Source organism: Salvia miltiorrhiza, chromosome 8 (assembly GCF_028751815.1).
Source record: "Salvia miltiorrhiza cultivar Shanhuang (shh) chromosome 8, IMPLAD_Smil_shh, whole genome shotgun sequence".
NCBI lineage: Eukaryota > Viridiplantae > Streptophyta > Magnoliopsida > Lamiales > Lamiaceae > Salvia > Salvia miltiorrhiza.
In genome coordinates, this window is record NC_080394.1 from 16,018,656 (window position 1) to 16,090,744 (window position 72,089).

Here is a 72,089-nt window from a genome sequence, read left to right on the forward strand (position 1 = left end):
TTTGACCTACTGCCCCCAATTCGGTCCTTCCTTCCTTTCCTTCCACTCCACCCGCCGCCCCACTCCAGAAATCAGACCCCCACCCTGCCACCCAGCTGCCGGCGCCCCTCATCGGCCGTCGGCCCGTCGCCATTTCACAGAACCCCAGGCCCACTCGCACCCAGGCCACCTTTGTTATGTCGTTCCGACGCCGCACGCCCACACCCAGTCGCCCACTCGCTCCCAGGCCCCCCAGTCCCACCGCCGCCACTCCCAGTCGCCCCGTCGTTACGCCGCCGCAGCTGCGCCGCCCCTGAGTTCCGACAACAGCGATATGCTTCTTTTTCTTCTTGTTTTTTTTTTTCTTTTATACAGATTTCTTCTTGGTTCTTGCCATCTTGGACTTGGTTCTTCTTGGTTCCAAATTTTTGTTTATTCCTTTACGATTTCCTAAATTCAGGTAATTTAGGGTACCCGAATACCCGACTCGAGTACCCGAGTCGGGTATTAGGGTACCCGATTTTGTAATCGGGTTCGGGGTCGGGTATAGGGTTTGAGGCTTATTCGGGATCGGGTACCCAATTTTTTCGGGTAGGGTACCCGATTCCGACCCGATTCTCAGCCCTAATTATGAATAGAGTTATAATCATTCATCAGGACTGAATTAAAACTTGTAATTGAGCCAATAGGTTAAATACATAAGTTTTTAATTAACGTCAGTACATTTCCTAGAATCAGTGTTTTATTATTTGATTTATTCCTTTGATATTATTTTGCATTAGTTGAGTCGTATTTTCATTATTCTTTTGCTTGCTTACATGAATATTGACTCTGTATTTATTAGAATTACTCATCGTATTTTTCTTTGTCAGTCCCTAAGGATACGATACTTGACTTACTACTTGCTATCAATTGCACCGTTTGGTTGCTTTTTTATTTTGCTAGTATTTTAGTGATCAACTTTTTGATTGTTGTGTTGTTGGTGATGGTGAATTTTGAACTTTGAAGATTGTACTCCTCTGTCCCATGAAGCATGACACAGTTCTTTTCGGTACGAGAATTAAGAAATTGATATTTTATATGTTAAATGTGGTAAGTGAAAAAGTGAAAAGGTGAATAAATGGTAATTTTTTTTTGCCATTTTTAGAAACAGGTCAAGCTTCGTGGAACAAACCAAAAAGGAAACTGGGTCATGCTTCGTGGGACGAGATAACGATCTGGTGATGGTGAGAATCATCTAGCTTATTCCCTCCTATAGCTCAAACGAGATAACGATCTGACAAGCATGGTGTTTAGAATTGTGTTCTTCCTTATGCCCTCTTTATACGTGTTGATGGACTAAGCTAGAGATTCCTAGGAGGATTATGATAAGATCTCCTGATAGACTTAAATAACTATATACAAATTTATTATAACTTAAATTTAAGTCTATTAATACTAATTCATTCCATAAAGAATTAATATTGCACTTTTGATCATTATCAATATTACGAATATGACTAATTTTCATTTAATTATTTCTCGTGTTTAAGATAGCGCATATCCACTAATTAATTTATGCTAACTAACAACTTTAATTAATTAATATATTATCCAAGAATTTTAATTGATAAAATTTTACATTACTATTATACCTGGAATGAATTCCAACCGGCCGAGTGTCTAGTACAATAAACCTTGAGCATCTCAAGGATATCAACTCGATGCATCAAGACACGATTTTATATAATAATATAACAACACTTCTCACCGTGATAAATCAAAGCAATGCATAATAAAATATTGTATGCACAAATGAATTAATATAATTTTTTTTTCGAGAACTCATTCTAATTTTTGTCAGTCATTTAGAACTTATCTCACTGTAAATTCAATTTTAGTGTTATATCACACAAGTATCTATGATTAGCAATAATTTCAGAACCTAGATACTTCAGTTGTTACCAATAGATTGCTCAAATCTATCTAGACTGTGAACTTATTTTATTCTATAACAGATTATCCATGTGACATTTGTCGATCACCATATGATCTTTAATATAGAATCCGAACATGCAATATAATTTAACAAATAAATATAATGCAAATTATGTGACAAAATGTTTATTCTTATAAATAAGGAAATAAGGTTAATATAAGTATACAAGCATCTAAAGCATACTTTTTACTATACATAACCCTAACAGAGGTAGCAGTTGGAACTGTTTACGTGGTTTAAACGGAAGTCTTTCTAAATGATGTAGTTGGACATTAGTAAATTCCACTACAAGAATATAAAAATATTTTCCTATTAACGAATTATTCGCTGAAGATGTTCATTATGTGCATAAACAAAAAGAAATGAAAGTTTATGTATTTCGAGTCAGAATTTTAAGTTTATGTGCAAAATCGAAAAAGTGTGAAAGTTCGGGTATTGCGCAATTAGTCCTTGTTTTATCTATTAGATTGTGATATTTGTTATTGTTGGTGTTCAAATGGATTATGATATTTGGTAAATGATATATATGTAGTTGCCTAGATAATTTATTTGTTAATAAAATAGGTCTTTAGTTTAGTACTACTCTCTTTATGATTTTATCCAACTTATAATGACATACTTTTCTTTTTAGTTTGTCCCATTTATAATGATATTTTTTAAAAATAGTATGTGATCTCTACCTACTCTAGACATAATTAACAAGTGGTCCATATCCACTTTACACTCTTAAAATCTTATTCTTAATTTCCGTACTCATTTCTATTGTGTCATTTAAAATAGGATGAAGAGAGTATTTAATTGTTTTTGTGGGAAAATTCAAAATAATCAAAATAACATTTTGCTTATTTTGGTTTGGTAGTCGAAATAAATTTGATTTGATTGCGATACCATTTTTAGAAATTTGGTAATCCAGGTTTGGATATTTTTTTTACCCATATCCAACCAAATTACCGAATACTCACCCCCATGCATCATGTGGACTGAAGCTCTACTCATTGACTTGACCCCCTTACCCTCGACCTGCCTCGTCTTATTCCATGTAGTTTTATTACGCAAATAACACTTTAGTAATAATTCTCCCACTAAACATCACAATCAATGTGAGATCATTTCTCCACTTACACTACATTTCACAGGATTTTTTAAGACCCATGTTGTCCCATATTATGCATGTTTTTATGGGACAGAGAGAGTAATATTTTTATCAATAACAAATGAAACCATACATATAAAACATGATATAAAATGATACTTTTCTTAACAACAATAGATACTTTTTTTTTTAAATATGAATGATATTTCGAAAATGATATTTTTTTTAAAAGCACTTGATGATTTTATAAAAGTAAATTATACATAATAAGTGATATTTTTAATATATGTAAATGACATTTTTAATAACAGTAAATAATATTATTAAATAATGTGGATTAGGTTGAATTTACCGAATATGTCGCGAATACGTGAATAAGATACTTATGAATGATATTTTAAGAAAATGTGTAGGCCGCAGCATGGTATGAACTTCCATAAAAAAGTTTTTGTGTTATTCTTTTTGTAATACTCCATCTATTCTACAAGAGTGTGCATCACTTTTGGTGGCACGAATTTTAATAAAATGTTAGATGAGTGTATTGAGAGTTGAAAAAATGATCAACTTTATTACTCCCTCCGTCCCGCCCAAGATGCTACATATTCCTTTTTGGGTCGTCCCAACGAAGATGCTACATTTCTATATTTGGCAAAAATAAGGAATTTTAAACACTTAATTAACACTAATTAAGTAATATTTCTTTATTTCATTCTCTCTCCTACTTTATCATTTTATTACATTCTCTTTCTTACTTTATCACTTTATTACTTTCTCTCACCTACTTTATCACTTTATTATTACACACTTAAAACATTAATCTACAACTCCTTAAATCCCGTGCCGAAATTCAAATGTAGCGTCTTGGCCGGGACGGAGGGAGTATAAAATAAGAGTAAAAAATAAAGATTTAGTGGTGGGATAAATGAACGAATACTCCCTCCATCCCATAAGAATGTGCCCTTATTTTTATTTTGAGACGTCGCACAAGAGTGTGTATTTATCATTTTCAAAATAAAAATAAGGGCACATTCTTATGGGATGGAGGGAGTATTCGTTCATTTTCAAAGCCAAAATGTAACATGAATTATATTGCGAAAGATATCAAAATTTAATATTTAAATATTCTCTTCATATACATATATAATATTAATAAATAAAATTTTCAACATAGTGAAAAACTTGAAATAAAAAATAATGGTTGAACATATTTTTGGAAAATAAAATTTTGTTCCGAAACGAGGCGACCACGTTTGATGTCCCCACCTCTTTGTTTCTAATTAACAAGAAACAATGAATCTACCCTCTGTTTTTTTTAGCAGCTGAGATCGGTAATTAAATTAGTTATTAGCGTGTTAATGACGGGTTAGATAAGGCCAACAAAAAAATTACGTGGGAGTTGGTATGGATAAGAATGATAATTAAGGAAATTGAATCTTATGTTTCCCCGACCATGGTTGTACCATGAGCCACCAATTCTCTAATTTTTCTTATTGTTTATTTCAAATCATTTCTAATTTGAAAATATAAAGTGTACTCTAAAAACATAATTTATTGGAAGCTTAGATGGATGGATTTGTTCACCATGTAATTCAAATTGACGTGGTTTTGACTTCCTTTCATTCACATAATCTATAGTTTATATAATAAATTAAAGGATTAATTATTTATGCTGAATTTTTCATTAAATTTTAATTTTTATATCAATTTTAAAATGTAGCGTTGTAATTACTGAACTTTAATCAAATTTCGATTTTACATAGAAACTTTAAAATGTAGCGTGATAATTATCCAACTATTAGTTTAATCTGATTTTACAATCAATCGAGATTTCGGCCAAATTTAAAGCTGACATGACTAGCTGAATAATTGATGTGACATAATTGAAGGCGAAATAAAACAACTTTTGTGATGACACAACGCAACCACTATTCGAAATTATGCAAAATCAGATTAAATTAATAATTCGATAATTACCATGCTACTTTTTAAAGTTTGTATGCATAATCAGAATATGATGGAAGTTGATTAATTACCACATTACATTTTAAAATTTGTATTATACCTTTTAAAGTTTGTATGCAAAATCAGAAGTTGAAGAAAGTTCAATAATTACCACACTACATTTTAAAGTTTGTATCCAAAATCAAAATTTGATATGCTGAATGATAAAAATGTGACCTTAAATCCTACCATCTAATCATGACCTCATTACCTGCACAATTGAGTTTGCTGACGAAAGGGAATTGCGAAGAACTAAAATAGTAAAGGCGTGTGGTGCTTTTCCCGTGATATTCCAACGTACATTACGAATGAGGCAAAGCACTATTTATAAGATACATGGGTAGAAGGGCAAAATAGTAAATTTCTAGCTCTATCACATATTTTTCATGCACGACAACGATATTCGCATTGGCAACCTTGTCAGAATATGTCGAGTTTTTGGTCTTTTATGACACCGATGATGGACGACATGGACGCGCAATTCCACGGTTGGGTATGTTCCTCAAGTTTTATGAAGGTAATTATTCAACTCCAGTCATTTAGCTCCAGCCTCGCAAGTACGATTGTAGGTCGTCACAGCTTCCAGCCCTGTCCATGTTCTGCTCTGGAATCCATTCAGCGGCAAATACAGGCGCGATGCAGATGGTCAAGGATGTACACTTCCATAGTTGGAAGTACTCATTCGACTGTTCAGATGTAATTGCTTAGTTCGGCACCCTTTTGTATCCAGCTCTGCAAATATGGTCGTGGATCTCTACCCTTTGCAGCCCTGGGTACATTCTATTATGAGATTCACTCGATTAGTAAGTTCACACATGTCACGATCTCCACCACATACGTATTTTATCCATCATCATGATGAAAGTTCAATATTTTACAAGCAACTAACCCAAATAAAATGTACAAACAGTTAATATACAAAGGCCTAGTTTGATAGGTCTAATAAGACCAAGATAATTAACATATTTAAACTATAACATGTGTTTGGTAGTCTAGATATGTAATAAGGAAAGGTGAGATTAAAGAAAGCTTAGCCTAATTTCATTATTATCTTCAATGAGTGCATCTTGGCTCCACTCTTTGTTAATTTCCACAAAATTGAACATTAATCAACATAGGGAAATAAAAAGACAAAACTATCCTCATATTCAACAAAGCACCACAGTCATCTCCTTCTTGGCAAATTTCAGATCGACGGCCAACAACAACAACCATGAGATAATAAAAAATTGGGTTAAATAGCATATACAATCTCAAGGTTTGTCCGTATTTTTTAATTTCGTCTCTCACGTAACGTAAGTTGCATGGAAAACCTTATTGTATTCTTTTTTAAAATTTTCCGTCCACGTCGCATACGTCCGTCAACAGGCCGTCCAATAATTAATTTTTTTTTATTTCAAACCTTTTTCTCTCACTTCTGTTGCCCGCGGCGGCGCCAAACCCTAACCCTCGTCGATTCTACTCTACACCCCAACCACCGGCAATGGCGGCTGCGGCACCGGTCCTCAATCTAATCAACAAGCGCCTCTGGGAGCTGCGGAAGAAGCTCAAGCGCATCTCGCATATGGATGAGTCTCACGCCCAGGGCAAAACTCTCAACAAGGAGCAGGAGGAAACCCTCCGGTCCAAACCCTACGTCGTCGCCGGCATCGACGAGCTCGAGAAGATCCGGCAGCCGCTCCTCAGCGCCGTTGATCAGGAAATCGAGCTCGTGCTGGCGAAAAATAGCTAGAAGGCCGACAGCGAGATCACGGACAGCGGCGGCGGCGACGATGCCTCCTCGGCGGTTTATGATCTGTTGTATTTCGAAAGCGTTTTCGATGTGCAGACTCCGATGAGGGCCAACGATAACATGCTGACGAGGACGCACGAAAGGAATTGCTGCTTGACGTCTGATTACGTCATAGACGACGATGCTGCTGGAGATCCTCTGAAAGAGTGGGATTTGGATGTGATTGCGACGGTCGCCGGTTTATTGATCTCACGACCGGTGAACTTGTCCTTGTCGCACAAGCACTCTTTGGAATGATAAGTGGGGCTTGTTTTCGTGTTTGAAATTAAAAAAAAATTATTGGATGGACCGTTAACGGACGTCTGAGACGTGGACGGAAAATTTTAAAAAACAATACAATAAGGTTTGCCATGCCACTTACGTTATGTGAGGGACGAAATTGAAAAACACGGGAAAACCTTGAGGGTTTAATTGCTATTAACCCAAAAAAATTCTTTGTGAATTTCAGATCGACGGCCTCTGAGCCTCTTCTTTTCCTGCTCTGCATCTTATCCCGCAGCAGCCGTGACGCGCCGCCTTTGAGCTCCGTCTACCGGCAGGCTGTAGGTATTCCCCCGATTTATTGAATAAGATTTTCTTTATGTGTTGAATTTGAATCAGACTTTCTTCATTTCTTGTTGTGTTGAATATTGAGCTTGAGTATTTAGCTTGTTGTGTTAATATCCATGGAAATCACTCAATCAGACACTAGAAAATTGAAATTTGATCGGGTAATTTAGAGTATTCGAATATTCGACTTGGATACCCGAATCGAGTATTAGGATATCCGATTTAACAATCGATATCGGTACCGATATCAGTATAGGTACAAAGCTTTCCTTTTTATTCGGATTCGAGTATCCGAACCCGACCCAATTACCACCCCTATCAGGCTATCAGCCATGCCCTAATCAATATCATGGTCCTAAAAACACAAGATTACTTAATCCCATTATAAATTCAGTAACCGTCACCGAGGCGTGCCGCTACACTAGATAAGACAAAAAAAATGTATTAACCCCTACAACAGAAACCTTAACCCGCCCACTGCCTATTACCAGTTAACTACCCAATCTGAATCCGCCACGTAGCACATCACAGACACCTGCCACTAAATCCGACGTGTCTTTCCCTGATTGGGCTTTCAGATGAATCATTTAGAATGGATACAAAACCGTTGCCTACAGAGAGAAAATCCAAGATTAGCAAAGCGATCAAGAGAGAGAAAGACCAGGGGCCACGCCTTTATAAGCACACAGAGTGGCACCACATTTTGCAGAAGAGTTGGAATATGAAAATTCACTGAATTGTTAGAGCGCTTAATAGAAATTTTCATTTTCGTCTCGCCCGTCTTTCAAGAATTTGGTCGTATTTTTCTGGGTTTCATATCTTGATTTCGGACTGGCCTTGTGTTTCTTCTTCAAAAAGAGATCACTTGTTTTGGGTCTAAAGTTTTGAATTTTATTTGGTACAAAAAGAATTTTGTTTTTCCATCCTTCACCTGTTCGATCAATTGCCTCTTTGAAAAGTTTGAAACTTTTATTTTGATTCTCAACTTTGTTTGTGCAAAACTGTGTTGAATTCTTGATAGAATACATGGCGATGGCTATAGATACATATAATTCTGGCAGTAATCAGATTTTGTACGCAGATTCCTGTAGGGAAGAGCTTATGCAAGCACTCCAACCTTTTATGAAAAGTGCTGCTTCTTCTCCAGATAGCTTCTCTCTTCTCCCCTCTGCTTCTCCCTCAACTTTTCTCTCTTCCTTTGATCCCTCATCTTTCTCTTCCCAATCCAATGCCTACTACACTTCAATCCCACCGAGAATCCAAATCAGTGATGATCAAATCCTTACCCAAATCCAAGCTCAATCTCTGCTCAATCAGAGCCCATTCTCGGGGTTTCTCGGCCCGAAGCCCGCACTGATGAAGCAGCCCGGCACGCCCCCGAAGCCCGCCAAGCTCTACAGAGGAGTGAGGCAGAGGCATTGGGGCAAATGGGTTGCCGAAATCAGACTCCCCAGAAACAGAACAAGGCTATGGCTCGGCACCTTCGACACGGCCGAGGAAGCCGCCTTGGCCTACGACAAGGCGGCTTTCAAGCTGCGAGGGGAATTCGCGAGGCTCAATTTCCCTCATCTCAAGCACCATCTGTGCCATGAATTCAAGCCCCTGCATTCATCAGTTGATGCCAAGCTTCAAGCCATTTGTGAAGGCTTGGCAGAGTCTCAGAAACAGAGGAATTCAGACCAAAGCTGTGACCTTTCGACAGACCTGCCGGAGAACGCCTCCCGCCAGCTGCTGAGAGTCAAAATGGAGGCCTCTCCGTCTCCCTCGCCATCAGAGGAGGTGTCTTCGGCTTCCCCGGAATCCGACGCCGCTTTCTTGGACTTCCCAGAGCCATCTTTTGGTGACTGTGATAATTTGCTGCTTGAGAAATACCCTTCTGTTGAGATAGATTGGGCTGCTCTGTAATGGTAGTTTTTTGTGTTTGAATGTTGAAGTAGATTTGTGGCAACTCTGCAATGAAATTTTTGACATGTGCAGATTTTGTCCATAAATCTTGTGAAAAAGTTTGTGTAATAATATGTAATGTAAGTCTTGGTCTGCTGGTGATTTTTGTCCATGTATGACCATTGTAGATTTGTCACTACTTAATGAAACTAAACTCCCTTGTACAATTCTACTATGGTCTTTGCTTCCATTTAGTTGAGGATCCAAATTGTGTGCAATGGGCCATTTTCGTGTCACGATGTTATCCAACTAAATCGTGGTTGGGTTTGTTTTGCAAGTCGTTTTTGTATTTAATAATTTAATAGAAGGGGGTGTTGAGATTATGAGGATAATTAATTTGATTTTTGGCTGTTTATGACCGCCAAAGGGCATTTCGAGAGTCATTAACTACAACAAGAAATTAATTTTCTGCCTACAAAACGACTCTATTTTTTCATAAATAAAATCGGATTTAGGTTACGTAGAAATGGTCTGAATAGTTTATGAAGAGCCACCATCTTTCGCAATCTTAAATAAATGCCGTTAGTAAAATATTCGATTATCTAAATTATTTTTTAAGAAGGACGTAAAATGTAAATCTATCCATGACCTAATCAAGAAAATGAGTGATCCTTTGGAATTATTGCTGATGTTCAATAACCTTTTTTAAATAATTTTTCTTTCCCTTTTCTGTGTCAGGTTATAATCTTGTCACCTTTAATTATTGAAAAAGTTGGGAAATTAAAGATGACCCGAAATTCTTGTTGTTTTGGAGAGATTACTGCAATTTGTTCATTTTTAAAAATTTGTGGCAATATTATGTCCCTCTTTTCCTAGTAGCAAGTTGGAGTTGGCTATACGATTCTGATGAAAGAATATGCATATTTATGCATTGCTCAATCAATTTATTTTTAGTCTATTATTCATAATTCTCTCTTTGATGGAAGAGCAAGACACGTCCTAATTAAATATTAGTATGTGTTAATTTGCTCGGGTTGTAAGCAAAAACTCAGACTACTAATTTAATTATAATGAAGATAAAATATGTTGTAATTATTCGAAAGTACGTATTGAATAAAAACTATTTCTATATAATAATATGCAAAAAGGTGAGGAAAAAAGTATGCACATTTATGATTTTGATAATACATCACAACTCACAAGGCATGAAATATAATATTTTAATTGTTAATGAAATTAAACATGGCAAGTGAAAAATAAAAATCTTACTAGGCACCTTATCATCACTTGAAAAAAAGAGGTGTGAGATAAGGAATTTGGAGGCCACCCTTTTCATCTCTAAAGTCCAATCAATTCAACAAGTATTCTCATCTTATCAACCATGCAAACACCAATTCATTCACACTGCGAAAAAAAATATTTATTTGTGATGAAGAAATTGACTATGATAATAAATAAATAAAAGTAAAGGCAATCTCGGGTCATCAAGAATCATTCAAAGATGAGCATTTGGAAATCTTTTACCTTCTTTATACCCTAAGAAGATTCTTTTAGAAAATGTTAAACAAAACCACTTTCTAGTCTAGGAGAGTAGATCTTAATTTGTTTTCTTTAATGTTAAAGGCTTTTGATATGAAGTTAAAAGATGTGTGAAATGGTGTTTGTAAACTAAATAAAAGAATATCTTGTAAGATAAAGTGATTCCTTAGAATTGATGGAAGAAAGGGCAATAACCAACTTGATCATCCCAACTTTTATGGCTTTTGTGAGGTGGATTACTCTTTCCTACATAAGCCAGGAATCTCACTTTTTATAACTAGAATGCAAAAATTAACGAGCAAATACTATCCTTACCTTAAAATAGCATTTTATCTCACAGTCTTCAACATTATTACATGTAAAATTATAAGCCAGGAATCTCACTAAAAAGGATACCCGCATTATGAAATATCGAAAAGAATTTTCTCCACATATCTCAATTCTTCCCTGAATTATATTCCTTACGCATTATTCTAAACTTGAAAAATATGAAATTCAACTTTGTGGAGATGGCCGACTATATATATAGTTGAGTGAAAATTTAAAATGCCCTATTCCTTAAGTTCTATAGTAAAAATGTCCTCTCTAATAAACATAAACATTCTATGCCCTATTCTTTAAATACTCTTTGATTTGATGGGTTTGCTTGATTTTCTATGAAAGTCTTATACATTTGACCGATTTAACAGCTATCAGTCATAAAAGTCAACGATTTGACAGCTATCAGTCAAGAATACATATGACTAGTGGGTGACTAGATCATGTGTCCGTCCGGCGGACACATAATATGATTTTACCGGTCGGACACATGATTTAGGTGGTTAGGCGGACACATGATCTAGCCACCCACCGGTCATATGTACTCTTGACTGATAGCTGTTAAATCGTTGACTTTTATGACTGATGGCTGTCAAATGTGTAAGACTTTCACAAAAAACTAAGCAAACTCATCAACATCAAAGGGTAAAATAGGTCATTCGTATAATTAGGGCATAAAATGCTTTGTTTTATAATTTAGAGCATTTTTACTATCAAACTTAAGGATGTGGGTATTTTTGCCTATTAACACTGTATAGTTTACAGACTATTGCATAAAAATAAGCAGCGACTACGAATTACCCAAATTATAATTTGGATAAAAAAAAGGAGTCTAGTCATGGTAAATCAGTTATGTTTGATAGTGCAAATCAACTAATACCACAAGTTAACTAAATGTAGAAATACAGAATGGGTTGCATGTGAATGTGTCAATCTGTCATAGAAAACTACCATTGCTTTAAATATATGAATCCTTCAAGTTGGTGGTTGGAACAAGGCATAAAACACAAGCCATTTTCAACACCATCTTTATACAAGCTAAGAAAACAAAAGTTAAGATTGGATATACCTTGAATAAGAATGAGAGTTAGCCATATTATTCTACTAGCCCTGGTTTTGGTGAGAGTTGTGTGTTTCTTTATTTCCTTGTCAAGGTTCCATTTGGTCTCTACCTTCCTTTTTGGAGGATGCTATATTCCATTTGTCACGTATCGAACATAAATTATATATATATATATATATATATATATATATATATATAGGGTGTGGTTCTAGAGAGAACTACATTATTTGTGAGAACGTGAGAACCATCAAATCTAATGCATTCACTGTAAAAATTAATGCATTCGTTGTTAAAATTAATGCACTCAAAAAAATAAAAAAAATTGCTCCCTTCAAGATTCGAACCCAGGATCTGCATTCATCCAACAAGATGATACATCCACCGTAGATCTTGATAATTGAATGGCTGAAAATGGTTCTCCGTTCTTTTTTTATTTATGATTCTTTCTTAAACCTCTCCTTATATATATATATATATATATATATATATATATATATATATATAAATGTATTCTTCGTATAAGGAACACATTTCTAAAACATTATACGTGTATTTATATATTTTTTAATTATATATACATTAGAGGATGCATATATATGTACCATTTACTGTTTGAATTTATGTTAATTTTAATTAATTAATTAATAAAAAATTAGTACTTATTTTTGTTGATCAATGGCTAACATGAATATTGCTTAGATGAATAACTTTTTCACTAAAAATGAATGATCTGTTTTGCAAATGACGGTCAACGACTGTGTCAATAGAAAGCCGTTGGAGCTTCTCTAGAGTTAAATGCTCAAAAATGATCGTTTAAGGTGTTTATTCTTTCCCACTAAGAATGGGTTAACTTAATGGGAAAACGCGAATAGATGTAATTTTATCGCAAATACTTGTGTCAGATTGAGACCAGCCACCTCAAATAATTATAAGAATGGTATTCAAAGAAAAATGTAAAAACAATATAATATCGTGGTACAATGGTTGAAGCATGACTAGCACTTTAGTAGGGGTGGAAATTAGGGTATCGAGTATACCTGATTCGACTCGACCTGATACCCGATTGACTATAGGGTACCCGATACCAGAGAAAATAAGATATTGCATCGGAATCGAGTAATGAGAAAAAATCGGGTATCGGCTATACCTGACATACCCGAAATTATTAGTATTATTTTTTTTTATTTTCTAAAAGTTAAAACCCTAAAAATACTAAAAATATAAAATTAAATTTTACCACCATCAACAAGACAATTCTCTCTCTTGACGCAACAACTTTCGCTCGGACGGCCCCTGCCCCCATCTGTCGGCCGCTGTTGTTCGGCCCCAAGCCGACACCGCTGCCGCCCCTCTTCAAGTCTCAACACCCACTAGTTCGAATCCTGAAAGGAGTGATTTTTTTTTCGAGTGCAATAATTTAGCAGCAGATGCATTAATTTTTAGAGCAAATGCAGTAATTTTAATGGTTCCACGTTCTTACGAAAATTATAATTCTCACTAATATATACTCCCTCCGTCCGCCAAGATTATGGCAATTTGTTTGGGCACAAGATTTAATAAAATTAGTGATAATTTTGATGTAGTGGAGAAAGGGTCCCACCACTTTATGAGATGAGTGGTTGAGATTGAATTTTGAGTGGTTTTTTTGTAAATAAAGAGTGCTAGTAAGGATAAAATATTAAAGAGGATGGTGGGACCATTGCCATAAAAGGAAAGTGACATAATCTTGGCGGACGCCCGATATAGTAATTGTGACATAATCTTGGCGGACGGAGGGAGTATATATATTAGGGAATAGATCATATAGAACTCATTTTCTTAGGTAGTATGTAGTACCCAATCTCATCCATTCATCTTCTTGATCCTAGGGCTGATATTCACCCCCTTTTTTTGATCCTTTTAACTTAAGAATCTTATAATAAGGATAATATGGTCAGTTGATTTTTTTTTCCTCCCTTCACGTGATTGCGCAATGCGCTGTGGCGTGGCAGTAGACGATGGTGGCTGATGTGCAACGACAACGGTGGCGGCAACAACCATTGACAAATTCTCATGTAATGATTCGAAGGTATATTGTAGTTATGGTAATGAAATTACTATAAAAGATTAAGGGATTGATAGATATGGAGGCTATGGTGGTGGTTTATGGCGGAGATCGCCGGAAATCGGAGAAGGAGGTGGTGAGTTACATAAGAGTTCGCCGGAAACACAAAGAAGAATATTGCAAAACTAGTGGAGAAAATTTAGAAATGATCTTGCTGTCAACATTGAGCCATGCATATTGACATATTGTGTCAATAAATCCTGCATATTATATCAATAAACCATGTTTATCGTGTTAATGAACCATGCAATTTTTTTCCTGAAATATGCTATGTTTACACTGAATCATGCATATTGTGTCAATAAACCCTGCATAATCTGTTATTGAGCCATGCATTCGTATCACTAAACCATGCATCTTGTGTAAATGAACTCTGCATCCTATGTTTAAACTATATCATGCATACATTATGCAAAATGAATCATGCATATTATGTCAATGAACCCTGCATCTCGTGTCAATCAACCATGCATTATTTTTTCTGAAATCTGCTATGTTTAAACTGAACCATGCATTAATGTATAATGAACCATGCATCTCGTGTCAATGAACCCTGTAACAACAAAATAGAACAATGCATGACTAATTGCAAGAACCGTGCATATGACAAAACAGAACAATGCTTGAGTGTAAATATACTCCATCCTTCCGCCAAGAGTATGACACTTTGGTTGGGCACGAGATTTAATAAAATAGTTGGTGATTTTTATGTAGTGGAGAAAGAGTCCCACCATAATTTGAAATGAGTGGTTGAAATTGAATAAGATGTGAGTTTTTTTGTAAATAAGGGGTTGTAAGGATGAACGATAAGGTAAAGATATGGGACCATTACCTAAAAAGGAAAGTGACATACTCTTTGCTGACGCCCAAAATGACAATTGTGACATATTGTTGATGGACGGAGGAAGTAATTGTTCGCTATTTTCTTTAACAAGCCGCAAGTGTACGAGTGCAATTGTGTACAGTAGCAACTAGCAAGCAAGGTCGTATTCCACATAGACCAATTAATATTAATTCATATCCTAAATTATTATTCTCTATCTGGACAACAAAATTGAAGGTTTGATTTTTAAACTAAGAAAAATAAATACTGGAAAACAAATAAATCAAGCTGCAGAGAAGAATAAAAAAGAATTAAATTATCCCAAAGTAAAGGTTTTAACAGATTGGAAATCTCAACAGATTTAAAGCAACAATCAAGATAAGTCTCCTAGTACAATCTCAAAGTTAGTTTATACCCACTCTCGTGGCATACAAACAGTTGATTACATACAAGGCTACCGTCCCCGGATCACCCTTCTAACATGCAACTCCCAAAGATTCCTAGGATTAATGTCCTCACAAATATAAATTCCCTTTAGAATTAAATAAGTGTGTTCTATATTCTTATAGTTCATGTAATAATTATCATCTCACGATCTCAAATTAAAACCTATGATTATGCTAAACTGGTGGTCAATCAATAAAGCAAACAAGATACACAAGAACATAAAAAGAAAAATTAATCTCGATATGATAACACTCATTTTTCCATGATTTTTAGTCGTCATATGATATTAATTTTATAGCAAATTGAGTGTTGGATGATTGTTTTGTGCTTTTATTGCTTTATCTTGTAAACTATGTTACTTGCTCGAACTTTGATGGATTTTACAGGATTTTCGAGATGGAATTCGGAAATATTGTCAGAAATAGAAGTTGTATTTCATCTCAAGAGGAGTTTGTGAGCACAAACAGATCATAAATCAGAGTTCGGACGAGAAAGTTATGGCCAAAACAAGAAAGTCGCGCACAGTAGTGAATAGTGTTGACGGAAATTTTCGAATTTTCGGGTTTTTTATATTTTCTCAGTATTTTCGAGTTCTACACTGTATTTATCTACTGTGCCTATATATAGGTCCTTTCCCTGACCTATTAGACACATCTTTTCACATCTCTTTACCTCTTTTCATATTTTTCAGTTTTAGACTTAGGATTTTAATGCTTTCATAGATTAGATTTCTTTTCCTGCAAGATTTAAGATTCAAGCTGTTCATCCAGAATTTCTTCCGAGTTTTATCTATTTTATTTATTTTAATTGCTTTCTTTTTATTTATGCTTTTGATTTATTTTAGTATGTCTGGCTAGTTCGTTAATCTGAACCTAGGGTTTGTACATAGCTGATTAATTATGTGAGTGATTTAATGATATCAATTTGCCCTCCAACTTGTGATTCATGATTCCTGGTGCTTAATTTCTTGTGAATTATTTGGCCAATAATTTACATGTTTAGCTGTTCAGTTTGAGTCTTGAATGCGATAATTGTTCAGCCGATTCAGGAATGCATGTTATAGTAGTAAATTCCTTGGAGTCTTGAATGTGAAGGGGGGTAAATTAATCTACTTTCATAGATGTTCGTTAGAGAAGCTTGTGAATAGTTCTGTGATCTCTCATCAGGGTTGGATTAAATTGGTAATTGAATCAATAGATTAAATGCATGTAATTAATTAGCAAAAGTACATCCCTAGGGTCAGAGTCTTTTAATATTTGATTTATTTATCATTGTTTTTCTGTTGTTTAGATTTTTTTATTAAGTTTAGTATTTGATTCACCGTCTTTTTTTGCTTTGCCTGTCTACTGTGAGTGTCTGTATAGGGAATAGCTAAAGTAATTTCGGTTTTACAGTCTCTGTGGATACGATACTCGATTGCTTATTATTTGCTACAATTGCCTATGTTAGTTGCAGTTTTTGTTGCTAAGAAATTAGTGATCAACTTTTTGGCGCCGTTGCCGGGGTCTGTGTAGAATTTACTTTAATATTCCTGATAGGACTTAGGCATTACTTCAGGCTTTTCTTTTCTTTAATTTTTTTTTCATGGCTCCTGATGTTTGACTGATGTGTCCCTCAGAGTATAGGCGTATAGTGGAAGATCTGGAAAGACTGCTCGAAGAATCGGACAAGCGTGCACAACATCAGTCTTATTCAAAGCTGCAGGATGCCGAGGAGAAAGATGAGGAGATTGAGAAAATAGCAGCTGATGAGCCCCCTACTCCTAAGGAGGATTTGAGCATCCCTCATATTTCTGCTGCTATAGAGCATGTTTCTATTCCTGCTCCTCCCAGGCCCGAGTACAAGCTTGCTGCTCCAATCCCCCGCTGCTTGGCCAAGCCAAATTCAGATAAAAAGATAGTCAAGTTCTTGGAGATATCTTTGAAGCATAATGATCCCGATTGTTTTATCGTTGCTTGTGTGATTGCTTGGCTTACCTTTTCAGAGGTGTTTTGGGATTTAGAGGTTTGCCTTCTTTTGATGCCGCTCTTTGTTTTCCAGCGTGTGGGGATAGGATGAGTCATGAGGTATCGTCGAGCTCTAGACATTAAATTAAGCACTTGTTGGGAGGTAACCCAACTGTTTTTCTTTGTTTTGTTTTTCTTTCTTTTAGTTTCTTTTTGTTTATTTGTTTTCTTCGTTTTGGGGTTTTAGTGCAGTGTTGAGCTTGGAAGATGCGGGAACTCGCTCCTTGTCCATACTACCACCGTGGAGCATGTGTTTTCTGTGAGTAGTGACACACATATCATCATCCCTCCAAACTTACTTTCGAACTTATGTTCTGTAATAAGTTTGGGGGAGGGGGTGAGATCAGATATGTGTATCACTTTTATCTTTTTGTTGGCTTTATTGTTTTATCCTGCTTGGTTGGTGGTGTGTGTTTGTTTTGTTTTTTTTAGTTGATTACTGCTCCATTAGATTTCTGGTGAGATACCAATGATGATTTCTGTGAAAAAAAAATGTGGAATTTGATTTTCTATGATGATTTGAGCATAATTGGAACTAATTTGCATAATTCTAGAGTGATTTTGACCTTGACTTTTAGACGTTGAATAAACCTGTGAGATTTTGAGCCATAACTATTTATCATACACAGTTTATTCTTTATTGTGAGTTTTGTCAAGCATGTGGTGATCTTCTAGAACTTGCCATGGTTTCTGTGTCGAGGTTGCTGTTGTGCCCAGGATTAGGAGATGATTTTAGGCCATCTTTTGTTAGCCACAATTTATCCCAAACACTGTCCTTGAAAAATATTATCCTTCGTTATCCACTTTGAGCCTTTTTAACTTTTATTCTTTAGCCGGATGATAGGGTGTGATGTAGTATATGGGAATCTTTGTATGGTGAATATCATAGTGGGTTGTGAAAAAAGAAGGGATGATATTGTGCTACTATTTACTCTTATAAGCTCTAGAAAGTTGTGAAAAGAAAAAAAATTATTGAGAAAAAAAAAGAAGAAGAAGAAGAAGAAGAAAAATATAAAGTCGAGTGTTTATTGATAAATTTGTTAGAAAATCGACTTTGTTTGTTGGAAATAAATGGAGAGCATAAAAGAGTATTTAGTTCTGTTTTGTGATGATTAAATCCCTTGAGTTGTGTGATTATGGTGGCATAGTTGGGAGGAAGATGGAATTTATTCCATACTTGATTTGTGAAGCTATAAGGTTGGTGTTCTTAAATTATTTTAAGTCACTTAGCCTATATTTCCCAACCTTAACCAATGTCCCTACATTATAACCCGAAGAAAAAGACCTTTTTGATCTTAGTCTTGGCACACTTTTAGCGATGGAGATTGTAGACGATTGGCAAGCCTATGGTAAGTGATTTACATTGCATTGAATTCGATGAGAGCATACACGTCCTATATATTCCATCAAATTGAGAGTTGAGTGATACACATACCTTGTGAGATTCAATTGTTTGGAATGTCAAGGTTGATTTTGCTATAGGTTGTGTTTATTGGTGAATTTTGTGCTTAATTATTGAGGATTTGAGAATTCTATCATTCTTTATTTTTCGGAGGCATCGATGAGCTAGATTTCTTACCCATTCGTGTTATTGATTGTGTTCTTCTCATTATTCGAGGACGAACAATGGCTTAAGTTTGGGGGAGTTGATAACACTCATTTTTCCATAATTTTTAGTCGTCATATGATGTTAATTTTATAGCAAATTGAGTGTTGGATGATTGTTTTGTGCTTTTATTGCTTTATCTTGTAAACTATGTTACTTGCTCGAACTTTGATGGATTTTACAGGATTTTCGAGATGGAATTCGGAAATATTGTCAGAAATAGAAGTTATAGTTCATCTCAAGAGGAGTTCGTGAGCACAAACAGATCATAAATCGGAGTTCGGACGAGAAAGTTATGGCCAAAACAAGAAAGTCGCGCACAGCAGTGAATAGTGTTGACGGAAATTTTCGAATTTTCGGGAATTTTTGGGTTTTTTATATTTTCTCAGTATTTTCGAGTTCTACACTGTATTTATCTACTGTGCCTATATATAGGTCCTTTCCCTGACCTATTAGACACATCTTTTCACATCTCTTTACCTCTTTTCATATTTTTCAGTTTTAGACTTAGGATTTTAATGCTTTCATAGATTAGATTTCTTTTCCTGCAAGATTCAAGATTCAAGCTGTTCATCCAGAATTTCTTCCGGGTTTTATCTATTTTATTTATTTTAATTGCTTTCTTTTTATTTATGCTTTTGATTTATTTTAGTATGTCTGGCTAGTTCGTTAATCTGAACCTAGGGTTTGTACATAGCTGATTAATTATGTGTGTGATTTAATGATATCAATTTGCCCTCCAACTTGTGATTCATGATTCCTGGTGCTTAATTTCTTGTGAATTATTTGGCCAATAATTTACATGTTTAGCTGTTCAGTTTGAGTCTTGAATGCGATAATTGTTCAGCCGATTCAGGAATGCATGTTATAGTAGTAAATTCCTTGGAGTCTTGAATGTGAAGGGGGTAAATTAATCTACTTTCATAGGTGTTCGTTAGAGAAGCTTGTGAATAGTTCTGTGATCTCTCATCAGGGTTGGATTAAATTGGTAATTGAATCAATAGATTAAATGCATGTAATTAATTAGCAAAAGTACATCCCTAGGGTCAGAGTCTTTTAATATTTGATTTATTTATCATTGTTTTTCTGCTGTTTAGATTTTTTTATTAAGTTTAGTATTTGATTCACCGTCTTTTTTTGCTTTGCCTGTCTACTGTGAGTGTCTGTATAGGGAATAGCTAAAGTAATTTCGGTTTTACAGTCTCTGTGGATACGATACTCGATTGCTTATTATTTGCTACAATTGCCTGTGTTAGTTGCAGTTTTTGTTGCTAAGAAATTAGTGATCAATAAATGAATTAAATACTATCAAAAAATCCAAATCTGTTTACTCCCTAAACCTAGGATAAAACATGTTCTAGCCACACAAAGACATATGAACTAGAACAATAACATGAACAAAAGAAATCAACATTCAACAAATAAAACCGTAGAGAAATCTTTGAATCTTCAGTCTTGCTCCTGCATTCTTCTCTGTCTGTCTCTCTTAGCTCTCAGGTAAAATGAAATAAAGTGAAGTCTGGTTCAAAAGTGTTTTGGGGTTCTTTTTATCTGCCCTAGGTCACAAAATATTGGTTAAAATCGTGTAGGATCGAAAAATAGCTGAAAAACTCAAAAAATGCACAAAAATCGAGCTAACACGTGGCCCGAGACGCGGCCGCGTGCCCAGCCCACGTTCGTTGCCGAAATGGCCGCGGCAGTGACCGCGGGATTCTGACAGTTTTGCGCAGCAATTTTATTTTAGCCCGTTCTTTCTCGTTCGATGTTTGATTTTCGATCCATTTACTCTTACGAACTTGTATCGAGATGAACTTTAACTTGTATTTTAGCCAATTCTTCCAAATTCTGCTTCATTATTTCTGAAAATTGGTTCAAACAACAAGTTATTGACAATAAACCAATATAAGCTCCAATAAACCATCAAACGCACAAAATCCTCATAACTAAACATCAAATATGACACACCAAGAGGCAAAAAATGCATGTTTATCAGTAATATTTTTCATAAAATCAAATAAGAATTTTCTTAGTTGCAAATAAGACTCTTTAAGACTTTCTTTTAAGGGTAATAGCCAGAAAATACACAAGGTTTTGTCATTTTCTAGTTTATATCATCACCTTTTAATTTGACTAAGAAATACATAAATTTTTAGTTTGTTCGCAATTATCTCACGGCAAGGGCCTCCGGCGAAACCGAAGTTGATGTGTCACTTACGTGAAAAAATTGAAGCTGATATGTCAATTACTTAAAAGGAACGACGTAGTTTCATTAAGAATAAAAATATATTATATTTAATTAAGAATAAAATTAAAATAGAAAATCCTAAAATCTTAAACACACACAAACACGTCGTTTCAACCATCTCTGCAGTAACCAGAGGTGGGGTAAGGGGGAGGAGGAGCGGCAGAGGATGGCATGGGACGGTGAATCTAGAGGGTTTGCTGGGAGAGGATGGCGCCAAAGGAGGAGCCGTGGAGAGAGGTCAAGGCGACGAACCTAAGGGGTTTGATGGGGATGATCGGGCGGCGGAGGAGGAGGAGGAGTGGAAACAGGTCAAGGCGGTGAATCTAGGGAGTTTTCTAAGGGAGGAGGGTGACGGAGGAGGAGTCGTGGAAAAGAGGTCAAGGCGACGAATCTAGGGTTTGCTAGGGAGGGCTTCTCGCTGGGAGAACCTCGCCACAGTTGTTCGTCGATTTGGGATGGGAGAGGGAGAGGGTGTGACGTATGTGTGTGTGTAAGAATCTGACATGTGTGAGATAGATAGTGATGTGTGTATGAGAGAGAGAATGTGGAGTGTGTGTATGTCTGATTTGGCAATCCCAGTTGCCATATTGGCATTTCTGGCTGCCACATCAGCTTTAATTTCAGCAAATTTATAATTCGTAGATAACTGCAAATAAATTATAAATTAATGTATTTATTGATCAAATTAAAAGGTGATGATATAAACTTAAAAATGAAAAAAAAAATGTATTTTTTGCTATTATCCCCCCCCCCCCCCGCCCATTTTTTATTGTAAATGAGATTCGCTTGAATGTCAATAGTATTTTTTTTATAATACTTTTCTTAGAAGCAAATAAAATTTTAAAAAATGTTATTTCGTAAATGAAACTTTTGCTTGAATGCAATTAATGTTTTTTATAACACCCTTTTCTCAAGAGAAAATAAGACTTTTCTTGAGAACATATAAGATTTTACTTGGAAATTAAACTTTTCATATAATTAAATGAGGCCTTCTAAGATAAAGTTTATAGTAAAAATCAGCAAAGACTCGGTCATATAATGGATATGATCTTAGTCTTTGGACATAGAGGTTATGGTTTCAATTTATAGTTTACATTTATATAATTTAAATTTTAAAATTAGTCCTCTTTTCTGCCTGAACCCACCTGTCCGGCCCACCCACGCTCTTGCTCCCAACCAGATACGAGACTAATCTCATACAAGCCCACATCTTTTATTTTTCTTTTGAATTGGATTCTGCATTTTCTTTCTTCTTATTGTCTTTATGCCTAGTTATGGGCTTTCATATTAGGGTGATTTTAAACATAGCCCCCATTTTACTCACCATAGCCTTTATTTAAAAAAAAAATAAATAATTATAAATTTTCTATTTTATCCGAAATTTCATAGCCTTCTAAATTAAGAAAAACTATTTTCATAATCAAATCAAACTTTGCCATAGCCCCCAAACCCCACCCCCACAACTTAAATCCAATTAATCATCTTTCTTTTTTCGTTGCATGATCTCTTTCAAAAAAGATGATATTTTGTGTATTAATTTGTTTATTTCCAAGTGATTTCTTTTTATAAGAAATTGAGTGCAAAATAATTCATTCTCTTCAAATTTTTCTTCCCAAGCTTCGCCTGCAACAAGATTTGATCTTTTCAAAAAAAAAAAAAAAATCTTTCTCAAGTAACTTATATCTTTTCAAAACTAAATGGAAAACTTTGAAACGGGCAGCGGCCGATGGGTTATGCCGAGACATTGTCGAGGTGTTCAGAAATTTGGAGACCGTTGAATTTTTGTTGACGGAAGAAATAGGTTTCGGTTTGGGCGAAAGGGCTTTTTAAACCTTTGCAATGTTTCTTTTAATTTCATCTCTATATATCTACTTTTTTTTTTTTCAATCTGTAACTCATTTTGTCAACCTTTTTTTAGGGATAAACAGAATAAATAAAAACAACTAACTGAAGTGGAAAATAATCATTGCATCTTCCATTCCCAATCAGTGCAAAATCGAATAATTTGTACAGGACAAACTAGTAAAATCATTCATTGTACATTACTTGAGAAGGGATTTTTTTTTTTTTTTGAAAAGATGGAATCTTGTTGCAGACGAAGGGGGTGGAAAGCTTGGGAAGAACAATTGAAAAAAAGGAATCATTTTGCACTCAATTTATTATAAACAAAAACTCTGGCACCTGATCTGGAGACGAGTGAAGGAGAAATGGAGACGAGTGAAGGAGAAATGAGATGAAGATGATTAATTGGATTTGAGTTGCGTGGGTGGTGTTTGGGGGCTATGGCAAAGTTTGAAAATTTTAATTTGATTATGAACATAATTTCTCTTAATTTAGAGGGCTATGAAATTTAGGATAAAACAGTAAATTCATAATTATTTTTATTATTTTTTTAAATAAGGGGCTATGGTGAGTAAAATAGAGGCTATGAATAAAATTACCCTTCATATTATAGTTTAGGTAAACACTAGAGACTTGTGGTTTTGATTTAAGTCAAAACTAGTTTATATTGACAAAAGTGATTAATCCGATTCTACATAAATATAAGTACAAGAACATAGTTATCACAATTGAAAGACATTTTTTTTCATATCAATTATAAGGATCCATAACAATGATCAATCATTCAAATATTAGAAATCTGAGTTTGAACTATATAAGAAAGAAAAAAAAAAAAGAAAAGGAACGGGCTAATTCTACGGACCATCTTATAAAATTTATGTTAATATACCTTTTTAGGATGTCATCAAATATTCATGAATCATGACATATTACGATATGATTAGGATAGCTGATGAAATATAGAAAATTTTACTATTTTTTTTTTCCCTAAAGTTGATTAGGATTCAATTTTGAAAAAGTCTAAATCAATCTCTCTTTAGTGTTGCGAAGAGCCCAGGGATAATATCAGGCATCTGGGCCAAACGATATCAAGACCAACATTTCAAAATTGGGTCTAAGTGTTACCTCACGCATGGCCCATTATTTCATTGGGACCGCTTTAATAAACAAAACCAAACCCAACTGTTTTGTTTTTTATTTTTGAAACCCAAACCCAACTTTTTTTTTCCTTCTACTTGATGTGATCATGGAGAAGATTACTCTTTTAGGCTGAAAAACGAGATATTTATTAATTTAACTTGTAATAAATTTTCTAAATTATCGACAAAATGCTTATTGAGTAGCAGAAAAATATACTCCCACCATTTCAATCATACAAGTTTGTTTCTCTATTCCGCCTCACTTGACCTAATTCTTTATGACACAATTATTTAAAAGAAAATATTCATTGTATAAAGTGTTATAGCCACTTATTTAAGGTTTATTTATAATATAAATAACACAACTTAGCCTTTTGGAGCACCTGTAAAGGGGCTCGATCGAGGAACTCAAGCCTGCCCTTGGCGAGCCCCATCACGTTGTTGAGCCGGGGAGCTCGATAGAGGACTCATTCCGACAAGCCGGGCGCGAATGTTTATACGTAAGGCGCATCCTATGCACACACTTTTTTAGAAAAATATTTTCTTTAATACGATCGTTGCGTTTTTTTTGTTCAAATAGTCGTTGGAACAACCCTTTTTAATTTTAAAAAAATATAAAATCTCCACTATAAATATCAACTCATTTCATGCATTTTTCACACCAAATTAATTATATTCTCTTCTGCTACTCAATATTTCTTAAATATATATATTTTTTTGAGAAGTTCTTAAAAATATATTTTTTTTTCCAACTCTTCTGTTCACGAGGCCCTAGAGCTTGATTCTGACAAAGAAACTATTGAAGCTCGTGGGCATGTTTTAGAGTGCGTGAGTCATTTATTGTCGGAGAGCCTAAAAAGATAAAAGCGAAGAAAAGAACATATATTTATGGCGATCGTGAGGCTGCCGGTGAACACCTATATCAAGATTACTTTGAGCCTCATCTGCTATGAGACGAACCAGTTTTCCAAAAATGTTTTCGTTTAAGGAGATCCTTGTTCGATGCGCTAGAGCATGATGCTTATTTCCAACAGTGCGAAGATGCTATTGGGAGAGTCGAAATCTCTCTGTTGCAAAAATGTACGATTGCAAGTCGGAAACTTGCAAATGACGGCGCCGCTGCAACAAGTACCTTCATGTTGCCGAGTAGACTGGCTCGCAGATGATGATGAATTTCTATCGAAGCGTCGTCCGCATCTTTGGCGCCAAATATTTAAAGAGGCTGACTAGTGCCGACTGTCGAAGGTTGCTATCTACGCACGAGGCAAAGCATGGCTTTCTCGGATATGCTAAGGAGCCTCGATTGCATGCACTGGACTTGGAAGAACTTTTCGACGAAGTGGCAAGGAGCTTACACCCGAGGTGATCACGACGAGCTGACGATTATCCTCCAAGCGGTTGCATCCCAAGATTTGTGGATCTTGCATGCTTATTTTGGGATCCCCGAGCTAAACAACGACATTAATGTGCTCAACCAGTTAACATTGTTTAACGATATTTTTATGGGGAGAGCTCCACTTGTGCAATTTGAGGTTAACGGCTTTGACTACAGTATGTGATACTACTTAACTGATGTCATTTACCCAGATTGGCCAACGTTCTTCAAGAGTCCTCTATTTCTGACTGACGAGAATAAGAGGTTCAAAGTTATGCAAGAAACTACAAGCAAGCACATAGACCGAGCTTTTGGCGTTCTTCAATCATGATGAGCTATTATCAAAGGTCTTGCTCGACTTTGAAAAAAGGAGCAATTCAACAATGTCATATTTGCGTGCATTATTTAGCACAATATGATAATCGAGGAAGAAGGAGAAAATTCTACAGAATGAAAAGATGAGGGGAACAATGAGGTGTCGAGCAACACTCATGAAGCTATGCAAGGAGCTCTGTCGGAATTTCGAGCGTATTTAGCTAGAGATACAATCATCCGTGATAAATGAGTCATCCACTGCCTCCAACAAGATTCAATCGAGCATATTTGAGCACGATTCAGTCCTATCCAATCATGATTTAAATTCGAATTTTAATTATTGTAGTTTTTTCAATTTTAATTATTGTAATTTTTGAATTTAAATTTACTGAAATTTTCATTTTTAAAATTCTTTATTGATTTTATTTTTTAATTCAAGATTAAGAAAATTGGATGAAAAATTTATAGAGCTCATCTACAGAGTCCTAATTGTGGAGGGGGTGACTCTATAAGTAGCGACTCTCAATAAAGCCCAAATAGACTCTTGCATTGAGGATACTCTTATTGTATAGTTAGTGACCTTTTATTTTAACAAAATTGGACTAGACCAAGTCGGATGAGACAACTCAAAAAAAAAAAAAATGCGAGCCAAGTGACGCAGGATAGAGGAAGTAATGTTTTTTTTAATGCATTTACTAACATACCCTTATTTTATTCTTTGATTAACTCTAGGATTAATTTCTTGTCAAATAATAAATATGATCATATCGGAAAATTACTTATATAATTTCTTCATTAATGATTTTCTTACTCTTTATGCAAATTTTAATAATTGGTACGGAGGTAATAGCTAGTAATAACTAGGTCGTTTTGGTTTTAAAAAAGGGGTTATTGTCGGAAAATACATGTAGTTTGTCAATTTTCTGGTTTATAACATGACCTTATAATTTGATCAGAAAATACACCAATTTTTAATTTAATCGCAATTATAACATGACTTTGTAGCTTGACCAGAAAATACACCAATTGTCAATTTAATTGTAATTATAACATGACTTTATAATTAATTTAGTATAATAATATAAAAATTTAACATTAAATATTTTTAATTTTCTTTTCATCTCACAATATACTATATATATATATATATATATAGATATATATATATATATATTTGATGAATATGTAAACAATATATGATTATTTACTTTTTAACATAGTTCCTATTACATATGTACCTAAATTATTTATTGGTCCTAATATTTTATAATTTCATAATTTAAATAGATAAATACTTATTATATATTTAATATATTAATTTAGTATTAAAATCAAATTTATATATATGCATTTTGTGTGTTGAAAATGTAGAAATATATTTTTAACTTAATTTTCATAAAAATAAATCAATCAATTAGCAATATTTTATACATAACAATTTAATACGAAGTTACAATAAATATTAATACATCTATGATGAACAATAATCTAAATAAGGTCATCTTATAATTGAGATTAAATTGAAACTTGGTGTATTTTCTTGTCAGACTATAAAGTCATGTTATAATTGCAATTAAATTAAAAATTGATGTATTTTCTGATCAAATTATAAGGTCATGTTATAAACCAGAAAATTGACAAACTACATGTATTTTCTGGCAATAACCCCTTTAAAAAAATAACTAGGTCGTTTTCAGATTTGAAAACTGTTAGTATATAATTTTATTTTAAAAAATGGAAGAAGATCTAAATTGAAATGAGCAATATCTCAGAACCAAGATAGACTCAAGTTTGCTTATAGTCGCGCTGTATAAGAAATAATTAATTCAGTTATGGTCAGTTAAATAATTAATTCAGTTATGGTCAGTTTAATAATCTCTCTCGCAAACACACATTTGCTTTTGCATTGTCTTGTTCATCGATCAATGTAATAATGATGGAAATATAAGTTGTTGATTCACTAGAAGTATAAACTAAGAAAAATAAAAGGTTAAAAAATATCAAAAGTAGTTGATAAACACAAGATCCCAGAAATATTCACTGGTAACACGATCGTCTCTATTTAATTTGACTGTCAGATTTCATTTTCAAGAATGTCAGTTCAATTATATGAGATTGATATATAAAATAGTATATCTTCTTAATTAACTATATCAAAACTATCCCCCTACCACTAACAATATCCCATTATCGAATTGCAAAGACTACTTTATATCAAGATAATTCAATCTTCTTACACAACTTTATCACCATTTTTATAAATTCAATGTGTTCGTAATATGAGACGATATACGTAGAAAATAAATATCTTTCGAGTCAATGCTTTTCGAATGAAAAATGAAATTTATTGAAAACTCGAAAATATTGTTCATTCTATAGGCCTAATAAAATGAATCCTTCTTCAAAAAGGAACCAAAATCTTAAGACGAAAATAAATAAAACCTAAAAGTTAGAAGTTACGTGAAGGTATATATATCATTGATGTAAATCATGTCTGTCTAATTGTTATATTTTTGGAAACATTTTATCGTATTTTGAACATGACACAAATATTACGCTTATTTTGAGATTATGTGTTGATGACCGAACTTCACTCTCTCTATCCCTAATAATCAAATACATATCAACTACTTATTCTACATATACATCCATGTCTATATCTATATAATGTATGTATATACACATACATATATATATGTGTGTGTGTGCATTTGGGTTCTTTTTGCACGCAGCGTAGGTATGGCATCTTGAGAATCTAGACCGAAAATCAACTTTTTTGACGAACTTTTTCTAGTTTTTTTGGCATACATCGTTTATGCCACATGATATAATCAATCTTTTTTTCCCTTTTCTTATTATCTTTTGACTAGTTGGAGATCTGTCTAGAGAATAAATTTGCCCTAATTCAACGTTCTTTAATTGAATACCACACGTTATATATGCAATATTAGCTCAATCGTTACATACATGATCGATTTACTTTCGGTCAAATCAAGTTCTATCGGTTATATGCTATTGTGATGTAAAAACATATAAAACAAAACACATAATAAGTAAACAATTCATGTATTCGATATTGTTATGTGGATGCTAGAGAGACTTTATATATATACAATAAGTGCGGGTTGTTATAATCAAGCTATTCTGATAAAATCAAATTTAATCTGTTATATATTACTTTAATCTGTCATATGTTATTGCATACTGATGTTAGAAGATTATGTGAAACATGCATATATTTGCAGGGTTTGTACGTAGTTATGATCAAGCTACTCTAATCAAATAAAGGCCTATTAACTATATATACGAAACACATAAGAAATGAATGATTATTGTGTAATTCATGCGTTATCATTTTGCCAATGCTAGAGAGTATGTGGGGTCCTATTTGTAGGCTTTATAAGTGAAACACTTTGATGAATTAAAGGAGCTAGATGTAAATAAGGAATTCAATTATTGGTGGTCATTATTCTAGTTCTATGTATCAGTTATATATATTCCTGTTCTATGTATCGAGTTAAAAGCAATAAAATAAAATGTCCAAAGCAAATGTTCTTGCTCTTGTGATTGATCGTGCAGCAATATGCCTTCATTTTATGGTAGGGGCCATTTCTTCAAACATCACAAGCACCTTCTCACACGTCATTTTTGTTTTATTTCTGATGATGAGAAATTTACAGTCGTTCCAGCAATTACATTATTAAACAAATTTGTATGATGAACTGAATAGGTTAGTCGTGACCTAATGAATAACTCATTCGTCGACTTTTTCGATAAATTAATTTGAAATTGGTTCGAAAATTAACTTCCAATATAATACCGTGGTTCCCTTACACACACACACATATATATAGGGGTAGGTTAAAACAAAAACACATCTTAGAATAAAAAATAGGTATCATTTGCAACCCTTATATCATCAAAATTTACGGTGGATTCATCATTTTGTTGGATGAATTCATGGTCCCGAGTTCGAATCTCTTAAGTAGCAAAAAATTTATTTACAGTGACTTCATACGTGTTCTACACAGAATTTATACATTTTAGGTGGTTCGTATTTTAAAATGTGTGAATTATGTGTAGAACACGTATGAATTAGCTGTGTAAATGTATGAATTGCGAAAAATAATTTTTTTGCTACTTTCTATGATTCGAACCTAGGTATAAATTTTATTCCTCCGGATAAATATTGGCCATATGATACATTAAATAAACACCTACAAATCAATATATATATATATATATATATATATATATATATATATATATATAGAGAGAGAGAGAGAGAATGGATCCGTGGAGAATCACAAATATTTTAAGAATAGAGAATGATTGTTATCCGTGCGATTAGGCATATCCAACGGTTTACATAAATCTGCTTTTTTAGATTATTAAATATATGAAAGGATTGTGTAATTATTTATTTTATTTGTAACCGTCACGTCACATTAATTTCGGGAAGTTAACTAACGGATGTCATGACGCAATATTTTACTCCCTCCGTCCACCAATCAACTACCCATTTGCCTCTAAAATTTTGTCCACCAATTAACTACCTATTCTGCTTTTTGGACACATATACCCTCCCTTACTTTTTAAATTACTACACTTTACCAATTGGACACACCACACTCTACCATTGTTTGTCTACTTAATCTAATTTTGATGTTAATTAAATGGAGTAAGATATTGTAAATTTCCAGTTTATTTATTTCCAATTTATTTATTTTTGAAATTTTCAGTATATATATATATATATATATATATATTTTTTTAATTTTCAGTTTATTTATTTTCTATTTTTTTTTCCAGTTTTCAGTTTATTTATTTATTTATTTTCAGAAAATTTTAATTCCAGTTTATTTATTTTCTGAATTTCCAGTTTATTTATTTTTCAATTTTCAGTTTATTTATTTTCTGAATTTTCAGTCTATTTATTTATTTCCAGTTTATTTATTTTCTAAATTTTCAGTTTATTTATTTATTTTCTAACTTTAAGTTTATTTATTTTCTAAAAAAATAATTTTCCAGATTTTAATTTATTTATTTATTTTCGAATTTTCATTTTATTTATTTATTTAATTCCAGTTTATTTATTTTCTGAATTTTCAGTTTATTTATTTATTTGTTTTCGAATTTTCAGTTTATTTATTTATTTGTTTCCAGTTTATTTATTTTTTGAATTTTCAGTTTATTTATTTATTTATTTTCGAACTTTAAGTTTATTTATTTTCTAAAAAAATTATTTTCCAGTTTTTAATTTATTTATTTATTTATTTTCGAATTTTCAGTATATTTATTTATTTATTTCCAGTTTATTTATTTTCTGAATTTTCAATTTATTTAATTAAAGAGTAAAAAAAGAAAGAAAGAAATAGCTTATATAAAAAAGAACACTTTAATAAGTCAAGGCATAATGTATGTTAAATAGCTAATGAAATATTAGTAAAAGTAATCAAAATATATTAACACTACCCTTTTAGTCTTTTACACCACTTTTACACCACCTTTTTCAGCTTTCTTAGTTTTCGTGCCGACCATCAAATGGGTAGTTGATTGGTGGACGGAGGGAGTAATATTTTATTCCTTTTATATTCAACAAGATAGTTAATGTGACTGAGTTGAGTAATTAACGAAAACTTTTCTACCATAAGAGGCAGAGTAGAACATCAATAACTTAAAGGCAAACTTTCATTCTCAGACTAATAGGAATACATGTATATTTTTTTTTAATTGAATATTGTTGTATCATACATATGCTACGGTTATCAGTAGTAAACTTATAAAAAATTAGTAATATTTATTTATACTTTTAATACGCCTGGTTATTTATTTCATTTATTGTAAGTAAAATAAATTATTTAAGTATCAAATTCTGTAGAATTTAGGAAAATTGTCCTCTCTTTTACGCTTATTTGAAATATTTTACGTCAATAAAAAAAATTCGAATATTTTGTTGAGATGTTCCTAATTTTGTTACGCTTATTCGAAAAGTTCAGTGTTTAATATATATATATATATATATATATATATATATATATATATATAAGGGTGGGCTAAAATAAAAACACATTTTAGAATATAAAATAGAAACTAGTTTTAGCCCTTAGATCATCAAAATCTACGGTTGATTCATCACCTTATTGGATGAATTCATAGTCCTGAATTTGAATCCCATAAGTAGAATTTTTTTTTTTTCACAATTCATACATTTACACAACAAATTCATATGTGTTTTATATAGAATCCATACATTTTAGGTGGTTTGCATTTTAAATTTTAAGAGTTGTTTTTATCCTAACTCCTCCATATATATATAGGGGTTGGCTACCGTGAGAGCACATCTTAAAATAAGAAATAAGAGCAATTTTTAATGTATGAATTTTATGTATAACACGTATGGATTCGCTGTATAAAGGTATGAATTGTGAAAAATAAAATTTTGCTACCTTTGGGATTCGAATTGAGGACCGTAAATCCATCCAACAGGATTACGAATCAACTGTAGATCTTGATGATCTAAGGGCTGAAAATGATTCTTATTTTATATCTTAAGAAATGCTTTTATTTTAGCCCTTCCCTATATATATAGGGTCAAGTTAAACAGAGAATTATTATATATTTCATTTTGAACAAGTCTATACATTTTATGAACAGATCAACATAACTAACGAACAGACGTATTTAATAAAAAAAGAGAAAAACTCGCCACCAGCAGGATTAGAACCCGGGGCAAATTGTTGTTCATGCGGTACATTGATTTGTTTGTAAAAATTGTAGATCTGTTCGTTTTTATTTCACGAATTCTCTATTCTCCAAATATTTAGCATTCTCTGTTTAACTTTTCTCTCTCTCTCTATATATATATATATATGATACATTAAATCATCACCTACTAATCAAATTTAAAATCTCATTGTATATGAGGATTTTGTTAGAACCATTTCCTGTATACTACGTACGCCAAAATATGTCGACAAATAGTCCTTTTCGAATTATAAGACATATAAACTCGGTCCAGTCCGACATTGATAATTAGTTGCGTTGAAATGTATGAAAGTTGAGATCAGTATTTCTTTGATGTATTTATAACGCGAGACCAAAAACGACAAAAGGAAAAAGAGAGAAATAAATAAAAATGAGAATGAATGTTCATTTTCCAGTCTTTTGTGAGGTTGATATTTCCAATTTTGACGTGCTACACAATCACTTTTTTGTTAACTTATTGTTTTTCTAAATAAAAAAAAGGCAATAATAACTCCACTAAAAATTATGCAGTAATTTCTTGTCGTATCAATATATTAATATATTATTATTATGAGTAATTTCTTGTCGTATTATTATTATTATTATTATTATTATTATTATTATTATTATTATTATTATTATTATTATTATTATTATTATTATAGGTTTTATCTTTATTTCACACTGGTTTATTTTCACTCGGTGCATCATTTTTATTGTTGATATGTATAATTGCAATTTATGCGACATTTATTATGTGCAGCATTTCTAATGGTACAAGATCGTACATGTTATTTCATTTACTTCTTATATGATTAAATTAATTAATTACATTTTTGTCTTAATCAAAAAATAGTACTCCCTCTGTCCCATTAAAGTTGACCACATTTCCATTTTGATTTGTCCCACTAAAATTGACCACTTTCTAAAATAGAAAAATTAGACTTAATTAAATCAATTAAATTAAATTTAATTAAGCTTCTGATTCTTCGATTGTGAGCCGAAAACTCGCTACAGTGAAACTTGGAGCAGCAAGGGTTTGGGAATTGGGTTTGCAGCAGCAGCCGCTGCTCCCTTCTCGTTCCCGTCAGCCCGTCGCTGCCGCCAGATCCGCCACGCCGACGACGTCGCGCGGCCTCACCTGACGAAGTCCGCTGGTAGTCAGCACGCCGGAGTCCAAGCCTGCGTCGAGGGGAGGCGTTTTCAGCGGAGGGAGAAGCGCTGCTCTCGCTGGACGGAACCCAGCCGGCCACAGCTCGTAGGCGCGTCGGAGGTTAGACCGGCGTCCTCGTGCCCAAAACCCGCATCACCTCTGGGCGGCGACTCAGATCTAGATCGGAGCTCCTTGCGCTGCGCGACTTCCGTCTCTCGCCGACCCTCAGCTGCGCGACTGCACCGCGCTGCCGCCCTAGGCGGCTCGCCCCGCCTGTTCTCCTCAGCGCCTCACCGCACGCAGCAGCAGCAATTGGCTCGCTGAAAAATCGCTGCATCCGACGACGCCAAAGCGTTTGCAGCTGAACTGCTCGCTTGGAGTCGCCTGTTGCTGCTGCTCTGGAAGTAGAGATCATCAAGGCGGCTTCCGCCGCAGTGCCGGCGATGGCAGGTTATGCCGACCGGTCGGCACTCAACCTCCCTCCTATTTCAAATAACTTTCGGTCTTCTACAACGAACACTAAGCAGCAGGAGGCTGCAGCAACACATATTTCTGCCGCTGAGAATCAAAATCACGTTGATGTCATTTCTTTACCTACTGCGCGTGCTCTTCTCAATGCGGGAACCTCTGCTTCTGACCAACATGTTCTCGCCGCTGAGCAGCAGACTACGGGACTGCCTGATGTTGCGGCTTCGGAAGGGAACATCAAGGCGTCGTACGCTGCTATGGTCCGTCCTCGTACAGCCCGTAAGCCTGATATCTTGGCCAACAAGTTTGAGGCTTTTAATTCAGAGAAGATTGGCAATAAATACAACTTGGATATCCCTTCTGAATTCTACAAGAAACAAGTGGAAACTTTTGATCATGCTCTCATTGGGCGTCTGTTACTTCGAAAGGGGGACAAACCGAGAACTTCTTTCGGTCTTAAGGAAGAACTCCAACACCATTGGAGCATTAAAGGTAGCTGGACGCTAACACCTATGGCCAAGGGTTTCTATATTATTAACTTCAGTTCTGCAGCGGATAAGGCGTTAGCTAAGCAGCGCAATGGCTGGGATTTGACGCAGGGCGCTTTTCGGCTCCGAGAATGGACACGTTTCTTTGATCCCTACAAAGAGATTTCCTCGCTATGTCAAGTTTGGGTGCGGCTTTACTATCTGCCGATTGAGTTATGGCATCCTGAGGTTTTCTCGGCTATAGGCAGAACCATCGGTCTTCCGATTCGGTTTGATGGTCCGTCCGTGTATAAAGAAGTCGGACACTTTGCAAGAATTCTTGTTGAAGTTGATTTGGCTCTTCCTCTTCAAGATTCTATGACCATCGGGTGTGACAATAATTCTATTTATGTTGAATTTTACTATGAACAGTTACCACTTTATTGTTCTTCATGCAGAATTACGGGGCATAGCCGGGACAAATGTATCAAAAGCAAAGCCAAAGATCATGCCAATCAGTCGAAAAATGATGCCACTGAGAAGGAAGCGAGGTCTAAAGATGTAAATCCTAGGGCTCGTGGGAAAAGTTGGCAGCCTACTGGAAGACCTTTACGGGTTTCTCCCCCGAAAGAAAGAGAAAATCTGCAGGGAGAATCTTTTGACAAGGTGGCAACTGATGTTAATCCCTTTGGTCCTTTGACTGAGGAGGATCGGGTGATTCAGGGGGGGTTTTTTAGCGGATGATTGTAGAATGCCGGAGAGGCATAGTGATGACGCGGAGGTGGGGTTGCATAACTCCCGTTCTCCGATTCACAAGGATAGTTACATTGCTCGGGAGAAGCGCTCGGGGAAGGAGGATTCGGATCTCTTTGGTCCGGATTTGTTGCATGCAGTTTTTTCGAAAACAGTGGAGACGGGTTCTACCAGTTGTGAGGAAGTGGATGAGGAAAACTTTGCTGAAAATTTGGAGAATGATGTCCATGTTTTCGAGGGTCCCGAGTCTAGGGTGGATTCAGATGTTTGTCCAATGGAGCATACTGTTGATGAGATTAGGTTGGATTTGGCTAAAAAAACAGCGCAGTTGGAGGCAGCTATTAAAGCTCAGCGTGTTAAGGAGGTTCTTCAGTCAAACAGAGACAGCGCTCTTAAACGGCCGCGTGGTAGGCCGCCTAAGCGACAGGGTACTCAATCCGGGAACACGGACCCGCCGGCAGGAACAATTAAATCTAGGCTGCGTGGAACAGAGGAGGTGGAACGTAATCAACAATCTGAGGATTTGATTAACAAACGTATGCAAGAGGCGAAAGAGTTGGGGCATAACCCAATGGGTTATGTGATTGAACAGCGGACGTCGAAGAGCGGCAAAGTTATGAGCAACGTTGTTGACTTTACGGCTAACAGTTGGGCAGATAAAGTGGAGAGGGGGGAGTCCCAATCCACTAACACTCATTAGTTTTTATGAACTTGCTTGTCTGGAACGTCCGTGGGCTCACGGATGAAACCAAACTTCTTCTGAAAGAGCATTGTGCCTCTTTTTCGCCGTTGGTGGTCGGTATTCTGGAACCTAAAATGGCTTTTCATAATTGCTCTGCTTCTTTTTGGCGTTCTTTGAATGTGGTTCCTTGTCATCAGAACTCCAGAGTTGATATGTGTTCGAATATTTGGGTGTTCGTTCATCCTGTTGTTTCTGTCAGAATTGAGTTATCTACTGATCAGGTTGTTTTATTGAGTTGTGTTTGGCTTCATCATAACTTTAGGGTTGCTGTGGTTCACGGCTCAAACTCTCATATTGAACGGCGCACTCTGTGGCTGGATTTGCTGAATTATTTTGATGGTCAGACGTTTTCATTGGTGATTTCAATGCTGTTAAGGGAGCTCATGAACGGATTAGCACCCGTCTCCCAAATGCAGCCGCCTGCAGAGAGTTCAACGATTTTATTGCTGCTTCTGGGTTTGTGGAACCCCAGACTTCTGGTCTTCGATTTACTTGGTCGGGCCGGAGGTTTATGCCTTCTCATGTTGAGTCAGTTCTTGACAGGGTAATTGTTTCGAATTCTTTTTCCGATAACTGGCAGTCTATAACGTCACATGCTCTTCCCCGTGTGACGTCTGATCATGCGCCATTAGTGCTTATTTGTTGTCAAGCCTAGCAGACTAGTCGTCGTTTCTTCAAGTTCTTACATATGTGGACTAGTCATCCGGATTTTGAGAGTTTCGTTGAAAAATCTTGGCGGAACATGGTGGACACGCGATGTCCGATTTATAGGGTTATGTTTAAGCTTAAACGGCTGCGAAAAGAGCTGCAAAATTGGAATAGATCTGTCTTTGGGAATGTTGATATTTCAATCGCTACTGCGCAGCAGGAGTTATTGGAGATTCAGGCTCAGATTTCACAGGAAGGGTATACGGATGCGCTTTTTGATGCTGAGGTTTTAGCTCAGGCGAAAATTAATGTGTCTTTATCCAGAAAGAGTAGTCTGCTTCGTCAGAAATGTAGAGTCAAGTGGCTGCATGATGGAGATCGGAACAACTCATTTTTTCACTCCCTGCTTCGTTACAAAAAGAGATCTTATATGATTGCCCATCTTGAGATTAATAATAAGATGGTTTATGATCAGGAGGAGATTGGTGGTCATATTGTTCAGTTGTTTACTAGTCTCTTTGCAGAAGATCAAACAGCTGAGGTGGATATTGTGCAGATTGAGGCTGTTATTGAGCACACGGTTTCTTCGGCTCAGAATGCCTTACTGTCTAGGATTCCTGATCAGGAGGAGATTACTGCTGCGGTTTTTGACATGGATCCACACAGTGCTGCGGGTCCGGATGGCTTTTGTGGTCGGTTCTATCATGCTTGCTGGAGTATCATTAAGCAGGATATCTGGGAGGCTGTTAGGAATTTCTTTGTGGCTTCCTATCTTCCGACAGGTTGCAACTCCAATACTTTGATTCTCATTCCGAAGAAAGAGACGGTGAATTCAGTTACTGATCTGAGGCCTATTGTGCTTTCGAATTTCATTTTCAAAATCATTTCGAAAGTTTTGGCTACGAGGCTGAGCGGTGTGGCGGCGGAGTTGGTCTCCAAGCATCAGTTTGGTTTTGTTAGAGGTCGTTCCATTCATGACTGCATTATGCTTGGTTCTGAGGGGGTTAACTGCCTCAAGCGTTCTCATGGGGGGATTAACATGGCTTGTAAGATTGATATCAGAAAGGCTTTTGATACCTTACGTTGGGATTTTCTTCTTAAGGTTTTGCGAGTTGGAGGCTACTCTGAAACTTTCATCAGATGGATTGATATTATTCTTCGTTCTGCTAGACTTTCAATTCTTTATAACAACAATCTTTGTGGTTATTTTCAGTGTTCTAGAGGCGTCAGGCAGGGGGATCCTTTGTCCCCAATTTTATTTGGAATTGCTGAAGATGTGCTCAGTGTCCTCTTCCAGAATTGTGTTGATTCTGGTAATCTTGTTCCAATGAAAATTACCAGAGGTACTGCTTTCCCTACTCATCTTCTTTATGCAGATGATATTTTGGTGTTTGGTCGTGCAACGACTGCGAATGCTCGAAAGATCACTCATATTTTTGAGTTTTATGGCTCTCTTTCCGGCCAGATCTGTTCTATGGAGAAATCTCACGTTTATTTTGGGGACAAGACTCCTAACAGGTTGAAACGTCATATCATTAATATTTTGAAGTTCAGGAAGGGATCTCTGCCGTTCAATTATCTAGGCGTGCCTATTTTCTCTGGGCGGGTCAAAGCCTCTTTCTTGCGTGCAATTCATGATCGGATTATTCTCAAGTTTGCTAGATGGAAGGGCATGCAGCTTTCTATGGCTGGTAGAATTTGTTTGGTGAAGTCTGTGATTCAGAGTTCTATTACGCACTCTATGATGGTGTATCGCTGGCCGAGAAGTCTCATTAAGGAACTGGATTTGAAGTGTCGGAATTTTATCTGGACTGGCGATGTCTCCAAGAGACCCAGCTGCCCGGTTCGTTGGGCGAGGGTGTGTGCTATTAAGGAGGAGGGTGGTCTTGGAATTCGTTCATTTGATATCATGAACAAGAGCTACTTGATGAAGATGGCGTGGAACATTATTGGTGGGCATTGCTTCAGTCATCAGATTATGCGCAGTAGATATTTGACGCCGCTTTGCCGTCCTACCAAGGCGGCGGCGTCTTCGATCTGGTTGGGCTTGAGGCCGAAAATCACTGAGTTAGTTGATGACGCTTATTGTTATGTGGGTGAAGGAACTTCGATCAATTTTTGGATTGATGATTGGCTTGGTTACTCTCTTGTGAAGCGCTGTGGTGTCCCGGATTTTCTTTTGCAGACGCTGACTTGCTCAGTGGCGGATTATTTTTATGAAGGGATTTGGCATTTCACTCAAAACTTTATAAATGTCTTCCCAGAAATCGTTTGTGATATCCTGCTTCTTCCTGTCGGGGAGGGTTCGGATGATAGGTTTTGGAAGAGTTCTGTGCATGGTACGGTCTCTGCTGCCGCAGCTTTCTCAAAACGCTGTCATGGGTTTCCTTATGTTAAGTGGGGTTCTTGGATTTGGGAAAATTTCATCCCGGTTCGACGTTCGTTGCTTTGTTGGAGGCTGATTCATAACCGTTTACCTACTTTTGATTGCCTCATTAAGCAAGGACTGATTATGCCTAATTTTTGCTGTTTTTGCTATAGGAGTGGGGAGTCTATCGATCATCTTTTCTGGCAATGCAGCGAGCTTAGACATGTTTGGGAGGAGTTCCTAAACTGGTTTAATTTTAATGGTGAGCATGTTGATATCCATGGTTTCTTAGTTACTGCATGGAATCATAAGCCTAGCTCTCAAGTTCTGACGTACTGGAAGGCTGGTATTATTTATCTTCTTTGGGCTATTTGGCATCAAAGAAACGAGTGTGTGTTCAAAGGGAAGGTTTTTAGCAGGCAGCGTTTGCTACAACACATTAGGATTACTTTTAAAGAAGTTGAAGCTAACTTCAGCAAGTTGGGTTGTATGAATAACAGTTGGTCGGATTATTTGATTATTAGGAGGATTGGGGTGGCGTCTAAAGCCTCGCTGCCTCCTATTTTTGTGAATGTGCATTGGTGGCCTCCGATTCTACAGTGGATTAAGGTCAACACTGATGGCTCTGCTTTGGGAGCTCCGGGGAAGATCGTTGCTGGCGGAGTTTTTCGGGATAATCATGGTTGTGTCCGTGGGTGTTTTCATCAAGATGGTGGCAAAGGGTTTGCCTTTGAAGCGGAGCTTCTTGCGGTCATTCTCGCGATTCAAATTGCGCATGAGCGGAACTGGCGGTTTTTATGGGTGGAATCAGATTCTACTTATATTGTGAATCTTTTTGGAAGGCGGGATTATTTGGTTCCGTGGCGCTTCGTGGCTGCTTGGAAGAAGACCTTGGGTTTGCTTAGAGATTTCAACTTGCAGGTTACTCATATTTACAGGGAGGGCAATAAGCCGGCGGATATTATGGCAAGCGAGGGGGTGCCAAATGGTTGGTGGCTCCATGCGATTGAGGCTATCAAGACGGCGGTTGGTCTTGACATGGCTTTTCACAGCCACGTTCGTTTACGTTATTGATGAGTTTTGGTTGTGGTTTGGCTTGCGCTTGGGTGGAGCGATTCATCTTGGCCCTCGGTTTTGTTTGCTCTGCGGTTTCGAAGGGTCACGGCGATGGCGTCTTTCCGGCCATGTACCTGTCTTCTTCTTTTCTTTTATGTTGTTTTGTTCCTTTTCTGTGCTTTTGGGAGCCGAGATTTTTAAGGGGCGATGGTTCGGCCGGAGCTTCTGAAAATTTTCCAACTAAGCTTCTTAGGCACCTTTTCTTAAACGAGTACTCATTTTCCTCTTGCTGAGGTTTTAATGAGGCTCGGCCCTTAGTTTGCTCCACTCTGTACTCTCAAGGGTTTTGGTTCTGCCGTCTTTTTTCTCTTTTCCTTTTTAATAAAAATTTTATTTAAAAAAAAATTAATTAAGCTTCTAATTAAACCTATCTTCTATCTCCTCTCTTCTATCACCGCCAACTCATTGTTCTCTCAGTTACTCCATCCCGTCGCCTGCTTCTCCGGCCGTCTCAGCTGCCAGCGACGCTGCGTTCGGCCGCCGAGGACGTCGTTGCTCCGTTAGTTTATCTCTCAATTTCTCAATTTGTGAAACATCAAGAGAGCCCTAATTCTCCCATCTGAAATCGAAATCGCCACCGCCCTGCAACCTCCGGCGTCGCTGCCTCAAGGTCGGTGTTGCTCCGCTTTAGCCGGCATGTCTCCCTCGCGCTCCTTCTTCCTCCCTTTGTAATTCCGGAGTCGCGAGCCCTAGCTCTCTTTCGGGATCTGGTTTGCGATTTGATTGAGGGGGGGCGCCGGCGCCGGCGACGAATTTCGCCTGGTCTCTGTGGGATCTGGTCTGCGATTTGAGATTTATTGAAGTTTTTTGCATGTTTTTTAGATGCCCGGTGGTGGGATCTGGTTTGCGATTTGAGAAGGGGGCAAGGGGCGCCGGCAACGGCGACGAATTCCACCTGGTGGTTTACGACTTTGATTTTGGGGGAAATTTTGAATTTTTAGGGTTTGGAGATTGAGGGTGGTGGTTGTTAATGTTTTCAGATTTGAGGGTGGTGGTTGTTGGCGACGGTGGTGTTGGTTGTTTTCAGATTTGAGGGTGCTGCTCTTGAATCTGAGGGTGGTCGGTGGTGGTGGTGGTGCTCCGATCGCCGTCGCCGGAGGCGGCGAGTTGCTGGCTGGTTGTTGGCAGATTTACCAATTAAGCAATTAAGATAAACAAAAGTCATTTAAAAATATGAACCACTTAATTAACTTATAACAATGCATTTCTTAATCTCCGCGCCGAAAAGAACGTGACCAACTTTAATGGGACGGGGGGAGTATTGAATTATGTTATAAATTGGTTGTGAGTTGATAATTTTTTTTAGTAACGAAAAATATTTAATTTAGTAGAATTAATTGGCACAAGATTAATCTACAATTCGAATAAATTATCGTAGTATATTTATTTACTCAAAATCGATTTTTGTGAGTGAGAAATAATTATTTGAAGTTTGTTACTTGAAATATAGAATTGTGGGAAAAAGTGATAAGCATTATAGATAAGTTAATGTTTATCCCACATTAATTAATTAACATTACAATATAATACATTCGTCTATGAAAAATAGTCTCTTTTTGTCATTTTGGGATGTCCACGGAAATTAGTCTCTTTCTATTCTTGAAAATTATCTATCACATGGTGAGACTAATTTTTCACTAACAATACAAGTAATTCGCATTATAAACACTACTTTTGAAGTGAGATCATTTTTTCCACTGACAATATAATAATCATTTTTATCAAAACTTGTGTCATCTCTTATTATGACTATTTTTTGTGGATAGAGGGAGTATAATTTATTACATCAGTACATGTAATAACTATGTGCACAAGTGATGGGCTGCAAAGTCCACACGCGTGCCGTCGCTGCCACCCGCCCCATCCTGTGCCACGTGCCCCGTGCTCTCGGCTCCCAGTCCCTGGCCTTCACGGACTTGGATCTTGGCATTTGGTCTTTGGGCTAGTCTTTTAGGTCTGTATGTGCACATGGGGATCCGTCCCCATAGCTAGTCGGGAGAACTCGTTGGTCTCTTTTCAGGAACGTCCCACAACAGCTAGAAATCCCCGTCATTAAGGGACATGTGGGAGTTACAACTGAGTCTTAATGAGACGTCTGTTGTTACATGAGTAACCTCCTGCAGATTTGAATATGCAGGCTCCCTGTCATTAAGGGAATTTAAGGCTGAGGCTCCCCCCATGAGTGTACTGTGCTACAGAAATCTGAATAACAAACACTCACACTATTGTTGGATTCATTGTCTAAGAACGCTGTTCTTACCCCATTCCAGTACGTCAAAGCTTGTAGGTCTATGGTCCTGTTACCACGAGGCGAAGGCATTTTATCTTTGGGGATGACACGCCAAACTGAGAGCACTATCAAAGCGTATCTCGTCTTGCAAATAGATCATTCTCGTCAACTCAGCTTTTTGTTCCTATGGGTTTTGTTCATTGTAATTTCAATACAGTTTATTTCATTATAATCTGATCTTCTACCTTTCTATTTCATTTGTAAATATCGGCAAGCACTATATATCCAACAATCGCAATAAGAGATATAGTTTGTTGTTTGGAAGAGAATATCAGTCTTTAGACTTCTAATTGAACAAAAGAATTTCAAAACTTTAACACCTTTGTTGGATTTGAAGATGTATTCTACACCCGCCAACAACTCTGCACTCGTTGCTGCCGACGTCTCTGCCACGGCGTCTGCCACCATCAGATCCACGATGTCTGCCACCATTGGATCACCTTGTCTTTCACGATTGGCTAACGAAGTTCGACTTTCCACTTCAAGTGGTTTCATTGTGTCTATGTATGGACCAACCAGTGGAGCCTTTGGGTCTAGCATGATGGGCTCCAACCATGGAGACTCTCGCTGCCGACAAGCCACCTAAGTTTTGTGGCACCGACTTCAAAAGTTGGAGTCAAAAGATGTTTTTATACCACACTACGTGGAGGTATGAGACATATTTGATGGATGATGGACCACTTACGCAGGTGAAAAGTGAAACGAACTTTCTAGTTCTTGATGCCTTTAATGTTTGGCACAATGTTGACTTTCATTGTAAAAACTTTCTTCCAGGTGGACTGGCAGATAGTTTGTACAAAATATATATTGATGTAAAGAACTCCAAAGTGTTGTAGGAGGCATTGGATAAAACGTACAAGCTAGATGATGCTAGTACTAAGAATATTGTAGGCACCCGCTACATGGAGTACAAGATGGTGGACTCAAGATCCGTCATCGATTAAGTGCAAGAGTTTCAACTCATCTTGCAAGATATCCTTGCCAAAAGACATGTGGTGCCAGATTTCTTCACCGTGGTGGCGGTGATCGTAAGCTACCCCCAAGTTGGAGGGACTTCAAGACCTACCTCAAGCACAAACGAAAAAAGATGATGTTCGAGGATTTGATCATTAAGCTCTGTATCAAGTTGGATGCTAGGGGGCAAGACTCCAAAGGGAGAGGCCAAGGTAACCTGTTGGAGAGAGGTGGTCCATCCAACTCCAACAAGCGGGGACGTACGTCCTAATGCTAAAAACAAAGACAAGGGAAAAACACCAGCCCACAAATTTGATGGTGATTACTACAATTATGGCAAATCGGGCCACTTGGCGAAGGACTGCCACAAGCCAAAGAAGAAGAAGGCGAAGCAAGGTGCCAATGTCGTCGAGAAGGACATCCACGATTGGGGCAAAGTTGACTTGGCGACAGTTATCATTAAGGAGGTCAACCTTGTTGAAAACCAAAGTGCTTACTTCGTCAACATAGACGCAACTATGCACATGTGCTCTGATAAAAGACGCTTCTCCATACACAAGCCTGTTGAGGAGAGAAAGCTAAGCATGGGCAATCAAGTGCGTCAAAGGTTATCGAAGTTAGTGATGTGGTGCTAAAGTTGTCATCCGGTATAGAGATAACCATGAAAGATGTGCTGCATGTCACAAACATCCGTAAGAATTTGATCTCATGGTCTATACTAGTTAATAAGGATTTTATACTAGTATTTGAGTGTGAGAAATTTGTATTGACCAAGTTTGGAAAGTACCTTGGTAGAGGTTTTCGAACTCAATGCTAATCCCGTGAGGCATGTAACCTGAAAAACTCTGAATGAAAATGCTACTACATCACCTTACTTGATTGAGTGGTGATTTATGGCATTGTAGATTAGGACACATGAATCTAAATGCTATAAAAAGATTAGTAAACATAGATTTACTAAAAATAAACGAGTTTAACACTAAAAACAAATGTCAAATTTGTGTTGAAGCAAAAATGACGAAGTCATCGTTTCATTTGGTGGAAATGAGTTCCAAACTTTTAGAATTAATCTATATCAATGTATGTGATCTAAAGTTTATGCAAATGAAAAGTGGTAAAAAATACTTTATTACTATTATCGATGATTGCACAAGATATTGTTATCTTAATTATCTCAAGAACTTTAAAAATGAAGTCGGGAATCATCTAGAGTGTCAACTTAAAATGGTTTGAAGTGATAGACGGGGAGAGTATCTAGCTCCGTTTGAGAAATTATGCAATGCACATGGTATAATTATCAAACAACTACTCCATGTTCACCTAAGTATAATGCGTTGCAAAACGCAAGAATTGAACTCTTAGGGAGATGATGAATATAATGTTGATTACTTATGAGTTACTTTAGAATATGTGGGGGAAAGTTGTTCTATCAGCAAATTATATCCTCAATAAAATTCACGTCACTCTCCATGAGCTATGGAAATAAAGGAAGCTTTCGTACAAATATATAAAAGTGTGGGGGTGTTTAGCTAACGTGCACGTGTCTCCACTCAAACAAGTTAATTGGGTATATATGCACTTAATAGCAATACACATCGTTCTCTAGTTCACAAGTCTGATATACCTACAATGATTGTGGGAATGACGATAGAATCGGGTAACATTGCTTATTTTGAGAATATCTTTCCTTGTAAAGACAAGAACAACGAAGAAGCTAGTGCGAGCAATAGTACTAAAGAAGAAGCTACAAGTTCTGATCGCGTTGAGATAGTACGCGAATCACGAAAGCGACCAGGTTTTGAAGTATTAGAACCGAGACGTACCAAGGAGGGCAAGATTGCTAAGGACTTTGGTCTAGAATACATCACCTTCATGTTAGATGAAAAGTCGAGGTCTATTATAGTGGCATTTTCTAGATCTGATGAATTACTCTGGAGGAAAGCCGTCCTGAGTGAAATTGATTCCATTATGTAAAATCACACTTAGGTGTTGGTTGATTTACTAAAAGGTTGTAAGCCTTTACGATGCAAATGGATCCTTAAAAAGAAATATAAGGCAGATGGATCAATTGACAAATACAAAGCGTGCTTAGTCGTTAAAGAATGTAAGCAGCATGAGGGGTACGATTTTTTTATGCCTATTCACATGTGACAAGGATTAACTCCATTAAAGTGCTTTGCGCGATTGCTGCTTTGCACAATCTTGAGATTAACCAATTAAATGTTTAGACGCATTCTTAAACGGTGGTCTAGAAGAAGTCTATATGGAGCAACCTGAAGGATTTGTAGTACCAATTGGACAAGAGAAAAATGTAGGCAAATTAATAAAGTCTCTATATGTATTAAAATAAGCGTTGTTGCATTGACACTTGAAATTTGACAATGTCATGTTGTCAAATAGCTTCAAAATCATCGAGTGTAATAAGATATGGGGCTATACATGCACATGGGGTCTCGTCCTTGTAGCTGATCGAGAGAGCCCGTTGGTCTTTTGTAAGGAGCTGTCCCACAACAACCAGAAACCCCGTTATTTATAAGACGGGTGAGAGTTACAGCCGAGTCTTGATGAGATGTCTGCTATTACATGAGTAATCTCCCTGCAAGTTTGAATCTGCAGGCTCCCTGTCATTATGGGAATTGAAGACTGCAAGCTCCCCCATGAGTGGATTGTGCCACTCATGCATTCCATACACCATAGAAATATGTGTTAGAGTAAAATTTGTACTCTATTATATTGTTATTATCTGGACAAGTGATTGTATCAGTAGATGTTCTTCTCAGAGTTAGTACATTATCTTATGCAGTATCTTCAGATGTACTAAGTGGCAACAGAGACAGTTAAAAACTGTTAACATGCGAGTTTAGCAGATAACTTTGGAGTTATCTTAATTAAATATTTTTTATAAATATACATGGCCACGAATCTACAGATTTAATGAAGCCTAATTGGACCACAATTACAGATAGACTTTACTTTCATTGATCGAATACTCATCGAGCTAGAGCTCATGTTTCCATCTACGACTAGGAAATGATTAACTTGGGCTACAAGAGAAGATTGGAGACGTGAAGTCTGTATAAAGATGCCATATTTTGTTCAACATGACTGGGAAATTTCGTTCATAACTAATCTCGCAATGTAGTCGAGAATTCTTGTTCCTGCTAGGTGTCCCCCCGGACTTGTTACAGTCTGTAGTACATTTATTTGTTCTAGCAGAAGAGTGTTTGTGAAGAATACACTTTGAGCGTACATTGTAAAAGAGTTATAAACTCTTGTTTATTTGGTACTTGTTTCTCAAGGGATAGGTGCGCCTAGGAAGTTAGTCGTTGTCTAGCTTTCAATTAGTTACCGTTGGTGAAGATATAAAGTCATTTGTATATCTTATGAAGATAGTGGATACTTTTCCCTAGGCGAGATACCCAGACATAGATTGTTTAACCGAACTGGGTTATCATTCTCTGTGTATTGCTCTTTCTTGTTCCATGATATATTCCGTGATACTGTATCAAATTTTGTACTTACATTGACTGTTACAGCTTTTATACTCACAACATGTTCTATGCATTTCATTCTTTCAATCTGCATAACAAGAACTATCACTCTCTCTGCATACATTATCAAAGAACGGTATTATCGTCTCGTTTCAGTTTGTCGAAGCTCGTAAGTCTGCGGTGCTACTATTTACGAGATGAAGCTATTTTTTCTTTGGGGACAATACGCCAAATTGAAAGCACTATCGAGGATTATCTTATTTGCGGACAGAGGACTCCCTTTTATTCGACTTTCTATTTTTTTGAATTTTGTTCATTGTAATTTCAATACTATTTATTCATAATCTGATCTTTTTTCTTTTTTATTTCATTTGTGAACAGTCGCAAGCACTATATATCCAACAAATTTAAAATGCGGATGTAGTCGTGGAAGGCCATAATGCCGAGCTGGAACCTTATAGGAAGGGCCCATTTGATTCACATCATCAACTGTTTCAGTTGGGAAAAGATATAAAAAAGTGCTTTTTGATATTGCAAAAAAGATGATAATAACTAGCTAAAAAGGCTTTATTTATTGCATTTTTTTCTATCTTATTATATCTCGATATCCCAACTTTCTCTTCCCTTTACTACTGTTTTTGATGAATTTATTAATTTTTTTAGTACTACACTTAAAATAATCTAGTTGAGAATATCAGTATTAATTAGTCAAAGAGAATTCAAAAGTCAAGTACTACAAGTATAGTTTCAAATTAATACTCCCTCCGTCCGCCAAGATTATGTAAAAATTACTATATTTGGCGTCCGCCAAGATTATGTCACTTTCCTTTTATGGCAATGGTCCCACCATCTTCTTTAATATTTTATCCTTACTAACACTCTTTATTTACAAAAACCCACTCAAAACTCAATCTCAACCACACATCTCATAAAGTGGTGGGACCCTTTCTCCACTACATCAAAATCATCACAAATTTTATTAAATCCCGTGCCCAAGCAATTTTACATAATTTTGGCGGACGGAGGGAGTAATTAAAAACACTCAGTTTGACTTGAATGTTAATGTATAAGTCAAGTACTACAACAAGTATAGTTTCAAATTATTAATTAAAAACACTTAGTTTGACTTGAATGTTAATTTATAGCGTGAGTTGATGCTTGGTTTAATCAAGTGGTAAGATATGTTTGATAAAATGTTTAATATGTATATATGGATTGGCCCATAATGTATAACTCAACCAGAATTCTAATCATGCGCTTGGATAATTATTTATTACTTCACAATTGAATTGAATATTAATCATCTTTCAATTAATCCTACTCATCAATCTTATCTATTTTATCGATCAAATTAAATACACGCTCTCGAATTATAACTAAGGGGGGTGTATTAGTTCAAGACTTTAATAAATTTCTACTGACTTTTAAAATTTGGGTGTATTCGTTCACGACTTTTAAAAATCTATGGAAATCTGGGTGTATTCGTTCAAGACTTTTAAAAGTCTATAAAAATTTGGGTGTATTCGTTCAAGACTTTTAAAAGTCTATGAAAATCTGGGTGTATTTAAAAATCTACGGATTTTAACATTGGACTGATTTCCATGGATTTCATTCAAAAAATACACATGAACAAATTCGAGCTCGGACCACGAGAATTCAAATTTTGAGAGTTTCCAGCGCTCACTGGGTGCCAGCGGACGCGGCTGAAGAAGCCAGCGCCGACTGGCACCTAGCGGCCATTGATACACCCAGAAATTGCTAAAGCTTGAATACAGCGAAGGGCAATGGCAGCTTGCCTTTTCACACTATGACCTTTCACTAGAGCTTGAAGTCTAGCCAGTCCTTTTATAGCGCAAAAGGCTCGCCTAGCCTGATGCATAACAAGATAAAGAAATCAATGTTATTGCTCATTCTGGTAAGAAAACACTAGAAACATATTATTTCCAGAAATGCATCAATTCTATACCATGAATCCTCTATAAATAGTTTGGATGCGTATGGCAGCCGATTCTTCACTCATAGGCAGTCGAGTATCAGTTTTAGGCTCTTCATTTGGCAGCTGAAACGAAGAGGAAAGCACAAGAGAAAATATAACCACAAGAATTCAAATCAAAATCAGTTTCCAGCGCTCGCTGGAACCCAGCGGTCGCTGGGTGTCCATCGCTCATGGGTTCCTAGCGGCCGCTGGAAGTGGGTCTATCGCTCGTTCCATCCCCGCGCTCGCTGAGTTTGTGGATTTCAAATCCGAAAATATCACGCCAAATTCATGCTAATTCATTAAAAATCCGACCAATAATTCATTCAAAATCGTGAAGAATCCGTGAGAATTCTATAGACTTTTAAAATCCACGGACTTTTAAAATCTACATATAAATTTGATTCATATACCTTGAGTTGAATAATCTATTTATGTTTCAAAAATGTCATACACACACGTGTGTGTATATATATATATATGGGAGATTGCTTTATCGATAAATTTAAGTGAATGATATTTTAATTGTACCAGCTGAATTGGAATTCTTGATGTTCATGTGAGAGTTGTTATCCAAATGAAGATAAAAAGGGAAAGCACATGGATGCATGAAGAGGCCTGGTCATCAAGATGTGACAACAAACCCTTATTTCTAATTGGCACTATATAATACTCCCTCCGTCCTTGAAATAAGTTCCTCTTTTTTCATTTTGGGATGTCCCCCAAATAAGTTCCTCTTTCATTCTTTCTATTTTTGGACAACTACCCCACCACTAATAATACTTTATTTATTCTTACTTTTCACTTTTTCACCACTCTTAATACTATTTATAACACTTTTTCACCTTTTCACCACTCACAATACTAATTATAACATATTTTTTTTCCACTATCAATACACTTTACCATTTTCCTTAAAACCCGTGCCGTCCCCAAAGAGGAACTTATTTTGGGGACGGAGGGAGTATAGTATATATACAATAGGCTTTTAATTAAGAGAAGATATTTTCAAACTTTTTTCTACTATGCCCAGAATTTGATGATGGATATGTCGACCTGATCACAAACTGATTGGATAACGGAATGATATGTGCAACGCCACAAAGATTGGATTTATTTTTATTTTTATTTTTATTTTTGGCTATGACATGTTCTTGTGCTTAAGTATTTTTCTGGCTATCATGACTCATGATCATTAGCACAAAAAGAATGCAGATATTACAAATCAGATAAGGATTAACCCTTAATCCATCTCACCCAGGATAGAATTAAAGATTTGGGTGTTTATCTTCTTCTTTCAAAATTATTTGAAGTTAAAATCGGAAGAAACAAAAAATAATCATTTGATATAAAGTTGTATCATGTACAACTATGAATATTTATTATGTATGATATGTAACCACTCAATTACCATGATTATTTTATTTATTTATTTTATTTGTAGGCATGAGAATTAGTTTTGTCCGTTCTTCAACCTACTTTAGGACGCATGCATGATTAATATATTTTGGAAATGTCAAATAATATGCGGTGTCCAAGATTGAAAGGCAAGAACCGCAATCATTAATTGATAAAAATTTATAATTATAAAAAGGGTTAATTGCCCATTAAATACTGAACTTTCATCTAATTCTGGTTTTGCATACAAACTTTGAACTGTGACGTGATAATTACTAAACTTTTGATTTTATCTGATTTTGCTACTAATTCAAATTCCGGCCAAATTTCAGGCTAATATGGCCTGTCAATATTTAACGTGGCGTATTTATTCTTGCGTGACAATTAGTTGACAAAATAGTATTTTTTTTATTTAACTTTTTATCAATACAAAAAGAACAGAAAGCAAATAACTCAAATTGTCAGTGACTTAATATATCAACTCAAATAATAATATTTTTTTAATTAAATTAATTAATTGAATAAATTCAATCATAGTAAGGGAATTCTTCGAATGTAAGTGTATCAGCCAAAAAATATTTTAATTATCAATAAATTAATATATCAAATCAAATTAAAAAATTAAAAAAAAAGAACACAAAGAAAATAACTCAAATTTGCTTTGTTCGAATTTTTTCATGCAAATAACATGCACTACAAATCAAATTAATCAACTCGTTTGACTTTTTGGGCGCCGAACATAAGGGGATTCATCCCTTAAACACAATTTCATCAAATGCTTCTTATTTTAACGACCTAAATTTACTTTCTTGGAATTTCCTTACCATTATTGAATTTATTCAATTAATTAATTCAACTAAAAAAATATTATTATTTGATTTGATATATTAAGTTATTGATAATGTGGGTTATTTTCTTTCTGTTATTTTTTATTAATAAAAAATTAAATAAAAATTATTTTGCCAACTTATTGCCACACAAGAATAAATACGCCACATCAAATATTGGCACGCCATATTAGCCTAGAATTTGGCCGAAATTTGGATTTGTAGCAAAATCAGATAAAATCAAAAGTTTAGTAATTGTCACGCCATAGTTTAAAGTTTGTGTGCAAAACCAGAATTGGATGAAAGTTTAGTATTTTATGGGCAATTAACCCTTATAAAAACAAAATTACAATGGTTATTTTTTAGTCATATTTTTTCTTTTATCTCTCTTTTCTAATATATTTTTCTCTCGTCTTTTTTCTTTTAATTTATTTTAATTTTCCAAAAAAATTATCAAATTTGTTTCATAAAAAAAATATTCAATATATATCTTAAATCATGATAAAATCTTTAATTTAGTGTAAAAATATAAAATATATATTTGAAATGAATAAGGGTGATAATACGGTATCAAAAATATTCCAATAACTGATAATATTCATTTTTTATATTTTTAATGTTCGTTTGATGTCAATTTGTATGCTTAATCTGATAATTATTTTATGTTTAAATTATTTTATCTTAATCTGTCAATTTATTTTGTTCTTCTTTAATATGTAATATCTTATTACTTCTAAATTCATGGTTTTGATTTTTTAATCTCAATTTTCCTAGCAATCTTTGATTTATAATTCTTGTTGGTTGATTTCATGTGGAGTAGTTGATCGATATTTTGGATTTTAATCGTTCATTGTTCAGTCGGTTAAAAAATGCATGCATGATATAACTTTTACCTTGAATCTTAACGGAGATAGTTGAATTATAGAAAGCTATTATTTGTGCGCTTTTGGGAGTTAGTAAATTTTACCAAGATAGATAATTTATTAATTTACTATCATAAACCGCTCGAGAAAAAAAGGTGTGATTATTGTTATGATCTTTTATCCGAACTGGAATAAAGTTAGTAACTTGATTAATGGTTAATTGTATGAGTTAAGTTGAGTCATTAAATTTCCTAAGATCAGTTTTTTTATTTTTGATATTTTCCTGAGTACGCAATTTTATTTGATTTTGATTTTGTCTACTACATATTTATATTTCTTTTGCTTGGTGTAAAATCTTTCTACTTGGGTTTGTTGCCTGGATATTAGTAATGTGTATGTGTTAGGCTATTCACTATGTTTTGGTGCTTCAGTTTCATGGATATGATACTTTGCCTGTTATATATGTTATAATTGCACCATTTATTTGCAATAATATATTTGTTAGAATTTTAGTGATAAACTTTTTTCCGCCTTTGTCTGACATTAGCATATACCCTAATCAAACATATAAATTTTTTCAATAATTTACTTTATATTTATCTTAATATTATATATATATATATATATATAATATTTAAATTATTTAATAACTATAACTATTATATTACAATTTATACAAAATTGAAAATTTATGTATTTTAAAATTAAGTTCATAAGGATTATTTATTTATTTTAAATAATTTATATTTATTTATTTAACATGACGTACAATTTTGATGCTCGTTGTGCAGCGCACAGGTGAGCGTACTAGTTAATAAGAAATGATAAAGGTAATTAAAAAATTGATCACATATTTAATTATTTCCTTGTCCACGAAAACTCTTCCTTAATAAAGTGGGCACAAATTTTTAAAAAAATAGTTCTGTTATTTGAGTGAAAAAATTGGTCCCATAAATTAAAAAGAAAATAGTAAATAATTAGTAAATTTATGTGGATTTATAAAGGGTTAAGGTACAGATAGACCCCTCAAGTGAAGGCCCTTAGAGCATTTCAGTCCTCTTACTAATTGTGTGTGCAGATTGGCCCTCGAACTCAAAAAAATGGTGCAGATCGCCCCCTCTGACTTAACACCGTTATGGGCCGTTAGTCAGAGGCGGCGATCTGCACCGTTTTTTTGGAGTTCAGGGGCTAATCTGCACATTTTACCTTTTTGGAGTTCGGGGGCTAATCTGCACACCGTTCATTAAAAAAAAATCACATCTCATCTTCTTCGACCAACTTTTCCGGCGTCATCGCCGTCAGATGAGGAAAATCACGAAATCAAGTTCCCAAGCCCCAAATCGGGAATTCCAAATCGGCGTCATTGCTCCCGAAAATCACATAATCGAAATGGAAACTCGAATTCTCCCTCGAACGTCACCGCCCCCAATTGCAGAATCACCCCCAACGAATCGAACTTCGCCTCGCCGTAGGCGGTGATCGTGACCCCAATCGAGATCGAGATCATGTTGGCCATGGTCTCTGATTTGAAGGCGTCCTTCTTCAACAGCACACCGATAGTGTAGATGGCGACGGGCATCGTCGGCCTTTATCACCGGATTTCGCCGGATTTGAGAGAAAGAGGCGACTCCTTATCGAGAAAAGCTAGGCGACTCCTCATCGAGAAAAGCCAGGCGGCGGGTTCACCGGATATTGCGGCGGGGATTTCCGACGGAATGGGAGAATTAGGGCTCGTCCTTGACGCTAAGCGTGTGCAGTCGAGCGAGCTCCGAGGTTTAGGGCCCAAGAGAGAAAGAAAGGGGCGGCGCCCTCCGCCGGCCTCGCCGGAGCTTGAATCAGCGACAACGACGATCAAATTTTGAGCGAGAGAGATGAATTAATTAAAAAGTTAAAAGGTGCAGATTAGCCCCTGAACTCCGAAAAAACGGTGCAGATCGCCCCCTTGACTAACGGCCCATAACGGTGTTAAGTCAGAGGGGCCGATCTGCACCATTTTTTTGAGTTCGGGGGCCAATTTGCACACACAGTTAGTAAGGGGACTGAAACGCTCTAAGGGCCTCCACCTGAGGGGCCTATCTGCACCTTAACCCATTTATAAATGACAATGTGTATAAATTTATTTATAATAGTAAATGTGATATTTAATGAGATTATTTATATAAAACAAATATATCGGAAGAGTTTTTGTGAGTGGACAAAAAAGAAAATGATGACAAAGTTTTCCCTTTTTTTCATCTCAATGTCCAACTTATGTAAGGCATGCAATTCATTTTTTAGTTTTTTAATTTGGATTAAATATTGTGATCACAAAATCAAAATTCAGTTATATATTCCCACGCAAAATAATTAAAAAAGAAAGTAATTATCTTCAATGGATCAGCAAAAGATATCCAGCCCGACACTCGCGATTTGGTTCGATTAGCCCGTCAGTTTGAGATGATTAGAACTGAAAATTTTTAACTCAACAAAATGTGTTTGCTTGATATATGAATTTTTTTTCGTCATTTGATTTTTTTTACTTCATTACTTTGCTTCTGAAAAATTATATAATAAGATTTTTTAAAGTTTGTGAAATGTTTTTTGATTCAATATTAGAAATTCAATATTAAAAGTTATACTCATCATTTCACTTTTCCGTATTTTTAATCCAATACTTAACATAAAATATTTAGATGTAATAATAAAAAATGATAATTATTTAACAAAATGTTGCATTTTTATATCTCTAAAAGTTGTATATTACTCCCTTCGTCCCTGAAAATTGAGACCTTATTATCATATCGGGATGTCTCTGAACATTGCGACCTTTCCTTATTTGGAAATGATCTCACAAACTTTATCTCTCACTACTTACAAAAGGATGTGGGACTCAATCTCCACTCAAACACAACTACCACACTTTTTCTTTAAACCTGTGCCACCTCCATTGGGTTACAATTTTTGGGGACAGAGGGAGTAGTTATTATGTAAGTCCATGTTGAATTGTCACTTATTCATGCATGTATTTGTTTATTACAAATATAATATTGTTAAGAGAAATATTAATTTATTTTTTTTAAATAAATTTTTGAACCCGACTATCCCGATGGACTAGCCAGAAACCCGAACGTTTAGGGTTATAATTGAAAATTTCTAACTCAAAATATTTTCAACTCGATTAGCCCACACCCGAATAACCCAATAACCCAATAGCCCAATAGACCTAACCCGAAGCCTAGTAGCTCAAGTGAACACTTAGCAAGATTATAAACTAATATATATATATATATAGGGGAAGACTAAAATAAGAACGTTTCTTAAAATATAAATTAGGAACCATTTTCAGCCCTTAGATCATCAAGATCTACGGTTGATTCATCACCTTGTTGAATAAATTCATGGTTCTGAGTTCGAATCCCAAAGGTAGCAAAAAATTATTTTTCGCAGTTCATGCCTTTATACAGTTTATTCATGCGTGTTATACATAAAATTCATGCATTTTTGCTAGTTCGTAATTCTTAAAATAAGGGTGGTTTATTGAATAACCGCCCCCTATATATATATATATATATATATATATTGTAAATATTGTTAACAATTTCCACCTCGCGGGTGGCCCCGGAGTGGCGTTCGAGGTTGAACTTTTCGCTCTTCTCATGGCTCTTGAGAGGGTGCACGTTGAGGATTGGCAAGACATTGGGCTAGAATTTGACTCCACTTATGTCGTGCAGCTTCTCTCAACTCGCTCCTCGAACGTGCCTTGGCGGTTCAAAGGCAACTAGCTCAAGAATATGCACGCCATTAGGAATCGGAATGCCCGCGCGTCCCATATTTTCTGGGAAGGTAGCACGATGGCGGATTGGCTTGCATCGAAAGCCGAGATGGAGGGCAGCTGGTGGTCTGCCGTTATTTAGGATATTGACAGTCTCGTCCAGGAGGACGTTACTAAGCAATTCACTCATGTCTGTTAGCGTGGTTATGGTATAGGTTCCGGTGCACTGGACCCTAGCCAAGGTCGGGTCGGATTCCATTGGTTTTCCATTATGCTCATGATGCTTGTTAATTTTATCAAGCTCACGATTCTTTCACGTTGTTTCGATTTTTGTTGCTTTTCTGTAATAGATGAATACTCTTTTTCCTTAGTCGGTGTTTTTTTCACATGGTTTTCGCCGATGAGGTTTTGACGAGGCTCGGCCCTTTTGCTTGTGCATTGTGTTGGCATTGGGTGATTAGGTTGTTTTCTTTTTAATAAAATTTTAATTTATCTATCTTATTATTATCAATCAACACTTTCAAAATGACGGCGCTTTCAATTATATTTTTTCTTTTTTGTTTTACTTAGGGGTGAACAAATTATTCTAAATCATATAATCGAATCGATCCAAACCGAAATATTAAATTATGATTTGGCTTTTCGATGTTTTGGTTTTTCGGTTCGATACTGTTCATTTCCATCGATTCGATTTGATTTTATAAAAATTTAACAAAACCGAAGTCTGGATTATATTCATATTAATATATATATATATATATATATATAGTTTTCATATATATATATATATATATATATATATAAAATTTTGATATCAAAATTAGATATATATAATTCTGATATACACATTCACTTTTTTCTTAATTTTAGTTTTTTTCTCCGATTTTTTTTATTTTTTGGATTTTTTGATTATTTTTTTTGGGTTATTTCGATTTTTTGGTTAATTAGGTCTAATTTATTCGTTTAATTCGGTTCAATTTGACGTTTTAAAAAAAATATTAAATTAAAAAAAATATTAAATATATATTAGTTTAATTTGAATTTAGCAAAAAATCGAATAGTTACCTCTAATTTTATTGTGTTGACACAGGCATACTGGATCAATATTCAGTCACTGAAAATCGAATAATAATGGAGAATTATTAACATAATATTATATGAAATACAATTTGTGATTGAGATGTTCTTCTGTAAACCCGGGTGTATCGTACACTCGGGTTGTACTCGATCCGGATTCTGACCCGATTGGACTATCCTAACCCATTTTTTCTTGAAATAATACTAACACTAACACAATTTTGGAATGACACTAACATTATTTTGTTTTACAAATTACACTATTTCGAAAATAACACTAACACTATTTTATTTTACAATTGATAATATTTCAAAAATGACACTAACAATATATTGAAATGACACTAACATTACATATAAATGACACTAACACTATATCAAAATGACACTAACACTTGACATTCGGGTAGGATAATCCAGTTAGATCAGATCCGGGTCAGAATCCGGGTCGGGTACGATCCAGATGTACCGTACACCCAGGTGTATAGGAGATTTTGTGTTTATCATTTCGCATATGTTAATTGTTAGGATATAAAGATAAATAAAATGCAAATATTGAGTTATGAAATGGTAGTTTTCCTTATTAATAAACAAGTATTTAGGAGTTAGGGTTCAATGATAAATAAAAGGCAAATATTGAGGTATGAAATGGTAGCTTTCCTTATTAATTTTTTTTTTGATCAGTAAAGTAAAACTTTTATTGAAAGAAAAGGGATCAAGGCATCAGGAATGCCAATCAAAACAATAAAACAAGTTTGAAGTCTTTGGAACACCAAGAAGTAAAAGGAATTCCTAACTCCACTATTTTGTAGGCCTCGTTCCAACTCCAAAGTCTCCCCTTAATCTGTAATACAAGTCTATCAATATCCCAAGCCTTGTCCTGAAAACGACTACCATTCCTGCTTTCCCAGAGCAACCACACTGTTCCAACCCACAAAGCTTTAAGCAGTCTTCTTTCTCTCTTCTTTTTTCCAGCCGCAATGAAAGAAATGAAGTGTTGAAAGATACCTCTCGGATTTGCCGTTTTGATGTCGAGCCATTGAAAGATCTGGTCCCACACCGCCGCTGCTTTCGGACAATGGAGGAACAGGTGTTCCGTCGTTTCCTCACTAGAAACACATGCATTGCACCATCTCTCCTCCACGCTGATCTGGACATTTCTTCTACTCAAATTATCACATGTTGCCAATCTGTTTCTAAGACATCTCCATGCCGTCACCTTGGCTTTATTTGGTGTTGGGGCCTTCCAAACCTTTGCCATCTCCAAAGGTAAAACTTGTTGCTCCATTCTTGTTTTTGCCACAATTTCATATGCCGACTTGATTGTGAAGCATCCATCTGGTGTCGCCTTCCAGTTCCATCCGTCTGTTACACCTACACAAGGAACAAAATCAGCAATCACCAACCGGAGATCCTCCTCAAGCCCTTTCTCCCTCTCCCTTAACTCCCTCCTCCACTCCAACCTCCATACCCACGACCCTCCCTCCCAAAACCCGCTTTCACCAACCATCCTTTTCTTGTTTAGGCTCAAATTATACAATCTCGGAAACACAAACTTAAGGGGTTTGTCTACCACCCACACATCCTCCCAGAAGCTGATCTCAAGCCCATCCCCAATTCTTCTCCTCAAATTATTGATGAACCACCGATCTCTCCTTCCTCCTCCCTTATCTACAATTTTTTGCCACCACCCTTTCTGTCCACCTCTTCCCGCCACCGAACATTCTCCCCCTTCCCCCCACACTAGCTCCCCATAAAGCGATTTGATCACCCTTACCCACAGAGCTTTCCCCTCCCCCAAAAACCTCCAGAGCCACTTACTTAACAGCACCTGATTAAACCAATCAGTATTCCGAAACCCCAGACCTCCTGAATCCTTGTTGAGGCACAAGGCATTCCACTTAAACCAGGTGATACCGCACGTCTGTGTACCTCCTCCCCACAAAAATTTTGTGAACAGTGAATTAAGTTCCTTAATCACCGCTTTAGGTATGAAAGCGAGAGATAATTGATAAACCGGGATGGATTGCAACACCGACTTGACTAAAGTAATTCGTCCTGCCAGCGAAAGATGTCTCTTCTTCCATCTTGCCACTTTGTTTGAAACTTTTTCAACCAAAAACTTCCAATCTCCAACACCATTGCTGCGCCCCCCCCCCCACTTTAGTACCCAAGTAGTTGCACGAAAAGGATCCGATCTTGCACATGAGGAGCGATGCCCATCTCCTCTCAACTGCGTCATCCACTCCCACTGTCAGAAGACAACTTTTGTCAAAATTTACCGCTAAACCCGAGACAAACTGGAAGAGAATCAGGAGTTTCTTCACGCTCTCCATATTTCTGTCATCTGCCTCCAACAAGAAGATAGTATCGTCCGCGTACTGCAGATGTGAAATGGGCACTTTATCCTTGCCAATCTTCGCCGGAACCAGGAGCTGCCTCTCCGCTGCTCTTTCAATGAACTCGTTGAGGCCTTCTGCCACGATAAGGAAAAGGAAAGGTGACAACGGGTCACCCTGTCTCAAACCTCTCTCCATTTTGAAGTCTCCCGTCGATGACCCGTTCACCAATACACTTGCCGTTCCAGATTCCAGACTCCCTTTAATCCACTTCCTCCAAAGTCCGTCAAAGTTAAGTCGACTGAGAAGCATATCCAAGAAATCCCATTGCACAGAGTCGTATGCTTTTGCGAAGTCAATCTTGAAGAAAATACGGCCCACTCTCTTCTTTTTTGCCTCAAAAATAGCTTCATTCAGGATAACCACCCCATCTAGGATGAAGCGACCCTTGACAAACGCACTTTGATTATCAGAAATGATCGACCCCATAACCCTCTTCAATCTGTCAGCCAGGATTTTAGCCACAATTTTATACAAGCTGGTGATAAGAGAAATTGGGCGAAAATCATCGATCGACCCAGCCCCTTCTTTCTTCGGAATCAAAACAATAAAAGAGGCGTTACCACCTTTCGGTATGTTCCCATTTTCGTGAAATTCCTTCAAAACCTGGAGTAAGTCCTCTTTAACCACGTGCCACGCCGCTCTCCAGAATGTGAAGTTAAATCCATCGGGTCCCGGACTCTTGTCTCCACAACAGCTCCACACTGCTTCTTTAATCTCGTCCAGATGAAAATCCCTGATCAGCCAATGCCTCTCTTCATTTGAAATTCTCCTACTCATGAAGTCCAAGGGGAAATCAGGCATCTGTCGTTCTTTTCTTTTGAAAAAAGCTTCAAAATGATTTCTCACTCTTGCTTTAACCTCTTCCGGTTTAGATATCCACGAGTTTTCAAAGAGCATTCCGCCAATCTCGTTTTTAATCCGTCTCCCACGAATTGCCCTATGGAAAAAACCCGAATTTGTGTCTCCTTCTTTGAGCCATTTGAGTTTGGCTTTCTGTTGCAGCATCATCTACTTATTCTTGAGTTGAAGGGAGAGCAGGGCTTGAATCTCATTTCTCCTAATCACCTCTGATTCTTCAAGACCTCTCTGCTCGTCCACCTTATCCTTCTCTTGAAGTTCCTTCTGAAGTTCTTGGATTTTGTAGTCAATGTCACCGAAAGAAGTCCGATTCCACACCTTCAAGGCCTCTTTGACTTTCTTCAATTTCTCCTTAACCACAAAAAAACTCCATCCCCCCACATAAGTCACCGTCCACACCTGCTTGACCATCTCCTCGAACTCCGAATGATTCACCCATGCATTGAGGAATCGAAAAGGTCTTGGTCCCCAATCTTCCGATCTTGTAGTGAGAATAATCGGACAATGATCCGAAATTGAACGTCGAAGTCCTCGTGCCAACGTCCCTTCCCAAGCAGCCAGCCAATTCTCATTAACGAGGAAGCGATCAATCTTACTCTTGCACTTTCCATTTGGTTTGTACCAGGTAAATTTCCGACCTTGAGTTTTAATTTCCTCCAGATCGTTCCCCCGGATAAATTCTTCAAAACTTCTTGCATCAGCCACTCCAAACGCCTCCCCACTGCCCACACGTTCATCCCTCCTCCTAACTGAGTTAAAGTCTCCCAAGATACAGACACTCCTATCCGTATTTTGTTCCACAATTGAGCTTAAGGCATCCCACAAGATCCGCTTTTCCCCTGAGCCGACTGGTGCGTACACATTGATGATGCAACATAAGATATCACCCTCCTTGTACCTACCATTCACCACCACCGCCCCCGGTAAATCCCACGTACTAGAGGCTTCGAACACCTCCCTATTCCACAAGCAAACAATTTCTCCAGCCCTTCCCTCCGAATTCCTAATCGCTGTGTCTGTATAATTAGACCCCCACCAAGATTTACAGAACAAGTCCCTAAACACCTCCATCTTTGTCTCCTGTAAGCAACAAAAATCGATCTTCTGCCCTTTCACCAAATCAGTAACATCTCTCTGCTTCGCAACACTCCCCAAGCCCCGAATGTTATAAGATAACAAATTCATTAAACATTCCTCAAAATACTCCCAGCATTTTCGCAAGAAAGAAAATTACCTTGCACCTCAATCTGTCGAGCAACATCTTCGTCTGGAATTCGACTTGACAGCCCGATCTTCTTTCCAAAATCCCAGATCTGTTGACCTGAACTTTGCTCCCCAATTGTCGTCTCCTGCCCTTCTTCGTTCTCCCCCTCTCTTTCCTGCTCTGCCACTTCCTCCCCCCTTCCATCAATTGGCTCTAAATTTGAAATGAAGTGTTCCCATTTCTCTTTCTCCCTGTTTCTATTCTTTTTCTTTTCTCTCCCTTTTTTTCCTTTTGAATTTCGATCCCCACACCTTTTACTTTGGTTTGAACAACTTCCTTCCTCGTAGCTGAAAATCGGCGGCTCATTCCTTTCGATCCTTTGCCCTTCCTCTTTCGACGCCGTGTCATCTGCAACATTTTTGGCACCTGGATTTTCCATGTACACAACTGAATCGGCTTCTTCCCTTTCCAGAATAGCGCTTCTCTTCTCTCCTTGCGCTTGGGTCGACATTAAGGTATGACCTCCCTCACAAACGCTTCTTCCTGGCCCATCAAGAGAAACACCAGTAAAGCCACCAGTTGGGCTTTTTTGTTGTACCTTCTGAGAGTCGGCCCAGTTTTGTTCCTCAAAAATCTGGTTTGGACTTTGAAAAGCGTGGCAGTCCATCTGCCCATCCTTAACGAGTGGCTGACTCTCACCTTCGGCCCCAACCAAATTTAAAAGCATTTTCGATCCTCCTACCAACGTCCCCTCATAATTGGTTTCCTCGACAAACGTGTCTGCATGGATCGAATGAGACGAAACGTTGATTTCTTGGAGAACCGAAACATCATCATCCCTTTCACCGCTCTCGTTCTGATCTCCGATGGTTGCAGCTGCCGGATCCATGGACTCCTCCCCGCTCGTCCATCCTGCATCCGATCCCGAATCCTCGAACTCCGTCTCTCCGAGCATGGAAGAGAAATGATTCTCGTGAATTTCCTCAATGCGAAACGTGAACCTTGCTCCATTAATACAACACTCCGTCACTTGATCAATGGATCTAAGGCCCGTGGAGATTTGAATCAAAGCAACATCCAGTTTTTCTTTTTCTTTCGTCTTCTCATGCATCTTCAATACCCGACCGAACTTTGCAGTTGCCAACTCAAAGAAACGATGATTCCATGCATGTAGTGGGATCCCGACCCACCTCGTCCACACCACTCGTTGTTGAAACACATCCACAACGTTCCATTTCCTCTTCCATTGAAACCAGAACTCACTCCATTCATCCATCTCCATTAAAACTTTTTCTGTTGGCGCGTCACAGACACTACGTATCAACACCAAATTTCTTCCCATCGTCGTCACCTTCAGTTTCCCAGCAATTTCGCTATTGATTTCTTCATTAATCTCTTCCCACAAGAACTCATCTTTGATGAAACCCGTGAAGGCTCCATCTAGCCATCGTGTTTCCTCATCCGAAGTTTTGAACTGAAGCAAATCCGAAGGTCCTGACTCCCCTTCTTTGGATCCAGTGAGCACCTCCTTAAAAGAAACCCCCATCATCCTTTTTGCGGCATGCACGACCTTTGTTTTTTCCGTCTTTCTACCTGCGTCAGCTTTGAATCCCTTCCCTTTACTTCCTTGGATCTTCACTTCTCTCTCGAATCTCGGTTTGAACACCCTAATTTTATAGCTCCCAATCCACAACTTATTAAGTTGTTCCAGCAAACCATCCCTATCTTCAACGTCTTCGAAGCGAACAAAACCGAAAGGCTTCCCTTTTTTGTCTCTCTTTCTTGGACAAAAGATGTCTGTCGGTTCTCGCACGGAACCGAACTTTCTCCTCAAAAAATCAAAGCTACATTCTTCTGGAATGTTGTTGAAAAAGAATGTAACTTTTTGTGCTTCATTCTCGTCTCTTGCTTTCCAAAGTTTCGAAAACCTTTGAGTCTTTTGGTTCAGCTGCATCTTCACCATCCCATCGGCTCCGTTCCTCACTTCCCCTCGTCTCCTCACCTCCCTCCATACCTCCTCTCCCATCTCTTAAAATGGAAGTATTCAAAATGCAGCCCGCCGCAGATGATAGCCGCACCTCCGCCGCATCTCCCCGCCGCTAGACTGCCTGAGACCTAATATCCGGCCCCCCCGAACGCGTCCGACTGGAGAACCGTATCCACTGCGACTCCGGAGCTGCCCGATCTGGAGATCTGAGGTTCGCTGAAGAGACCTAGAGAAAAAGTGGTGACATGCTGCTCCAAAATGGTCTGCTGAAAGCTGATCGAGCTGACGGGATCAGAATCTTTCTACACGAGTATATGGAATTTGTGTGTATGTTAATGCTTAAATTTAAAGATTTTGGATTTCATTTTATTGCTATACGATTTTTAAATTTATTTATTTAATTATTAATTTATAAAAAAAAAGTATTTAGGAATTTTCCCGAACACGACAAATATTTAGGAATTCGACGTTTTTAGCTTAAATAAAAACATTAATTAAAAAGGAGTTCAGCGGACATTCACAATATTTCAAATTTTGAAGCATTGATTTGTTTGTGGCTCTACAGCCTCAAGTATGGTCCCACTAAAATAATTCTTAAAATAACATAAGTTTCATATTTGATTATCCACTGGCAGTTAGTTGTCAACCAATATACTTTACTCCAATCATTATACCAGAAACATAATCATACTTTTAACATTAGGCTTCAATAGTCATTACCAATTTTTGATTTAAGCAATAAATCCAAATAACTGGGGCCCGGATGACAAATGGGCCTATTAAAAACCCACGTTTCGCTACTGTACGCCGACTATGACCATCACGCGCAGCCTAATTCCCCCCTAACCCTAACTCCAACTTGTCTATAAGCCCTCATTTGTTATTTAAGTTGAGATAGTGATAGTTATAATCTAAGGGCCCGTTTGATAGGGTATATTAGATGAGATAACTTATATTTCTCGCCTTAACTCTCGGTTTGATAGACACTGTAAATAATAACAAGGGCCCGCATCAAAACCAAAGCCCGCTGCAAAATCACTGTGCGGCCGAGAAAATACAACCCATGCCCACCCCCAGTTGAATAATATCGATTTGCACAGTGATTGAGATTAGATTTGAATTTTACATTTTTATCCCTGAAATTACTTCAAAATCGGAGGGGTGTACAAATTCTGCTCTATTTTGCTGCCTCCTTCGACAAAACAAAGCCGAGCTATTTAACATTGATCCAGCTGCGGCGGTGGAGTGGTGGGGAGCAGCGGAGTCGACGAAAACGTTGGGGACAGTGAAATCAACAGAAAAAAAAAAAGCAATAATTTCTGCTATTTTTGAAAGAAGAAAGAGGTGGGTGTTGGGGGTGTGAGCCTGTGAAGAAAAAATGGGGTGGGGTGGGGGCATTTGTATGCTTGAGAAGAAAGGGGCAGAGACTTTCAAAACAAAAAAAAAAAAAAAAGGAGCAAAGGGGTGGAGGGCGCTGCCAGCCTGAGAAGAAGAAGAAGAAGGGGGGGGAGGGGAAAGAGGTGGGTGTTGGGGGTGTGAGCCTGTGAAGAAAAAATGGGGTGGGGTGGGGGCATTTGTATGCTTGAGAAGAAAGGGGCAGAGACTTTCAAAAAAACAAAAAAAAAAAGAAGAAAGGAGCAAAGGGGTGGAGGGCGCTGCGAGCCTGAGAAAATGAAGAAGAAGAAGAAGAAGGGGGGGGGGGGGGTAGGAGGGGTACGTGTGGGGGTTGGGAAAGGACACGATAGGTAGTTGTATTTTTTGTTTTTTCTTTTTAATTATTATTTTTAATATTAAGGTTAAAAAGGTAATTTGCTTATTTATTTATTTTTTTGAAATAATTTATTAATTTAATCTTAAGTTATATATTGTCTATCAAACAAAAAAATTAATTATATCAAAGATTCTATTTTTACTATCAAACACAAATATACAATACCTATCACTCATTATCTACGATATTTATCTTGACTTAAATTATCTTGCCATATCCTAAGAAAACTATCAAACGGGGCCTAAACAGAATAATATGGATTAGGTAAAATTATTATTTTTTATATGTATTTACAGGTAAAATATAATCTTAAAATAGGTCAATATATAATTTTATATTAAATTAATAAATTACCATTTTAACCTTAAATTAATATATTAAAAAAAATGAACAATACATTTGTTGCCTCCTTTTTTAAACACGTGTCCCAACCTCCCCACCCCAACACCTCCACCACCCACCCCGCTGGCAGAAGACGCCTCCCCCCAACCCCCACTGGCTCCTTTCTTCCTTGGTAGACAATACGTTTCTCCCCCACCACCTCTTCTTCCTCACAACCATTATTTCATTGGTATGAAAATTCCATTTGATCCGACAAAGAATCAGACTAATCAACAAAGCAATTCTTGCCAATGCTCCTGTCGACTTCGCCGTCCCCCGACACTCCACTCCCACCTCGAGACAAAATAAAATTACCAACTAGCATTGCCTACCGTCGACTCTGTCGCCCCTAACACCCCCACTCTCATAATTGGGCAAAAAAATGATCAATCAGCATCGTCCTTCTCTACAGCCACGCTGACAAAGCAACACACACAGGCACACAAAAACATCCAAAATTATTTCAAAGATATTGGAAATAAGGTAAACTTGGAATCGGTCAAAGTAGTATGGGTTACTGTTCAAGAAAACATATCCGACCATAGGGGTAGGATACCTTCCCTGAATGTGAATCTGTATTTTTTTGATGGGCCGAGCTCACACATGGACCTTTTGATTTTGCAATCTAGTCTACCAAACAACAAGATAAAGTCAGATAGCTTACCAATCAGGGCCTAAATGTATTAAAATCATTAATTTATACAAGAAAATTCCTGAATCTTCCAAGGACATTTTAGAGTTTAGATAAGTCAATATTTTAAAATCAATAATATTTATTCAACCTTTGAAAAGCTTATAATTTCTTTGTCATGTCATACTGTCGTATAAATAACTTAATGTCTATTTGATAGATAATTGGCTTAGACAAACAATTATTGGATGTAAATTCCTATTTATAAACAACAAGGTTTATGATTCAAATCCCATAGTTCTCATTTCTTTTCATTTTTGGTAATGCAGGAGCTAAAGTTTATGAGGCACTCTCCCATGCAACCGATTGCACCGTGCAACTGATTTCTGAATGACACTACTTCAACATACAAATGACACTTGAAGATCTTCAAGTGTCATTTGTATGTTGAAGTAGTATCATTCGTAAATGTTCAAGTGTCATTTCCCAAATGAAGTAGTGTCATTTTGGAACTTGGTGTTTAACGAAACCAACACCTAAAACTATACGATGAAACATTAAACTATACCTATTGGGACTGATCGGAAGGAGCGAAGTAGAATGATCGGAAACTTAATACGAGAGAAAAATGACTGTTGTATTTGGAAAATAAGAGATAGCGTCCGAAATAATACACGAGCTCGGACCCTATTTATAGATTTACAAGCGGAGGGGTAAAATAGTAAAAACATCTTCGGTGCATGCGTCCTGCGTGGTGGAAGGGTACGTTGGTAATTTCGATAATACGCGGGAGACCTTCCCGCGCGTTTATTGGCTCCTCTGATGGAAATGTCTTCTCTGGCGAAGGCGTCTTCTCTGGTGATATTGACATCTCTGGCATGAGGGACTCCTCTGGTAAACACGTCTTCTCTGTCATGAAGAACTCCTCTGATAAACACGTCTTCTCTGTCATGAAGAACTCCTCTGGTAAACACGTCTTCTCTGGCAAGGGCGTCTCCTCTGGCGGTAGTGACTTCTCTGATGGAGTTGACTTTTCTGATGACGATGACTTCCCTGACGATGGTGACCTTTCCGGCGCGGATGATTTCTCTGGAGGAGAGGGCTCCTCTGTCAAGAATGACTTCTCTGGTGCGGATGACTCCTCTGGCTAGAGTCATTCCTCTGATGGATGAAATCCTTCTGGTATAAATGGTTCTTCTGACCCATACGGCTCCTCTGATGAGAGTGGTTCCTCTGATTTGTACTCTCTCCCTACTCTGCATATATTGCTCCTCACCAACCACTCCCCCCTCTAGTCTGGTTGAATCGGGTATTCTTCGCGTTCAACCAGTGGTGTGTTATCAGCATCAAAGCTTTGTTATTTTCCTTGGCCCCTGTAAATCATAAAGACATAAGCATTTTGACATTATGAGAGAATAAAAAGAAGCCCTGTAAATTGTTCTCTGGCGTTTTTGTTACTCCCACCCCCTGGTCTGGCTAGTTCACTCTGGAGAGATGCAACTAGTCAGAGGACTCACCCGCGTGGATGACGTCATCCGCATTAAATGTCTGCCCAGTCTACAGTATTTTCCCCGTACCCCGAGGTTACTTTTTAACCTTCGCGTCCTTTCGCCTTTCCGTAAAAATTCTCATCCGTTGATTTCTTCCGTATGCCACGTGCCGTTCATCCCGCGTGCTGGTGGTTACCCGCGTACAATCTTACTTAGCCGATTCGAACTCCCCTTTTTTCCCTATTCTTCTTCTCCAAGTTTTCCGAGCGAATTTTCTGCATTTTCCGGCGATTTCCTTACTGTTCCGGCATTCTCCCGCGACCTTTCCGCTCCAGGTTTTACCGTCCATCTTTCTCCGGTCTAGGTAACTCGCGTATCCTCTTCACTGCAATTTTGTGTTTAATCGTAGTGTAGTGGTATAACTGTTGGTGCTCTGATTGAGCGTGCTAGAAACCCTAGGGTTAACATCTCCCATCATGGCCTGCACCTCCGCCCCTCAACCCTCTCGTTCGCCCTCTCCTTCTGCCCAAGACCCTTCATCTTCCTCCCCGTCGCAGCAAGATCTTGAAAATCTTCCCTCCCCTTCTGTTTCTGATGAATCTCAAACTACACCCCCTCCTTCTCCACCTAAGAAAAAAGGGAAAAAGCCCCGCCTACCCCCCAAACGTATTCCTCCATCCCGCCTTAGTGTCGCGGAGGTGGAAAAATTGAAAAGCAAATGTAGGCGTCCTGATGGTTTAAAATTCGAGGCCTTTTGTAAGGATTCAACGCCTCCTGAAAGCCTTCGTCATCCCAAGGTGATAGTTGTTTGGAAAGCTCAAATAGATGCTGGTTTGAGACTCCCTCCTCCTACTCTGCTGGTTGATGTTTGTAACTATTTTCACATCCCCTTTTTTCAAGTCGCTCCTTCTGCTATTCGGAGATTATATGCCTTTCATGTTTTGTGCCGGGCTCACGGTGTTGGGGACACCGCCAAATTGTTCTGTCAGACCCAGACCCTTCGTATGCAGGGCAATCCCTTGTATAGCTTTGCTGCCCACCCGAAATATCCTATCACCTTCCTTTCCTCTCTGAATTCTTTCGATAAGGGCTTCCTGGAATACTATTGTTATGTGCGCACCCCTTTCGGCAACTGGCGCGATTATGGTGCTTCGGAGCTGGAATGGCATACAAGTCGCACTACTTATAAGCCAGCCTCTCCCGAAGTCCCTTCTACCCGTGACCAGAGTATTATAACTCACCTTAATGCTATGAATAAAGCCCAGACTCTAGACTGTAAGTACCTGGCCGAGAACAATTCCTCTCTGGCATATAATGGTCTGTTTCCCCTGTATCCAGCGAGATCAATAGGTAAAAAGTATACATTAGAAAACACATTAGCTTTTGTTACCCTGCTTTTAATGATGTGAACTTTTGGTTTGCAGATATGTCTTGGAGATCGAAATGTGGGGACAATTTGCCTGACACCCCTTCTCTTGCTGGCAGCGGAGCACATGGCCCAAGCGGTTCTGCTTCCAGAACAAGTCCCTCGGAGCAGCCTGCTGGTTCCCAACTGATCCCCATTCCCCCTGTAGTTGAAATCCCAGAGGGAAATGTGGAAGCCTCGCACTCCTTTGATGCGGAGGAAGTTGATGTGGGGGCTCTTGTTCACAGAAGTGGGCGCTCCAGTGCTGGTGATGCCGCTGGCTCCCGCGAAGAAGATATCCAAGTCGTGGATATTACCGATGAGGTTCCTTCGCCTGATTCGGCTCCAGATGCCACCCTTGCTGATCTTACGAAGAAGCGGAAGAGAGGTTCCCTGATCTCTATGGGTGAGAAGGAGAGACAGGAAAGCCTGAAAAAGACTGGCAAGTCCTCAGAGCCAGCGAGGAGGTCTGCTGGTGGTGTGAAGATTCTCACTCCTGCTGGGGACAAGGGCAAAGGGCCAGCGAAGAAGTCAGCTGGTGGTTCCAAGGTTCTCCCCTCTGTCGGTGGAAAGGGTAAGGGCAAAGCTGCAATGCCCTCGGCTGACGAACCAGAGGATCTTGTTCCTGGACCGATTTCGAGCTTATCGGGGCAGGAATTGATTGACGCCTTGATAGCTCGTGTCCATTCAAAGGACCAAGAGAAGATGGGGAAGCTGACCCGACCGGCTTTAGCTACTCAGCTCTGCCGGTTGGCTCTTCAGGTATCCTGCATGTTATGCTCTTTATTAAGAATTTTTTAAATTACTAACCTTTTTATGGTTTTGTTGGAACCCATTTTATCTTCTTGCAGGTAGAGTCAGGGATGTGGGGGGCTGTTAAATGCATCCATGACTACGAAATGGCTGAGAAAGAACGGGAGAAGGAACAGGCGGACATCGCCAAGCGTGATGATGATGTCGCCGGGGTAGTAGAGCGTCTGAGTAAAGCTGAAGCGGAGATCGCTGATCTGAAAGATAAATTAGCTCAGGTGGAGGTGGAGAGAGCATCCTTGGCCTCCGAGTTGTTGAGAGCCACAAAGGAGAGCCACGAAAGCTTAGTCAAGTTCAAAGCTGGTTATGAAAGAGACTACAGGGAAGCCAGGCGGGGTTGGAAGAGGATACTTGTGGAAGCTCAGAACCGCGCGTTCGTTCTGGGGGCTCGAGATCAACGCCTGGAATATTTCTTGTCTCCACGGGGTCAACATTTCCTGGGGTTGATGCTGGAAGGTACTCTGGATGCTTTCAAAAAGACTCCCGAGTATTTGGCGGATTTTGGACCCCTCTTTGCTTATGTGATAGAGCAAACAGCTTCCAAGGCATTGGAGATGGCGGGGGCCACCCCGGAGCAACTTGCCACTTTGAATTTCAAAGCCCTGATGGATAATCTCCAGGATGAGGAGATAAATAAGCGGATGGGGATCCCTGCGCATTCTCCAGAGAAGCCAGAGTGGTGGTACCCGGTGCTAGAGAAAGCCATTCCCTATTTTTCTCTTGGGATTGGATCTGACTTGCTACCTTCTGCTCCCATATATGCGCCTGCGTTCTCTGCTACCCTGGCGCGCTTTGTGAACCGGCTGCGGGATCCCTCTGGCGAGAGTTCTCGAACATTTTCTCAGTTCGGCCTGGAGCCTCCCCTGTCCTCTGACTTAGCGGCTTCTGCCTTCACCGACTCTGCCTCTTCCTCTGCCGCGGTGGAACAGCTGTTCAATCTGTACCAGAATGAGGATCTGTATGTGCAGGAGGCTGCACCGTTGTTGGATTTGGGAGTTCGTCTTCCCCAAGCGAAGGAGACTGGCCTGTTGCCCGTGTTCTCAGAGAAAACTATTTCGGGTCATGCTTCTGCAAGTGGTGTTCCTTCCCGGGCTCCCTCTGCCTCTGCTCCCGTCTCCTCTGCTGTTGCCCAAGCTGCCCCTGTTCCTCCCTCTTGATGTTTCCCCTTTCTCTCCTGACTTTACCAAAAGAGAATTTTGTAACTCTTTAATTTGTACCAATTAAACACTTACCGCCGGTTTTTGATGTACAGCTTTGCTTCTTGAGCGTGCTTTAATGAAATTTCGTTCACCTCCTTGCTTCTTTTATCTCTGTTATTTGTGTTGTTTTCGCTGCCTGTTGAGGTGGGGTTTATATTTCCGTCTTTCCCCTGTTGATTTGAATTGGTTTATTACGATTGTTGTTGATGCTTCTCTAATCCCCTCCCTTGGAATTGCTTTAATTTCTTGTGATGACTCCTCTTCTGCGGATTGAGACGACTCCTCTGGTGAGGATCGTGACGACTCCTCTGGCGAGGATTGAGATGACTCCTCTGGCGAGGATTGTGATGACTCCTCTGGCGAGGATTGTGATGACTCCTCTGGCGAGGATTATGATGACTCCTCTGGCGAGGATTGAGATGACTCCTCTGGCGAGGATTGAGATGACTCCTCTGGCGAGGATTGTGATGACTCCTCTGGCGAGGATTGAGATGACTCCTCTGGCGAGGATTGAGATGACTCCTCTGGCGAGGATTGTGACGACTCCTCTGGCGAGGATTGAGATGACTCCTCTGGCGAGGATTGTGATGACCTCTCTGGCGAGGATTTGGTTAACTCTTCTAGGAAGGATTTCACCGCCTCCTCTGACGAGGATTTGGTTGATTTCTTTGCTGGCGATTTCGTGCTTCCCATCCATGCTGCTTCCCATCCATGCTTGAGCACTCTGCGCGGAGCATGGAAGACCCGGAGGGTGCAACCAACTTT

The 72,089-nt window shown here is 37.4% G+C and overlaps 3 protein-coding genes across 3 annotated transcripts; all 3 read left to right on the forward strand.

The window, feature by feature from the left end:
* The first annotated feature begins 6,534 nt into the window (after positions 1-6,534).
* On the forward strand, positions 6,535-7,080 carry LOC130998125 (uncharacterized). Its single transcript, XM_057923558.1, has 2 exons — positions 6,535-6,762; positions 6,880-7,080. Exons 1-2 carry the CDS (start codon positions 6,535-6,537, stop codon positions 7,078-7,080), a joined length of 429 nt encoding a protein of 142 aa, XP_057779541.1.
* A 938-nt stretch (positions 7,081-8,018) lies between these two features.
* On the forward strand, positions 8,019-9,503 carry LOC131001407 (ethylene-responsive transcription factor RAP2-4-like). Its single transcript, XM_057927794.1, has one exon. The coding sequence runs from the start codon at positions 8,419-8,421 to the stop codon at positions 9,295-9,297; it is 879 nt and encodes a 292-aa protein (XP_057783777.1). The 5' UTR covers positions 8,019-8,418; the 3' UTR covers positions 9,298-9,503.
* Positions 9,504-35,684: 26,181 nt separating this feature from the next.
* LOC130998126 (uncharacterized) lies at positions 35,685-44,439 on the forward strand. Its single transcript, XM_057923559.1, has 6 exons — positions 35,685-36,333; positions 36,773-36,972; positions 37,087-40,500; positions 41,383-41,402; positions 41,502-41,677; positions 43,988-44,439. The coding sequence occupies exons 1-6, from the start codon at positions 35,685-35,687 to the stop codon at positions 44,437-44,439; spliced, it is 4,911 nt and encodes a 1,636-aa protein (XP_057779542.1).
* The last annotated feature ends 27,650 nt before the right edge of the window (positions 44,440-72,089 follow it).

What these genes read in the sequence shown, in the direction of transcription:
- LOC130998126 (XM_057923559.1), top strand. Translation starts at nt 35,685, where the DNA reads ATGCCGGAGAGGCATAGTGATGACGCGGAGGTGGGGTTGCATAACTCC. An exon ending in TTGAGTCAGTTCTTGACAGG is followed by an intron (nt 36,973 to 37,086) that starts GTAATTGTTTCG and finishes CAAGCCTAGCAG; the next exon opens with ACTAGTCGTCGTTTCTTCAA. An exon ending in AGGCGGCGAGTTGCTGGCTG is followed by an intron (nt 41,678 to 43,987) that starts GTTGTTGGCAGA and finishes GTTGGATGCTAG; the next exon opens with GGGGCAAGACTCCAAAGGGA.
- LOC130998125 (XM_057923558.1), top strand. Translation starts at nt 6,535, where the DNA reads ATGGCGGCTGCGGCACCGGTCCTCAATCTAATCAACAAGCGCCTCTGG. An exon ending in TTGATCAGGAAATCGAGCTC is followed by an intron (nt 6,763 to 6,879) that starts GTGCTGGCGAAA and finishes TTCGATGTGCAG; the next exon opens with ACTCCGATGAGGGCCAACGA.
- LOC131001407 (XM_057927794.1), top strand. Translation starts at nt 8,419, where the DNA reads ATGGCGATGGCTATAGATACATATAATTCTGGCAGTAATCAGATTTTG.